We start from the raw sequence: 72089 nt of genomic DNA, 5'->3' as shown, positions 1-72089 counted from the left end.
ACATGAAGCAGCCAATACCTGTTGTAGAAAGGCTGAAAGACACAAGAGTGATCCTATTTTAAACAAGTCTGGGACACATTTCACCACTGCTATAAGATGATGCAACTTCATTAAATCAAGAAGTTACATGCACTTAAACTGGCAATGACCCCTTACCTTACAAAACAGTTTATTGTTCTCTCCACAGCAGGTAAAGACTCTCTTGGTGGAATGAGTGATACATTTTTACTGTTGAGTCAGTCTCACCTTACATAGACTGCCTTATGTGTTTAGTCTTGGTTCTCATCTGAAAGAAGGCATTTTCAGAGACCTTAAAAGCACAATCAACTTTCTTACTTCTTGGCAGAAGGATGTTAGGTCTCTCCAGTAGCCACAACTACAAAGAAGTGGTAAATTCAGAGTTTACCAAATTAGACTTTAATTCCTTATTACTCAAGAGCCAGGAGTTCCTCCATAGCAATTATAGGTAAGTTGCATCCCTTTGGGCACCATAGGTGAAATAACAGGAAAAGAGATACTCTCCTACTATTCCTGAATTTGAGACAAGGAGTCACTTCCAAAGAGTTCACTTTGCTAAGGCCATTAAACTTCCCTAGTGCTCTCACCTGATTTCAACTCTGAATCTCTTGCCCAACACTGCTAAAACCCTGTACCTTGGAAGAAAAAGCAGTAACTTCTTACCCCTCCCCTCTGCAAAGCACTTTGAAGTTGTCACTTTCAAACATACCCACAATTATTTATTTACAAAAATCAGTCTTGAAATATGGAAAAAGGTACGCAGTCCTAGGGAAAGACATTTACTTCTACTTAAGTCATCCCCTGGACTAGCATCTGAAGATACTAAAATAGAAAAGTGCTAGAAATAGACACTTCAAATAGCTGCCTCCTTTCTTCCATGCAGGTGGGAGACCTTCAGACTCGAATAGACTGATGGAGACTAAACTTTTAATTGCCTAGCATTACATTACCTCCCACTGGAGGACTGAAGGGATGTATGGGATGATGTACTCCAACCTACAGGGCTTCACAGTGCCAAACTGACCTAGAAAGGGCAGTTAGCGTCCTCAAGAAACCGATCTTTCAAACAGGCAGTTTCACATACAAATTCTACTAGCATAAGAAAAAAAGGTTAGAAAACCAGTAAAGATAAACAGAAATTGTGGCTTCTCTGGACCATCTTTACATCTGTTTTCCTTACAGTGTACTTAATCATCATGGTCTTTGGAGTACATCTAATTTGCTTCTTCCTACCTGTGTACCAGAACAAAGAGAGGCTGACATAACCCCAAGGATTTCACAAAACCAGTTCTCAACTATCATGATAAAGCGTAAGCACAATACAAGTGCCTTTAACTTCCCGTATGTAGTTTATGGCAGAGGTAAACTGCACTCACTTTATTACACTGAAAAATGCAAGTGTACCCATTGCGCATAAACAAACTCAGACTTTGATACTTTTAGTTACATAAAATCTTTAGCACATAGAAAATCCCTATCCAGTCAATTATTCACTTATATTTGGAAGGGTTTCTGCTCAAATCTTTAAGTCATGCTGATCTACATAATTTTCCTGCATGTTCTAACCACATTTCCTCTTGTACTTTCTTTTGAAATTCTCAAGGCAGGCCAATAACTAATTCAATCTTCTGCAATGAACTCAAAGGCATTGTATTTTGAAAGAAGTATGTCACCTGTATTTTTGATTTATAACTCATTTTTTCCCAGCACATACATTGTTACACTTTGAAATTGAAAGTCTGTTCTTATCATACCACTTAAAGTACTGCTCCCCCTTAAAAAAAAAAAGTTAAGGAAGAAAAATCAAGAGCTAGATTTATGATAAACTATAAGCTATGCTCTGACCAAAATCATATGACTACAACAATAGAAATTTTAATATTTTTTCCCCCCACTGACATATAACCAGGTTTGCCATAAACAAGTTTTCATCAGCAACAAAACAAGATTATTTGGGAATTTCATTGAAAAAAAGTTGATTTCTAAAAGCAAATAGTTTTGAGAGTAGCTTTCTGTTTGGAGGTGCACAAAAACCTAGGTAAATTCAGGCTGGAGAAGTGTGTTTGTTTTTTTTAATCCTAAAATACAACGCATATTGAGAATCTTACATAGCTTGGTCATATCCTTTTCCTTACTTTTGTATTCAGTTGCAAATCTCTTGTGGTATGAGTCACATCTCTCTAAAAGCATGCATACAGTAGTCAGCAGAATCCCCTGATCGTATTAATGCACCAGAAAGAAAAACTTTTTTGTTACTGAAGTCACCTTTAAAAAAGGGGGGTCAGGGGTCATCAGAAATTACTCAAAGTCCATTAAAAGTAAATAGCAGTTTGAAATTAATGTAGTTATGAGATGTGGAAAGAATATCTGATTGGAACGCTGATGTTCTAAATCAAGAGTCTCAGAAATAAGAGGGCTGAGCTGGCAAATGGCAGCCCTGCTGTAACTGAAATGTACTGTCTTGCTATATTTAAAGACAATACCTCAACAGTTAAGTATTAGAACATTTTAAGTGAGATAAATAAGCATAAGACACGGGCAAATATCCTTGGTTATTTAATCATCCTGAAAGCAGTGTGGAAGTGTGAGGGTGAGTTCAAAGGTCAAACTCTTCTTTCAGCTTCTTGCAAAGAAAAGCAAGCTTAGCCCATTTTACCTTAAGGAAAGGGGGGGTGACTGTTCTTTCCATATGCCAGCAGTAGTTACAGCATTTCATAACACAGGAAAGAGGGAGTGTATTTACATATACAGTGTATGGAATCTTTTACTAGGACAATGAATTCCAAACCAAGATTCAGGTTAGAAAGAGTTGGGACAACAAAAAGTCCCAAAGAACAAAGGGAAGTTAAAATGTACTTAACATTTCCCCAGAGCTTAATTACAAACTCTCAAATTTTTGTAACTAAAAGCTTATTGTAATCACAGTTTTGAAAGTCTAAGTGAAACACACAGTTCCCTTTTAAAATTATTTCCCCCTGATTACAGTAATAATTTAGCACTTTGTTCAGATAAAATATGATATTAATCTATCAACATAGTTCTAAAAGAAAATATAGTAAGGAGAAGATAGATTCTGAAGATTAGAAATAAGTGCTCAAAAAGGAATTTTTTGAGAGATCTAATGAAAGGGGAAACCAAAATGAAGTAACCTTTTGTGTAAGACAGCCTGATAAAAGGTGCTAAAGTTTATTATCTTCCTCTTTCTAGCCTCTACCCTAAATCTTGCTCTCCCCACCCCTACCAAAACAAAGCAAAACAAAAAAAACATTATTCACTTAAAACGAAGAAAAAAAAAAAAAAAGAAAGAAAATTCTCTAATCCAAAGCCTGGAAGCCATTCTCTAAAGACTACTTAATATGAAACTTTGTTTACAAGATACAAATATAGCCTTCTTACCACATTCAAAACCAGAAAACATCCACTTATTTAAAGAAATGTTTTTTCTATTTTGATCAAGAAGGATGTAAGTATTCATTTTAAATTTAAATTCAGCCCCAATAGTGCCATATGAATGTTTTAAATTCGTATATGATATGCACTGTTTAAGAATGTTTAAACAAAGGAAGTAGGAGAAAAGCCTCAAAATACACAGCAAAACTTAATGGCTTCAATTTTAAAATATATATTGATTGCAGCATGGCAAAATCATTCTCTTATGCTTACAGCCAGTCTTCAGAAAGAATAAGTGCAGTCAGTGTAGTAATTTGTCCCACTGGAAATTCTGTATAAAACATCTACCTAAAATAAACAAGGCTTCGCAGCAAGAATCGTCAGTTGCCATTAAGGACACACCTTAAAGTTCTTACCACACAGTAACTAAACAAGTACAAACTAGTGGTGACTGTTTGCTACTTTTGTCTTAAAAGTTAAGAGATCAATTCACTCAGTATAAGATCTTAAGATAATTTTCTTACAAATGCAAGAGACAAACAACGCCAAAACACGAATAACCAGGATTTGAGTGTCTGATGTTTTATCAGAATGCCCAAGATTCTTGTAAAGACAAATATAAATATTAACATTTAAACCTGACACCACGTAATACTAAAAGGTAGAATGCTTAACTGCTCAGAATACTAGTGCTCTGGTACTGGAAGGCAGCTGTTGTTCCCCTGCCTTTTCTTTTGTTGTGCTTAATCTCATGTCAAGTCATTCAACCAACTCCAAAGCGATGAAGACGTAATTGAACAACCTTAACTAAAAACTGATCTACTGATCTTAAATTAGCTATACGTACTGTTTAATGATTCAAAAAGGCCAACATATGAAAAAGAATTTATAGGATTTAAATCAGCAACTCTGGTGCATGCAGAAGAGTTTGCTTGGCTGTAGGCCAAGCCAATCAATAATCACTATAATAACATGTTTCTAAAGTTATTTGTTTTTCATATTCATCATCCTAAAAACTTAAAAAAAACAAAACTTGATAACTCATACTGATTTCAAGAACGAACTTGATACAAAATCCAAATATTTTGCACAGAATTACAATATTGCTCATGAAAAACATGTTACAGAAAAATTAGTGATCACAAAGCCACATTCCTGCTACAGATCTTAAAATATTGTCTCAGTTACAGAACTAGTAAGAGGAAGAAAAAAGAAAAAAACCTCCACCCTTTCCCTCTTCCCTCCCCCTCTGCCAAAGAATGCAGTTTATCCTACTTATTTGAAAATGTCCTTTTATATTATCCATGGAAACGCTTAAACCTTAGTGTGGACATCACTAATTTAAGTATTAGTCTTATTCCCAAACCTACAGTTAGTAAGAGCTCTTAAGAGCAATAAAACATGGCGTTAAAGCATTTGCAAGCCATTGTCATAGCACTGTGCTCTGATACCTTTGCAGACACAAAACCAGCCCCCACCAACCACCAAGCATGTAAGCATTGGTCAGCAAGTCAATGCCTGCTATTCAACTTGTAGTTAGGCGTTTTATTTCTGTGTCTTCCAGATCATATCACTCTTGCATTTCAGGGCCTAATAAAATGTGAAGAATGATATGCTCCCTCTCTCTCCTTGTATCTGAAACTGCGTTATTTCCCTCTCTCCTTTTTCACACATTCTTACAAAAACTTCCCTTTTCACATACTTCTATAAGAAAATATTTCACTGCATCTACTTCAGTTCCTATTTCTATTTTCGATTTTCACTAGATCCTTCTGCTACGGCCTCCCCCTCAAACCCACTGGTAGAAACTGATGTAGTTTTAAAGCTCAAGGTCATTTCAGAAATGGAAAAAAAAATGTTATTGCCTTAAAAAAACCTTTAAACACACAAAACCCCTAAACCAAGCCCTTTTCAAATTCAAACGCCTTTCATCAGCGGATCAATAACCCAACATAAAGATTTTTGTTCACCGCCACTTCAAAACTATTACACTTCAATTCAAATACTTACTGGGAGTCACACAGCACATTTTATGGGATGGCTCATTAGAGTACATACAGACCTTACTTTGGCTGCAGGTCTTCTGTGTGGGAAACAAACAAAACCTCACACCCAGAAAGTCCAGTGGGTATCACGGAACAGGAATGAAATCCAATCTCTAGATATTCTAGAATTTTATTGTCCTCGCCTGGCAACCTCTTTTGTTGTTTAAGAAGTCAGTTGAGGCTTATTTATTTATTTTCTAAACTTCCTACTCCCTTAAAAAAAAAAAAAAAAAAAACACGATGCCTAAGAAATTACCGGGAAGGGTTTAGTCTTTTGAAGACAAAGGTAAATGAAACAAAACCTGGCAATGCGGATCAATAAACTTTTCACTCACAAGCCCCCCCCTCCATGAGCCACTTACTACAAATCCTTCTTCCAGGAACATCTTTGACTCACAAAGAAATAAGTCTCTTCCCGCTCCAGCCCCCCGGCAGCCCAGGCTCGAGGCCCGGAGTATTTAAGAGCAAATCCCCAGGTATACAATGCAAGTTTGGACACCTACTTGCGGGGGGCAGCAGGGGCGGGGGAGGCGATCCCGGGCAGGAGAAGGAAACCGGGGACAGCGAGAAGTTTGCGGGTGGGAGGGAGCAGGGGAAGGGCTTCTCCCTCCCTCTCTCCGCGCCCGCCGCTGCCGCTGGCTCCCCTGCCCGCCCGCGGGCGCTGCGGGCCGGCCCCCGGGGGTGACGGGAGGGGCTCGTTACCTGCCGCCGCTCCGCCGCGTGAGGGGGCGAGGCCGAGCAGGGGTGGGCCGGCTGCCACACACCTGGCCCCCTCCCCGGCCCCCCGCCCCCGGGAGCGCCCCCCCCCACACCTGCCCTTCCTCCTCCTCTCCCCGGGGGCGGTCAGTGCGCCTCACCAGCCTCCCAGGCGCCGGGACAGCACGGGGATGGGCGGCCCTGCTCTGCGGGGGTGGGGGGGGCCCGTACCCTGGAGCTCCCCCCTCACAAAGAGGGGGTATACCCACCCCCCCCCAGCCCTCTTAAAACGTCCCGGAAGGCAGCTGCCCCCCCTCCCCTCCCCCCCGGTCAGTCACACAACCGGCCCCTCACGGCAGAGGCCGCCCCGAGGGGAAGGGGGCTGCGCCTCCCTCAGGTGCCCCCTGTGAGGGGGAGGAGGACGGGAGCGGGGGCCGGAGCCTCCTGGAAGTTGACCCCCAGCCCTCCCTCACCTGTGCCTGAGCCGCCTCCCCGGCCGGCATCCTGAGGTGGGGGCAGAGGGAGGAGGGGAGCGGGGGTGGCCGCCCGCCCGCCAGCCCGCCCGCGGTGCCGCCGGAGCCCGGACTCGGCGGCGCTGGCGCTCGGGGCACTGTTTGTAAACCGCTCGCGCGGCAGCTGTTGCTCGGGCAGCCCCAGCGCCCGGCCCCGCCCACCCCGATTGTCACGAAGCCACGCCCCCGCTCGAGGAGGGCGGGGCTCCGGCGCCGGGCAGCGCGCGGCGGCGCGGGGTGCCCGCCGGGCCGTGAGGCGGCCATCGCCGCCTTTGTGCCGTCGCCGCGGCGTTGAGGGGGAGCGCGGGAGGCGGCGGCGGTGCGCGGCCCCGCAACGGCGGCGGGTCGGGGCCCCATTGTGTTTTGTGATTCAGGGCGATGGCTATCTTGCCTGAATAACAAAACGCAGCGGAGGGCGGTTGTATAAAGCCCTGTATCGCCCCGGCATAAAGCAGCACCCCGGCGGGGGCCATTACGGGCCGGATCGGCCTGGGCCGCGCCTATAGCCCCCTCTTTGCACATGTAAATAACAACAATGCGCGTCGTAAGCGGTGGCCGTCGGTGGGTCGTTGAGGGGTGAAAAGGCCCGAGCCACCGTTCTGTCGTGCATGTCACGATGAGGCGCCCCGCGTGGCGGAGCGGCCTCTGGAGGGGGTAAACCTGCATACCCCACGGCGTTACCCAAAAACATGAGGAAAAACATAGCCAAAACCCCCAGGATGGCCGTATTCTGCGTTTGTTCCGCCAGCCGGCAGCGCCCAGCTTTTCGGCGGGCCTAGTGCTGCTGCTCTGGAGATGCCAGGCTGCAGCGCAGTTACATGCAGCAAACAAAGCCTTAAAATTTATCTTTTTTTTCCCAAGTATTCCGCTTGGAACTGAGGAGCTTTTTAGGGCTTAAAGGCAACTTGTACCCCTGCTAGCAAAGTGCTTAATCTCTGCTAGACTCCGAGGTTAGCACCTTCCCCAAGCCAGCGGGATCGGAGAGGTGAGCTTCCCTGTGCTCCGTCCTGGTTTTCCCCCAAAGCCACACCGAGACCTGTTAAAGTCAGTTCAGTTTACATCAGTAGCTTTACATCACACCCAGGGGCTTATTTGCTCCAATATAAAAATCATCCTGCCTGAATGGAGGGCATTCCTAAAATAATTGCAACTAAAATGACATGGGTTTCTTCTCTTTTTTTTAATGTTTTTTTAAAGTTTTCTCAAAATGTTCTCCCAGTCTAAAATAAGCAACGCTACACGCGTTGGAATTTAGGTCACTTACATGGCAAATGAAGATTAATCAAAAACATTACAGAATGTGGTAATATACTCACCAGGTAATTCTGGAAGATGAAATATTTTCATTGGCAGATTTGAATTCTGTTTCTAATTCGTGTGAGGCAAGATTCTTTTCATAAAAGGAAGGTCAAAACTGGTAAGGCCAAACTTTTAAAACATCTGTGTTTAAGACCTGGCCTTTTAACTAGTCATATAGGTAGATGGTGCACCCTTACGAGCGTCTTGAAAGATAAAAAACCTCTGCGTGAATCAGCTGTGTGAACCAAAACCACAGGTTTTTGCCTTAGTCTGCTGCTTTACAGGTTTTATGGCATTAGGTCTTGGTCCTCCCACGAATCTGAATGGTCCAAGAGTTTTGAATTGATACAGGAAGAAACTGATGTACAGCTTGCCCCCCGTGCAACAATTTCAGTTGTTTTTTTTAAGTTGATTTTTTTTTTCCCCAGTATGATGTATCCAGCAAGGTGTTTATACATGCATGCAAAATATTTCACTGTATTGCAAGAGCTTCACATTTATTTGTAACTTGCTGCACACTAATTTGTACTATGTGACCAAACCTGATCCCACAAACACTCCCAAGTTTAAGCATAGGAGTAGGCCAGTACACTTCAGTGGGACTTGCTATGTAAGTTTGAAGTATCGATTACCTACAAACCACAGCATGGCAAGAAGAACAAAGGAGAATTTTGCTGGAAATGGGTGTGGGAGGTACCAATGTCCTGAGTCACATGACTCTCTCAAAAATCATGACTGTTAAAAAATTAAGTCTTCAGATTTTAGTATTTTGAGAGTCCTTATATTGAAAGGTTACAAACAAGTTCAGGGCCCACAAACTTTTAAAAATAGTAAACTTCTGCTTTTGCTTTTAACTATGTCTCCTAGAAGACTCACACAGTCAGGTTTTGCAATATTTCTTGTTCTCATGACATACCAAAACCCATTACTTTTCCCCCCTTTTCATTTTTTTACCCTTTTTTAAAGGTTGTACTTCTCCAGGTGAAATATACTGACCTTCTTGATCACAAGAGGAGTTTCACTGGAGCCAGGACTCTGGGTGACTGTAAACATGATTTAACAGAGAACATAGAAGCTGTATGGTTTTTATCCACTTAAGATGTGGTACCTCTGTAGAAAGCATAAGAAAATATTTTTTAAAAGTTTCAGGAAAAAATAAAAGGCTCAGAATATTTTAAAACTTTTCTTTTTCCTTTTTGTGCAAAACGCATCATATAATATCACATTACATGACTGAAATGAAAACATCCAATTTATTTTTACAGATTAGCCACAATGACCTCTGTGATTTATGTTCATGGCACTGGAAATGTTTGATATGAGGCAAGGGCCAACTTGTAAAAATAAATCTTAGATTTTCTTCTCCCTCTGTTTTGCCTTGTGTTGAGGACATTTGCTGCCTTTCTGGAGAAGCTTCAGCAATCCATACATATAAAGTAAAAACTTCTACAACAAATGTACTGACAGACCTGTGTTTACTGTTCTGCACTATATGTTACTACACAGTCTTGCAATATTAAACCTAGCCCCAAACTAGACTTTGGAACCAGGCAGCATGCCCAAAATTGTGATAATCTCCTCCATAACAACAGAAGAAAATAAAATAACATTGCTGAAAGCTGAAAAGTTTAGTTTCAGTCCCCAAACTCCTAATGTACTTAAATTTATAAGTTCTTTTAAATTGCATGCTGTACATTTACATTATGTAAAAAAACCATACTAAAAGTCTCTCGCAAACTGGCTCAAGTCCTGCTGTTCTGCATAGTGCACATGAGAAAACCCTCGTGGCGTGGCAGAGAGAATGAAAACAGAGCTGATCAGGCAACAAGGAAGCCTTTACCTAAATTTAAAGTCTTTCAGGATTACTGTGAACGTTTGTCTCAAACAACTGACCTGAGTAGCAAAATACCCGCTCCATACCTGGCAGCAGCAGATCAGCTAAGTTCTGTTCTTTCGCACAGGGACCCTCTCATTTTAGATTCATATTTAGGCAGCTATTCAGTCTGGCCCATCGTGTGGTTAAGGCACAAATGGGATTTAGGGGATCTGGGCTCAGACCCAGCTCTGCCACAGACTGTCTGTATGATCTCGGGCAAGTCTTCTCACAGGGCTCTCAAAATTGAGCAGGTTTCTTTTTTTAAGCCCCTGCTCTAGCAATCAAGTAATTACACGAAATTTTTCCGTTCAATGGCAGGAACAGATACACAGTGTTTTCAGCTTTTAAGGAGATAAGCTTGAAACCATGATAGAGTGTAACCTAATGGTTCAAAGTCAGGGAGCAAATTTTAGAAGGACTTTTTAAAATTATTTCAGGCATCTGGGTCGTGAGTTGGAATATAAAATTCTACAGTCTTCATTTGTACACAACAATTTCTATCTGTAAAATCAGGATCATTTTCCTTCCTTGCTTACAAAGTTGTTCCTAAGTTGCACAATGTTCAGATGAGACCCGAGACTAGAGAAAAGACAGAATCTCTTATGAGAAGGCTTTATCAGTGTTTTGTGGCTTGTTTTTTTGAATTTCCCCTTTGCACAAATTACTTCTTTCAGCATTATTTCAGCAGCAAGAAAAGAAAATCCCATCGTGTCAGATGATTCTCCTGTTTTTGCCTCTGCAGAAGCAGAGGCAGTAGTATGTTTACAGGAAACGCTTGCTGCGGAGGCACTCTGGTAGTTAGACACGGTCTCAGATTTGACTAACATGCTCACATGATTAGATTTACTAAATGAAGACACAGATGAGACAGTGATGAGAAAGCTGCAAGCAATCAGGTTCTTGCAACATCAGATAATCCATGAAGCGACTTTGTGCAGTAACCATGCAGAAGGCTCTCTGAGCCCTCCCCCCCAAGAATGTGCCTGGCTGTTGCATTAGTAACTATCTCCTCAGCCCATATTCAGTTACCAGGCTCCCTCTCAGCAGCAGCAGCGCCCCCCCCCCCCCCCGCCCTTTGCATTCTAGACCAAAGTGCTGCATTCTTTAAAAACGCATTCGTAGGTATTTTTATGCTCAGCTACAATTTGAAGGTTTAGTTACTTTCTAAGCAGCACATTTAATGCAGAACATCTTATTTTTATAATGAGAAAGAAATTGCAGGGTTTTTCTTTCACTGTTTCATACATCCTGTCTGTATAAACCCATAGATTTCAAATCCTGCGAGGCACGTTGACAGTACAGCTATTAAAGATTTTCTATTTGACCTTGATTTTGTTTTGTTTTTGCTGCGTATGAACTTTAACAGACTTGAAGCATGACATGTCTTTTCTTTTCACTTATCACAGTACATGCAGGGTAGGAAAAGACATGTAAACAGGAGCTTGTTAATAGCGTGTAGATTGCTGAAAGAAAATACATCACTTTCCTGAAGCTCGTTTTGCTCAACCTACAGTTTTGTTCCTGTACTTTGCTCTGCAAATGGATCCTTTTCGAAATGATGGCACACCACGATGTGTATGTTCTCTTTTCTTATAACTCATGGGGTGAAAGATCTCCAGGATCTTACTGTTCTTTATTAAAGCACACATTAGCTGTTTGATAGGGTATATCACAATAGCAATAACAGCAACAGTTGCTACTGTGATAGAAAGAGAATAAAGATTTGCATGGAGAAGCAATACCTTTTATTAGATGTAGTTGGAAGAGAGAAGGGCTTTCAGTCATGCAAGCCTTTCCTCAGGACTGAAAACAGAAACAAACTTTGAGCATGCATACATTTGTGCTGTGCAGTGAATGAAGACAGATACATGTATTTGAAATACAAATAATGTAAAAATAAAAGGCTGCTTGAGCAGATAAACAAACTGAAGGTAATGAAGTCATACCCTCTGCCCCGAATGGCTGTTATCAGCACCAGAGGCCCTAAACTTTTGTTGTAACTTTCCAAATTGTCCTTCCCGGTATCACATGGCCTTTACTCTGAATATCAAGAGTGGGATCTACAGACTGGCTGTTAATCCTCTCCCTTCCTTGATTAGTTTGAGCTTCCAGCCTTCTCACTCTCAGTTTATAAACTACATCTTCCCATTGCTTGGATATAGCAAAAAAAAAGCATATTCACCCATGCTAATTAGCACCTGACACCGTTCTTCAATTAAAAAAAAAGTTTAATATTAAAAGCCCAACCCTGAGCTGACTACTCACACATACAGATGTAGGTATACACTGAACTCATTCTATAATCAAAGCCCAAATATATTGTTTTGAAACAATTACATGCTTAAATTCTGTATTTGGTAATACAACTTTCCTCACTCAAATAGTGTGCTCTGTTCATGCTTGGTACAAAATAAGTTGACCTACACCAAAAATCCAAGATCTTACAGAGCTCACAAGTCTGTAAAACAAAGAGTTTTACAGCCACATTTCAATTCTGACATTCATGCTGTGCTGTAGGTGTAATTCAAATGTCTTTTTCCCCTCACTTCTCCTTTTGGTGGTCATTTTCCGTTTTGCCTTCCATTAAAGAAGTTTGCCTCCTCTTTGTTTTGATCTAAAATGAATCAAAATTTCAGGCACACCAGTAATATCTGGAGCAGGGTATATCATCAAAATAATGGAAGTAGCCTCTCAGTGTTTGACAAGACATTCCCAGATTGAGGAAGGCATCTCTACATTAATTCCTTTCCTTTCCATAGCATATTCCACATGCATTCAAAGACCAAAACTGCCTTAAAGGGTGGCAGTTACTGCTGCTTGTAATTGCGATGTGAGGCAGACCCCTAAGAGCTGACCCATGGGCAAGGAAACAAAATTATCTGCCTTAAGACAGCGGAGAGCCTGAAGACATCTATGCATATTAATTTAGAATTAAGGAAGTATTTATTTTGTAAAGCTTTTTATGTAAGATTACCCCAGGTGTGAGCCCCAGCAACAAGGTGGTGAGTTCGGTTAATTTGAGTTGTATTTTTGCAAAAGTGCTTTAGAGTATGTCCTCAGAGTCAGCTGCAGTGCTACTGCAGCACTTAAATGCCTAACTGTAGGGCAGAGAGGATGGGATACAAAAAAACAATTTTGTGATTCTTTCCAAAACTTTCATTATGTTAAAAATAATAATTATCTCTCAAACTGAAAGTGCTGATACATTAATAATGGATGATAGAATTCTTGCACATGTGTTTATTAATTTATAAACACTGCACAGCTTCAGAATGAAAGGTGCTCTATAAATAGAAAGCTAATATTGATCAATCCTGAAGTGGTATTACCATTCTTGGAGGGTTGCAACGTTTTTTTCTTCTTCCTAATCTGATAGCAGAAAGAATTCCCTGAGCTTGGTTCTTTGTTATCATTATTTGTTTCTTCCCATTGTACTTTCATCAACACTTCCTCCTTGTATCAGAAAGGTAGGAAGAAAAATTTGAGGCTTCTTAACTTTGTGAATGCCATAGAGCTGGTATGACAAAAATGTGCATTTGAAAGGTTATAAAAAAAAAGACAAGCAACTGTTTAAAATGAGGTATTAGCATGACAGTTGACAAAGGGTGGTACGTTGCCAGATCTCACTGGTTTCTAATGCTGGTTAAGGAGAACGAGTATTCCTTGATCCAAGGGAGCGGGAGTTGCCTTGCGTGTTCTTACACAGTGAATGTGCTTCCCCATTTTGAGAATTATTGTTCTGACACTTTAAGAAGATATCATTTTACTTCAAAACACATTAGCTTTTTTTTCCCCTTTCATGACTGACTAGTAACCTGATCCCTGTCCTTACATTTGTTATGTTTATTTGATTTACATTTTTCTGCTTCCTTCTTCTTGCAAAAATAACGTTCTTGCAACTGTGCGAGACGAGGCAGTCGGTGCTCTCATAAACAGGTGATGAGCATTTGCCATTTATGTTCTGGGTTAAAGGAGGAGGGGGAACAGAAAAACCCACACTTCCCAGATCTAAGAAGCTTTCAAGAAACTTTCAAAACCAAGCCCAAAACACAGCCTTTTTGCACGGCTTCCACAACTCCTGCAGCACTGACTTGCGCCAAAATTTCCCAAACAATCCCACAAGGGAAGTTTTGTCAATACGCTGCCAATACTCCGGCTCAGGCACAGACAACTCTCGAGAGCCAGCCAGTATCAGAAAACCCTGCCAAATTGTAAGACATGTAAGAAAATACTGAGTTCCTGCTTACCTGGTGTGCCTTCCCTGCCAGCCTTCAGTCACTGCTGGGATGCAGTTGGAGGCTGGGACTGGGGCTCTCTCTGCTAATGGTGCCAGCCAGGATCTGCTCCGAGCATGGCTTCAGCTGGTGCATATCAATATCACACTATTGCCTTTAATGGAGCTACAATAATTTCCAGCAGCTGTGACTTCACCGCAGCATTTTAGCATGCTTAAGAGGAGTTTTGATTTTAAAACCTTAGCTACTCTGTGAGGCCTAATCCTGCGGTGATGGGCAGGCGGTCGTGGCAGACCCCTGAAGTCTGATCATCAACAAGCAGGATTTCCATTCGCATGTGGAAATTCAAAATTTGACATTGGTGTTTTGCTGCAATGGTAGTATTGTGTATGGGACAGAGTGATATCTTCTCTGCAGTCTGTGTCAGGATATTATTCAAAGCAAATCATCAGATTTTGCTTCATTTTTGCCATTGTTACATTATTTCCTGTATGACCTTTTTTTTATTTCCTCAAAAGAAATCAGCTATTACTTCGTATTGAAGTTTTTGAGAGGACTTTATAAAAAGAAATTATGAACATAGCTGGAAATGTTTCTACAGTTAAAAAGCCTCTTTTCAAACAAGACACTCTGAAGCCTCACAGGAACATGTGAAACTGAGGACATTTAAAATTTAAACTACTGACATTAGGCAAAGAGGAGGGTGATTTGTTCTGTGGAAGCAAATGCAAAACCTAAACCACCAGAAATGAAATGACAAGTAGAATTGAAATGTAAACTCCTTTCAGTTTATTCATCTGAGATGGTGTCACTGCAGATTAACTAGGAGAAAAATTTTCTATGGGACTTCTTAAACATGGGAGCGTTCTTGCAAAGTTACATAGTAATTAAGTTTCTATCAGCAGTTTGGGAGAAGACAGCTTGTTTCTGTGATTAAGAAAGCAGGACATTTGGTATAGACTATATATAATAATTGGAAAGTATGTGTACATGCATCTTTACAGCAAAAAAGAAGTATATTTGCCTGAAGCATACTGCAATAGCTAGCTATTAATATTGTTGAGAAGCAGACCTCTCTCCCAGGTCTCCTAATAACAGCTTTTGGTGCTGACAAAATCCTTGCCCAACAGATGCAACCATAGCTTTATCAAGGACTTCTGGTGACACTATAAACCATGAGAGTGAAAAAATGCTTCCTACTGCAGACTTCCTGCTTCTGCTGCTGGAACAGCACAGACCAGTTTGTGTCAGACGTTAGGTTTTTATCAGGCTGCGTGGTGAATTAAAGCCTTTAATACAGCACACAGAAGTTTAGAAAAATGTGTAAACCACTGATGCTCCATCCTCTGGTGTTGTACGTAGATTTAGATAAATACCTTAAGCAAATGTTGAAAGGTAATAGTGAATGTGATCATTTTATAGTGTGAGAAAAGCTCCAAATCTATTCTAGAGTTAGAGACCAAAATGGCTTTAGACATTCGTCATCAAAAGTGGATTTTCAACAGAAATTAGGAACTTGATGGAGTATTGCAAATGTGCGCAAAGTTGGATGGCTGCTTTAGGCATGTAATTATTTTAATTCAGGTATGTAAACCAGATAATTGTACATGGAAACAGCTAATTGGGCAAATTTTCATTTTCCTTTACCCGTACAGGCACTCAGGAGAAATCGGCAGAGGTTGCTATGAATACGTACCCTCTGCATTTCCTACCTGCACCAATACCAAACAGATCTAGAGTTCTGTATCCTGCTATGGGTCCCCGTACCGGAGTATCTTTGAAGTAACCGTACAGTTCTCTGTGCCCCCAGCCATGTCAGCTCGCTGACACCCCCCCCCCCCCCCCCCTTTCTCCTTTCACGCTGCCTGCCAGGAGCACAGCTTTGCTGCGCTCTTCCTCCATCCCAGGACTCTCTTCTGACTTTTTTGCAGAGTCGTTTTCTGTGCTGCCCCTCATTCTGGTACTTTTTAGACCTGTGCACAGAGGCAAAGAGAAGAAAGGAAACGCAGGATGTGTCTTTCTGGGTTTGTCAAAAGGATATTTTTTTTTCTTTTCGAAGTTGCAGTGAATATAGATAGACGAGGGAAAGAGCGAGTGTGCATATGTACCATGAGATACAGGAATATCTCAATAGGCATTTTACTATAGTCTCAGTTTCCCTACCCCTAGCAACATGCTGACAAATCAAGAACTGCCATCCTATATACAGTACTCCAGCTGTCAGCCTTAAGCAGTGCATCTCCTTGCCAGAGCACAGCCTTTCCTTTGTTTCAGCTTTGAAAATAAAATCACAATTTGTAAAATAAAGGGAAAAGAATTCTTTTCTCAGGCAGGAAAGTCACTAATCCCTTTTAAAGGTTCATAACTGCATTAACTGCTTTGAACAAGAAGCCACACAGTGAATGATAATGGATATGTTGTAACAGTATGCCTTGTATTTAATATAATAATGAGTTACACAAAGTCAAAAGACTCACTATACTCACCTACTACTTAATTTTGTAAATATTTTCATTGATTTAAATTATTCTCAGTAAGAAGTATTTGTCATCTTAACAGACTTTGTTTCTACTTGATCATTTTTCAAGGGAGGAAAAAGACTTTTTGAAGATAACTGTGACTATATGAGATTTCTGAAGGTAGCTCAGAGAGGGTCATGTACTATGTTAACATCCTAGACTTTCATGTCTCGCGTCTTAGAAACAAGATAGGTCAAAGGTAACATGAGTTTTGTGGAGCTTTCAAAAAATCTTTTGTGTAGGAGTGAGTGACTTACAGAGGCACAATCTGCATAGGTAGCACAAGTCTTACTTAAAACCGCCCACAATTTAATTAAAAGTCATAGATGGCTGTAAGAACAAGAGAACCACTGATGCGTACTGGTACAAATACTTTACAAATAGTGGAAAGCATCACCGTACCCATATTATACATGGAGAAACAGAGGCTTGGAAAGGCAGAGTGTTTCCCCCAAGATATTACAAGTATGAGACACAGCCAAGTGTATAAAACCTTTAAAGAATACTACACAACAGCCATATGACATCTTCTAATGAACCAAAACCATGGATCTGTCAGTAATTAGCCAAAGGAGGAACAGAACGGGAAGATGCAGTACAGTGGGATTAGCTGGGGCTACTCCATGCTTAGATATTTGCGTGCATGTCCTTTTCTGTCACCAACAAGGGAAAAGTAATTTTTGTCCTTTTCTTCTTTGTTCAAGAAAAATTCAAGGGCTGGATTTGCCCTTCTGGAATTTCTGGCTAAAAGGGCAGCACAGTTAGAATTTTTGTGCAGTAGCGTCAGGTGAATGTTCACATAACCCAAATTCCCAGTATCTGTGTGGCAGATACGTAGATGTTGTACCATTTTCTTGGAAATGTTGGATTTATTGAGCATGCGATGCATGGTTGATTCACACACATGCAGTGTGTTTGGTGCATCCCAGATCTACCAGGTTTATTCTACATGCCATTACACAGCGCATGTCTATGTCTTTCTGTCCAGGATGTCCCAGACAGAAAAGTGTCAGCCCCAGATTAGCTCTTCATGGCCAAGGAAGGGCTGAGTGGATTAGGGAGCCACTGGCTGTGAGGAATTTATCAGCTCATGGCTTCGGAGACAGTACCTATCATCCCCAATGCAAAATCCCAAGGGGAAATATGGGAAATTTCCATTAATGAGTCAGCTTCATTTCCCCCCATTCATTGTGTAGGTTTATTTTAGGATGGAATCAATCCAAACCCCCTTTCATCCCACAGTATTCAGGAAGTACCAGCCAGGCTCTGTCTTCTAGAGAAAGGCTGCACAGTGTCACTGAGAGCACGGTTTGGGCCACTGCAGTCAGATGCAGGCAGCCTTAATCCAAGATTTTTTACAAAAGGAAACAAAGGCATCCTAATCAGATTGCGTATTAGAGATTCACGTCTGGGACTCCCTCATTGTCTACAAGCCAAAATTGATTAGAAAAAGTCCATGATTTAAAGAAAAAACCCTGAAACTGCTCCTTTAGTTTGCAGGAACCACTCATTTATAACAGAAGAGGACAAAATAATGTGTAATATTTCCAAAGTCTGCTCTAAGGGTGGTGTCTTGAACGGAAGTATTTGTTAATACAAGAGTAAAGCCAGTTTGCACATGAAATGAATCCTAATGAAATGAATAAACTCAACTATTATTAATATAATATCATGCAAAGCAATAAAAAATAGTAAGTACTGCAAAAGCAGGAAATCACTAGGGAAAATATCTGTTGCCCCAAGACTTAAGTTGGAATGAATGCCTAGGATCTTAAATGCTAATTTGAAACTGCTTCATTGCAGATTTATTTTGAATATCATATCCTGTCAATAGACAAAGGGTAAGCAACACTAAAGCACTGTGTTAAAAAGCAGTTGTAATCAAGGTCAGATGTCTCCATAAGCTGAGAAGTAGTTGCATGTACTGTATTTCTCTGGTTCACTTGTAGAATTTTCTTTTCCTGTATCTTTTAATTTGCTAAATGATTTGAGAGAAATCAAACCACCTACATTTAATTAGCTTTATAAATCAAAGGTGACAATTCTTTAGTAACCTGTATTATTTCCCAGCACGGCAAGCTAGAAAAATGCTGACAAATTTATTTATTGACCTGTTGTGTTTTGCAAGGACAGCCAATGTTATATTGATCCAGCTATCCAAAATACTGTAGCAGGGGCAATAACATGCAAGTGCCAGTGTCTCCACATAATCGCTATTCTGTACTCTCCCTACCTCAGTGATATCCCCCACTCTTACGAAAATGCAAATGCACCCATCCCCCAGAGCGACCCTCCTCTTGCTTTCAGGAAGGATCCTTATTGTTAGAAATTAAACTGAGAAGAGAGCAGAGACCTTCAAATTTACTTGGCAAATAGTTTGCCTCTTTCATCGGAACTGATCATTAGTAACTACTGTTGCAACTTTAATTATATTTTCAATAACAGCTCCCCCACCCCCAGCACTTTCAGTAAACCTCCCTTTGTAACACCCAGGAATCCGATCCTACAATCCTTCATGGGAAAACCTCCGTTGAAGTCAATGAGGATGACTTCTGATTTCCTTAGGTCTCGCTTCTGTAACATATATACTTGCAGCGTAGGCTTTTCTTCCTAATGCTTAAAAGTATGAATGTGTGGCAGGCTTTAGGAGATCAGAATTTCCATTTTTAGTTCATGATAAAATGAGAAAAATAAATGAAGACTTCAGTATTTGACCTATTGGGATACCTCACTTGACAATCACTCATGAGTTAGGGTGACAAGGTCACGTTCCTTATTCTTTATTCATTTAACCGTTTTATAATTATAAGTAGCAGTGGAAAGCAAGCAATCTTCCCAGTTAATAATACTCCCAGACCCCAGGGTACAGATCTGGAAAATGGAGGAAACAATAGGGAAAAGTTAAAAATTGTTTTCCATAATTTATTACCATCAGGTAAAGAAAAAAAGTGTCTTTGGAAATGCACGTTCATTTACATTTCGAGCAAAACCCATCCTGAACATCCCAGTCAGCTAAAAAGACACTGAAAATAGATCTGGAATATTATTACCCAGTTGATGTTCTCTTTTTCCCATGTGCATTTTTATGCAAATATTGTTAGTTTCACCACCTCCGATGATCCTTAATTCCCACTGAAACCTCTGAAAGCTGAAGGTCTTCATCATCACGCAATTATTTTATATATTAAAACATGACTGAGGACAGGAGGTTAGGCTGTCTTAATTGCGTGTGCGGCTGGCGTTCCCCATGCATATTTTTTGTGTTGCAATGACAAAGGCCACAAGTCAAGAAATCACTTTCGCACATGCTCAAATCCTGCCCTCCTCGAGACCACATTTAAGTGCGTGACCAACTTTAAGTACTACCTTGTGCGTGTTGTTAACCACATGCTTAAGTGTGGGCTCAAACAAGGATGCATTCCTGAATCCAAATCAATCTATCAAAATAGCTGCAGGTGAAAATTCTTCATACGTGCTTTCTGTGTACGTAATGAAATATGCGTGGTCATACAAGTACAGGCCTGTATTGTATTGCCACTTATTTAAGAAAAAAAAGAAAGTATTTAGTTTTACGTGCTATGCAGTTTAAAAGCTACCTCTGGAAAAGGCTTTTTTCCTGAGTGTTAAATTGGTTAGATATTTCATGCTTAGAAAGAAGGCCAGTAATTAAAAAAAAAAAATAAACAGCGTTTCAAAAATACATATAGTTTTTGTATTTCAGACTCTGATATTTTTTCTGTAACATTTCCTTATGAAGCCTGCTTCAGACAAATATGTAAATTTTAAAAAAGTAAAGTGTTTGTATAACCTTGTAGTTTGAAAATAATCAAAGTGATATGAGATACATGCTGAGTACCCAGATGGATAATATTTTGTTTTTCTTTGTGAACGTCTTTTGTCTTAAAGCTGGTGTGAAAATCTAGAAGAGGGCCCCACATGATTGATCACCACAAGCATCAGAAGGAAATGATTCACCACAACACTGTAACTGAAACTGCTTCAACACCTGATTGCAAACTTCACACTAGGGGACTAATTAACTGCTGTACCTGCTCAGAGATTGCTGTAACGAACAGGACCCCTCATCTAGTATAATTCCAGCTGTGAATACCCACTGCTCTGAGTCATTATTATCAGTAGAAAGGTACACTGCATTCAGAAGTGAATGGAGAACTTTTTTCTTTTTTTTAACAATAAAAAGACAGTAAATTATAATTCCATCAAAACATTGTTTCAAGAAAAATTAAGTGCAACAGGACTTCAATAGATACTTAAAGATAAGTATACAGATTTTTTTTGTCTCATGATAGGACTGTTTTCAGCTTCATGGTTTTCCTGCTTTTTCCATGAACTGCATTTCAGGTACAATATTAACATTTGTGAAAGCTTTTCAGAATTGGCAATATTAGGAACATAAGGGTCATATTGTCTGAATTTAGATATAAAACAGTACATGAAATATCATCCAGCTACCCATGCATTGTGCTCATAACTAAGCCAATGTCTCAGCAGATTTATCATCAGAAATACAAGCCTGCAGTCTGCAAACAGAGATAAAGTATTCCTAGCGAAGCACTTATACGTAGTGACTAGAAATAATGGAAGAATAGCTGGCTGTGGGTTTTTTTTCAGGGGAAAAAAAAAAAGACAAATACTATTAAATTATTTCTTTAGCCTGACAATAGTTACATGGCAGCAAATTAATCTACTAAAATACAGGTTTTATAACCAGAGTCCAGCATTATGCTGTACTTTTTCACTACATGGACAACGTCAGATGTTTTGACAAAATCTTTCTTCCCTTCCCCCTTTTCTCCCGTCTCCTCTGCTCAATTTAAATCAAAAAATATTTTTGAATACTGTGTCAAGCAATTAAATAAAAAGAAGTCCTACAGTTTGGCAACAGCGTAGAACAATTTGGCAATAGCAGAGAGCAATTTATCCTTTGTTCCGTTTTTCTAAATGATTCCAGTAGTTTGTCTTGATGAGAGGAAGGAATTGGTGAGCTCTTCAGGAAAGAAACACAAGAACCTGTGAGTGCAGCGTCACAGTGCCATCACTTTGATGCTTCTAAAACTAACTGTGCACAACTCTCCATTAAAGTCACCTGTGTCACCATGAGCAAAGTTCATTAAGCAGCTGTAATAACAGGTACACTTCTTGTTCATCAGGTGTTACTTTTCCTTTAAAACGCTGCTAATTGTGTGCATACAAAGCTCCAGTCCCTTCCATTAGTATGTATCTGAGGGAGGGTTTAGGTAAAGCATTTTTTTAACCTGCCCTATGAAGTTAAAATGTCTATAAAACCCATAGTCCCAATGTCTGTGCAGTATTTGAAAAAAATTTTTTAAAAAAATTAAAAAATTGCTATTTGTTCCCTGTGTGGCCGGGCCAGGCAGAACTGCGGGGTCTTCCCTTCCGTTTTTCCATACGCCTTTCTTATCTCCCTGCTCAGAGCACGGCTGGAGAAGGAGTGCGGGAACACATCAATACACAGCTGCGCGATTTAAACATACGATGGCCAGTCATCTCGCAGCCGGCTAAGATAAATTACATATTGCATTGCAAATTTGCCCTAAACTGCCGACTTCTGAAGATGTTTCCCAATAGGCATGCATATGCATATTTTTAATGTAAATGAGTTTGAGGACTAAACCAAGGTTTGCTGTGTATTTTGCCTTCTGAATCCGCAGCAACCCTGAGCTCAGTAGCAAACTGCTAATTTCATAGTTAGCAAATTCATTTTATGTGTGTAGACAGTTGGTAATTTCATCTATACGTGCTTCCAATATTAATCAGAAATATACTTCTGTTCACAGTGTTTTGCCAAGAAGACAAAGTATACATTTGAGGTGGGACTGCTCCAAATTTTACTGGCAATCAAGCTCAAGATTTTGGGTCACACTTTCCAGTCATCTGTAATCAGGTATTAGATTACTGCTTGAGTTAACACTAATCCTCAGGGAAGAAAAGTAAGAATCTAGTATTTATTAAAACTTCACAACCCTGAGAAATAAAGGTCTTTCTCTTAAAACAGAGCAAGGAGGAAACGTCTCCTAAGATACCCTGACCATTCAAACACAGCCAGAAGCTCAGTTTTGAGCTGAAAACAACAGCTCTGGAGAGAGAGACTGAATCACCATATCCCCCCAGCTCACCTCCATGGGATTCACTCATCGCCACTACCACTGAGGGCTCTCAGGTGTAGAGACTCATGCAGCTGGAGCCACTAAATTAATAGGCCAGTCTCATCAATAGGCAACAATTTTCAATCAGAATTAATCTGTGTTGGATTCACATGCAATTGGTTTTCACTAGTAGGCTCTGTGGCTGTTATTGCATAAACATTATGACTCAGATTGAACAAAATAAAATCAAACACACACCAAATGCAATAGCTTAGTGGTTAATAAAATTATGAAGATAGGACGCTTGGAGAAAAGTTTTCTGACAAGGTCATATGATCATTTTGCAGAATGTGTTTTTCCCTTTTTTTTATTTGGCTGAAAAACGCCCACTATTTTGAATAATGTGCAGTTACTAGAAAAAAAATAATTAGTGAGGATATGCAAAGTTACTGATTATTAGTCTTCCTTACAATAAATTCTAACTCGTGGAAAAATATGCACAAGTTCATAGAAACATACAAAAAACTACTCACTGCTGTGATTTGGCCCCTGCGGAGATTGCAGGGGTAAGGGCACAGGTTAAACATGGCATCAGTGTCACGAATGGGTTTCAGTGCCTGTTTCACTGCAAGTTTTTAATGGACTTGCTGTAATTTGAACATCCCCAAATCAGCAGATAAAATCTATGGCTTCTGGCAGAAGAGCAGTATGGAATAGGTTTTTGTGTGTGTGGAGCTGAGAACACCGAATCTCTTACCTGGGAAGCAGAGCGAGTCATGTCAATAACTATCGGAGGAACAGGTCCATAAACCAGAACAGCTGCAAGAAGCACTATGATCCGCCTGGGAAGGGGCTGGGTGACCAGCAAGGCAGAGACCAGCACGCACAGCACGAACCTGGGCAATGCCAAGAGGACCAGGCTGGGGCTGCACGTGGCCTACAAGCAAGCAAGGGGGATACTGATAACATGCTAAAACTTTATACCCAGGTGAGGGGGAAGATTTGGCCTGCAGAACAGAAGCAGGCTGCTGGAGAGAAAGTGGTGTGTGTCTTTTCATCTCGCCACCTTCCTCAAAAAGCTCCGGTGATGCCATCAGGCACCACCCAGCTTCCTGCTGGCAGCACTGGCCATCTCCTGCTCTCCTGGCTCCTTCTGCAGGTTTACAGCAGCAGCTGATATACCTCCTGCAAGCACAATGCCCCATCATCAAACAGAAACACCTCTGGACTCTTTATTCAGTCCATCAGATCATTCTTCTCACCTGTGGTCCATTCCCCGCTGTGCCAGCCACATTTAACGCTTCCCCCGCAGCCGGCTCTCTAGGACACATGATTTTATGTTAACCGACAGGCATCACCACAAAGAGCCTTTTCTCAAAGAGCCTTTTCTCGGTTTACACAGGCATTTTTCATGACAAAGCCACACTTCACACTTTGCAGATATTGGGCTAACTCTTCAACTCCTCCCTTGCTTTTTACACCCAGTCAAACTCTGCCCAAAGATTAAATTAAACGTGAGCTAACTTAATGAGTTTTTAAAAAACTGTACAGTTAATTTTTTATCGAGGGAAGTGTAGCCACTTCGGGAGTCAAATGCAACAGCTCGTAAATAACATGCAAAAATTTAATGCAATAGCAGAGGGAATTTTAGGTGACTGCAATGTAATTTGTCAGTTGTGGACTAATGGAGATTGCATTGTAACACGCTTTTGCTTTTCTGCCTGGGTTTGAATGAGCATCTTTGTTTTCCAAGCATCCTCCTGTCTAAAATTATTGTATGCTGTAACGGAGGGTGATCACAGGAAAATACAAAAGAAAAAATATGAAAATAGAAACCACGAAAGGACACGACTCTGTATGAAAATGCTGTTCCAAATATACACAGGCAAAATAAAGAAAGATTGAACAAAATTTCAAAAAGACGATGGAGCAAACAGATGTAAAATTATTTGTGCTGCTTAGCTGATAGGTATGCCAGGGTCAATAATTTTTATTGGTGATTTATGAATAAGTGAATAAAGAATTATTTTATCAGTCCATTTCTCATATGAATATTTCATTGGTACTAATGTTTAACTGTGATCACGGTGACTTAAATGCTCAACATTTCCCAAATCAGAAGAAAAGCATTTCCGGAAAGAATAGGAGGAATTAGTATTCCTTATTCATTTTTGAGCAAACTATCAGCATCAGATATAATTTAGCCCAAAATGAGAAAATAAATCAGTGGCATAGTTAGAAATAATTCCCCTGCTGGAGAGATGCCTATAATAGGCTATATACATACTGTCCAGTTATGTTTCCACATTCTAATTATGCATGCTTCTTAGTCATAGCATTAATAATACGCATTAATACTCTACACATGTATATGACTTCCACCCAAGAATTTCAGAGCACTTTTATAAGGATTCATTTGTTAAGCATTACAAGTCAACTTCGTATATGCAGAAACTGAAGATGCAAAGGACTGATGAAATTGAGTCATACGTAAATGCAGTGGCTGAGCTAGTAATGTAGCCAGGTCTCCTAATTCTCAGCACAAGTTTTCCTATAAAATTTTAAATATATTATACAACTTCTTTTTAATATTTTCATTGCAGAACTGTTTGTACGTTTCTTTATTTTATAAATAATAATTCAAGGACAACAGAAGTGATGTTTTGCATAGTGTGTCAACTCTAGCAACATCACTAAGCCTTACAGTAATTGGTTTTGGTTTTTTTTAAGATTCAGTTCTGGGAGGCAAAAACATTCTTATGTGTTTCCATGAGAACTGTAAGTACTTTCTCAAAGTTATTCCTTTATTGCTTTTAGTCTTTCTGAATGAAAACAAAAACTTGAAAATATGAACTGAGAATACATAAAGTCTCAAAAATCACAAACAAATAAAATGAAAACTAGTTTTAAAACTTAAGGCTTTGGAAAGTCAATCTTATGACTTTGTTTCTAACGCTGTTGTTGGGCGACAGTCTTGGTAGTATTGTACAAGTAGTGCAGATAGGCGGTAACTTTTTTAAATCTCGCCACTTGTGTTTTGTCAGTTACAGAGTCTGCAGGTGTGTACATTTGAACAGAGAAACTCATCTCCCTGAAGCTCATGTATCAAGATGAGAGTGCGTAATCAAAGATGGAGCCCTTAGAACAGGCAGACACAAAATTGCAAAGGGTTTTGATTTGAGGTATCAAGTGTTATACATATTTTTTTACTGTCTGAATATAATTATCCACTGGAAAACTGATTTAAAAAAAAAAAAGCTTGTGTAGACAAGTTTGCAGAGCATCTGTTCTTTTTATTTTCTAAATAAAACAGAGCAAAACTCTTACTTAGTATCTTGACATAACGCACTTCATCTTTGTATATGCAGAGAGGTCTTTCCTCTTATAAACAAACCTCTTCCTGTCTCCTTCATTTTCTTCCAGTATCATCTATATATCAGCATATTTGTATTACGTACTTTTGAATTTTCTTTTCCTCCTCTGCCATATGCTCCGCTGACTTCAAATTGAAATGAACTTCAATGCTTCTCAATAATACATTAGTAGCAACTGGGGCTGTTTTAGACTATCCATAATAACAATTTTTATGGACATACATAGGTGAGTGTATACGGGTACGTTTCTGGGTGTATACTGCCATCAGATTTAGTAAAACTGTATTTGATCAAGGCTTAGGAGTCAATTGTAAAATTCCAATTGACTTCACTGGGGTTTGGATTGCATCCACACTATTCAAGGAATGAAAAACCTCACTAGCAAGGCCAAACCTAAGAGCTACTGCCCACCTGCAATGCAGGGGTAAACGCATGCAAGAGGACATGCAATTAAGCAGGAGTTTAGTTAAGCATAACCCAGAGCTGTTATGAAAACAAGTAGAGATAAAAGCGATCATGATAGGTATATTTAAGGAGAAATAAAAAAGCTTGTAGCCATTAGGGCCACCTGGAAAACCGTCCAAGGGAAGCTGTGAGGTGCCTTCATAGGACACCTGCTGCTGAGGGGCTGATTCTGCCTCTCCACCCCATCCCACTCCGGCCTGGCTGGTACCAGCCTGGCCCTGTGCTCCTACCTAGGGCAAAACAGACCTTAGCCTTCATTCTCCAAGCATTTCTATAGCCGTGAGATGAAGCCCGGATTAACAGGGACTTTCAGACCCTGACAGGAGTCTACCACCACCAGGGACTCGCAGACCTTTGCGGGAATTGCAGCCAGAGCTCAGTGCTACCCAGAGCCTTTCCCATGGAGCAGTCTCCAAAAAGGGCAGGCAGGAGCTCGGCGTTGCTTGCGTTGAGTAGGGAAAAGGCAAAGGCCTCACTCACCTTCCCCCAGTCCCCTGTTACTCTGACACAGACTTTCACTCCTCTTATACAGCAGAGCTCCTCTCTTATAGGGAGGTTTCAGTCCACTGTAATTAGATTCCACGGATTTAATCCCCTGGGAATGTAGCAATTACCATATACCTGACAAGTGCTAAATGCTGCATTCCGTAGGGATTATCACCTCCGGCTGAACAGAGAGAAAAGGGGAGGGGAAGAGAAATTTCCACTTCCCCATGGGGTGGGGAGCATGATGAAAACTGCCTGATTTGCCGCAGCTGCTGGCTCTGCGCAGGGCAGGAGAGAGCAGGGCATCCAGGAGGAGGCATTCCTGAGAGGGACCAGACAAAATGTTTCTAATAAAAAGAATATGGTTAATGCTGCACATGTGGGTCACCCTTCTCAGTTCTTGTGTTGCTTGCTCCAGCTGGCATGTGTTTATAGAGGGATTTTTTTTAATACTGTTGCTACACAGAGTAAATAGACTGCAGAATAAGTGAGATTAAGACAATTGGTTTAATAGACTTCAGAAATAAGTGACATTAAATCAGAATCATATGCACAAAATATAGCATTAGCAAAGAAGGGGCATTTATGTAGTGTTTTTGCACCCAGTGATGCACAATTTATTACAGCTTGTTAAAAAGCATGGAGTTGGTGTAAAGCTCCTTCTATTCTCTTGCATTCTCTTATCTCGGTTATTTATGAGATTACAGTGATGTTGTGAGGCCTCGTTCTTTGTTGATAAAATACTTGGGATCATCAGGTAAAAGGCATAATTTAACAGTAATAATGGTAGCATTTATGTATACCAGCATTCACTCTGGCTGATTCTGAAGCGTTTTGGAGGTTTAGCAAATTGGAATTAAGGGACAGATTCTCTACTGGTCTAACCAGCACTCTTCCTAGTGAGATTACACCAGGCCAGACCCAACTGGAGGTAAAGATCATCAAAGTAATTTGATTTTGATATGAACACCCTGTTGTTGCAAAAACTGTTGCTGGGACTCTGACAAGCAGAGTAAGGTAGGATCAGCTTGATATTTCATGGCAATGACAGCGTTTTGTGGCCGGGAGCATGCAGTGTGCTGGCTGGATGCAGCTGGGGAGGCAGCACCCGCTGAGCTACTTCTGCTTCCTGCCACACCTTGGACCAAGTCCGTACGATGGAGACATGGTCTGCCGTGTCGCTGTACTGCGCCACTTAGAGCAGTGAACCCCTCCCAGGACAAATACAGCTTGTCTGGGCAGTACCACACTCTTCTCTTGTCCTAGAAGTGAAAAAGTACTGCTGTATTTAAATACAAAATATATATAATGCATATGTGTATACATTATTGTGGAGAAGCGAGAACAAAGAAAGAAAAGGAAAATGAAAAACATTTTAACAGTGTGTGAGAGTCGATCAGGTCAGAGGGTGAGCAAGCACTGGAGTCCTGATACAGCCTGAACAGGAAAACCTTCACTGCCTGTGAAACCATTCCTGCATAAATCAGTTTATGACACTGATTTAATGTCACTTATTTCTGAAGTCTATTAAACCAATTGTCTTAATCTCACTTGTTCTGCAGTCTGTTTGCTCTGTGTAAGCAACAGTATTAACAAAAAGTTAGTCCCATATTCCTACTAAGGGTTTACCTATTTTATCGCACAAAGTGAAATTCATTAACATAGTTGTATTAAAACTGTACTAGTATTAAAATTTATGCACACCACTGCAAACGTACAGCTCTATCTGAGGCACAGCAGCGGCTGACCCCAGCACAAAGGACCTGATCTGCTGGGTTTGCAGTGGCATCAGTGGGAACTGAGGAGGGCTGCAGTCCGCACCCACCTGCTGCACTGGCAGGAGCCCTGCCATATAGACAGCAATACTGGGAGGACTGTGACGTCCTTCTGGAATATTTTTGTGCTATATGGGAGAAAACCCAGCTCTGCATATACAGATGCTTGCATGCCAAGAGCGTATATGGATGCTGAAATCGTATTTTGAAGATTTCAGGATCAGAGAGCCAAGCTTTTTGTTGGTCTTTCCTGAGGGCCAAGGTCACATATATATGTTTACTGCTGCCTAGATCCATAAAGGGTTTGTCATATGACACCATCTGTGTTCTTCATCATGCACCAAACCATTGTATGGCTGAAGTCAATCAAGTACAGGGCGTGGTGCTTCTGCATTTCCTAATTTATTAGCAAGACTTTTAAGATTACTCCTGTCTTTCAGTAGCATGATAAACGTGCTTAAACAAACACAAAGTAAACAATTATTAATTGGCCAACAATAATAGGTCACTTGGATTTCTTGAAAATCTCACCTAAGACAAATCCCTTGAGAGCAACAGCAGTGTGTGCTTCTAGTTCTCATAGCTCATCTGAAAATCGGATTCAGATGTGCTAATATAGTTTCTATTAATGTTCCCAGTGATGTCTCCCTGTTTCATGTGCTCTGGGACACAACCTGCTAATTCTGTTAGACCTCTTACCAAGTCACGCTGCTTAGGACCAATACCAGCATCAATAAGGCACACAGTTGCCAACGGTGATAGGAAGGAATGCGATGCAAAACAGGGAAAATAGTCCGTAGGACTGCACCTGTGCCAGACCAAAGGGAAAGAAGGCACTTCGATGCCGCTCAACCCCAGGAGGGACTGGGGTGTGAATGTGCTGACATTTCTGCTGGCAGTGTCATTCCTATCTGTTTTAGGCACCCGGGAGTATAGCAAGCCAAATCATTCGCTGCTCTCCCCTTGTCTCCTCAAACTAGTTCCACCCTTATTTGTGAGAAAAGCAGCCTGGCCTTGGCCAGACTGTGGTCCTTAATTCCTGAAGCAACAAATTTCAGACTGGCCCGTAGCTGAACAGCTTTGAGGCAATTTTGGTTCTTTTGAACTTTTCATAGTCATCCCAGAACAGAAGCCTGAGAGTTATGTACCTCCTTACCCAAGAGGGCATGGCTCCCTGTCCCCGGTCACCTCCCTGCAGTCAGCAGGGCATGTCGAACCCATCTGCCCTTTTGAAACCTCAGCTGTGTCTCTGACTGCATGTGAAATCTTGTCCCTGTTGGAATCAGTCTGAAACCTTCCACTGACTTCAATAAAGTGAGGATTCGCTTCTTGGCTAAGACAAAGAAAAAAAAGAAGAAAAAAAAAAAAGGTAGGAAGAGCCTATTGACAAGTTAATCCTCTCAGTGGCTCTGGGCTGACATTAAAACTGTTGCAACCAAACCCAACCAGCTAATGATACCAAGTTAAAAACCTGTTCTTGTCTTTGCAAGCTGTCACAGGGCTTTGTCTTCAAATGGGGGGAAGAAACTATATGCTCCGCAAGTGAATGAGACACATGCATGTGATCAGGGTGATCAGAGCATGCAAAACACATGGGAACAAAACATACACTGAGGTCAAAGCAACATAAAAATGAAAGCGTTTTGTGTTCCTTATTTGCTTGACTCATTGAATATATGGTTATGTACGTGCCTGAACCAGACTTGGCTTATTTGCCTTACATACTATGAAGTTGCATGTTCTAATCGGCACCTGTTCTGCAGTAATTCTGAATTAATGTATTAGCCAAAGCCTCAAAGGGATGAACAAGAATGTTAGCTGAAAACTAGTTGCTTCTAATTGTCATGAAAACAAATGTCAAAAGAACATGTGTTTCTACTTAGCTAACTCTGCTTACTAGGTTTGAAGCTGTTTTGTGTTAGTTTCTACCATTTAAATTAAATGTTTTGTCTCTAACGTACTTGATGTGGCTTTAAGAAGCTGTGCTTTCCCCCCCATCCCCCTTATGAATCTTAATGTTTGGCTGGATTTGTTTGTAACATCAGACAAAAGAGTGGCAGGCTGCGCTGGAGTGACATAGATTTTATGCTGAAACAAAGCAAAGCCAAAAAAAAAATCAGTTAGGGGTCATTAAAACCCAAACTTTTCAATGAAAGAAATACTGTAATGGAATAGTAATACTTTGGGGTTTAGGAGTTCTTTTAATTCCTGAAAGAGCTATTTTGCACTGCCCCTCCTCCACTTCATCTCTGTGAATCTGCTGTGTTGCAGAATGAGTCAGCTCTGGAATATCCAAACTCCACAGCTGTGCATTAGCATTTGGGAAGAGTATCACTGGGAGTTCATATTTTACATGTGGATGCAGTGACGCTCTTTTTCAAGCCGCAGAGAAAGAATGGTTCAAAACATAACACGGATAGGTACAGCACTTGCCCTTCAGCAGCACTAAAGCAACTTTCTAATGGGAGTTTTCTACAGATTTCCTTGGGGCAACAACATGGCCCATCATGGAGATAGAACAAGCATAGCAGGAGCTGTTAAAAGATTTTCTGTACAGCACAATTTAGTGCTTGATGTCTTAAAAAGTGGATGTCTGCTTTTCTTTTTTTCCCCTCTTACCCATTCCTCCAGGCCATCTCATTACAAAAGGAACAGTGCATCTTTGTTTCCTAAGGAATGGAAGATCAACTTCAGTTCTTTCCATAACAAATGTATTATTAGAAAAGAAAAATAAATCCTACTAATCGCAGCACTTCACCGAAGCTTGGCAACAGGAGTTCTGTGGATACCTTAAATCAGCAGTTCCCAAAGATGAGCTTGTGACCCAGCTGGGTTCACGACCTGGAAGTGCAGAAGGAAATAGGCATGCAAACCCAGAACAGGAATCGCAAGCTGAAAGCTTGGAAATTACCGTTTTGCATAAAAACCACAGCAGTGACAATTACACTTTGTATTTCAAGGCGAATTCAGTCACCAGCACAGACCTGGGAATGGGAGCAGGACTGTGGATAGGGGCAGGTCTCTGGGAAAGGAGTGGGATGCAGAGCTACCAGGGAAGCCTGAAGACTCACTCGGTGGTGGCGGTGGTGGTGGTGGGACAGGGCTGTCTCCTGGCCAAGGCACAGCTGGGTCGGGCTCCGGTGAGCCCTGGCTGGAGCAGCCCCTTCGGGAGCCACAGCCACTGCTGGCCCAGGGCACGGTGGTGAGGAGCATGTGTCTCCTGGCCCCATGAGCTGCGGTGACTGCGGGCAAGGAAGGGAGGAACGATGCTTAAATGTCCAGCTCACATCTGGACTGCATCTGTCCCTGCTTACAGAAGCATATTTTGGAAATTTAGGCTCACAAAAATGACTCCATTTATGAAACCTGCGTTGTGTCCACAGAAGCACAAGTCCTCTTTTATGTGCTGATGGGATGTGCTTTTTTTATGAGTTTCAAAGTAGATCGTCATGTTGGCTTAAAATCACGCTGCACTTAATGGGTGAATGTTGATTTACACCAGTGGAGAACATGGCAAATTCACTTTAGTGTAAGATCATTAAGGTCTCCAAATATATTAAAATGTTCTGCACCCAGTTTGCGTTTGGGAGTGAAGAACCCGCTTCTCGCTGAGCGGTGAGCTGCCAGAGTGCTCCTGGCAAACGCACATTTTCATTTCAGTTCGCCTAATAGATGTATTTGTGCATAAGTCCCCCCCCAAGTAAACCCACAGGATGGTAGGGAAAATCACATTTTGAACATGAGAGGACAGAACAATACAAGCTACAATCGTTAGGCTGGTGTATAATTAAATCTCTTAAAGACTGCCCTGTACCACCATCCTTCAAGGACTGACACCGTCTTGCCCAGCACAGTAATTCTGCTGCACTGGAGATCTTAGTTCAGCAGGCATTTCATACCTTTAATTTGAACCATGTTAAGTGTTCATTAGTATAGCACAAAACTGAATACAAAACACTTCATTTACTGGATAACCACACTGTAAACATGTTTTGCCTGGATTGTGATGGGTGATAAGATCTATTCACAACATTATTTACAACAGGATGCCCAGTGAGTAATCCTTAATCTGTAACATCCTGCACACAGCCAAGGTAAGTCAATTCTTAAGCTAATATATTTGACATATGTCAGTTTAAAGAATGGCAAGTGAAAAGGGAAGACTTGGTGTCTGAGGACGCAGAAAAGCCACCTTCTATTAAATTACATGGGTGAGAACAGCAATTTTCTGTACACCTTAGATGGCATGAGTAATACTGCAAATGTCAGTTGGATTTATAGAGATCTGCAGAGAATATATTTGTCTTACAAAGGGAATGGGATTTAACTTACACATCTAATTTTTCATGAAGGTTTGGAAGACATTTTAAAAGTGGAACAAGTATCTCTGTAGTCTTTTTCCAGTCTCTTCTTTTTATACTCCTCCTCCCTCCTTGAATCTGGCACTTATCCCAAAATGCACACCATGTTCAAGAGAGGGAAAACACTAACCCTGTATAATTTGAATAAATGAGCTCTACACATATTGCCACTTTTAGTTCAAATTATGCAAAAATCCAAGATAAATGAGGCTGAGCATAAAAGCCCCTTAGTGTGTAATTATAAATACTAAAATGGTGTATTTTTCCAAAACAAGAACCTTTTTTTAAAAAAATTTGCATACTCTGTCGACTTTTGACCTGCAATAAAAATGTAACACAAGTTGGTAAGTGACTGAGTCAGAACAGGACCTTCTGTTTGCATCATTCCTCCTGCCTTCTGGAGTTTCAGTCTTTAGCAATTTGCTTAGATTTATAGTCATCGACTGAGCAGCTACAATGTGTAACCAAAAGCTCTTGTCTTTAAACATGTAAACTGTTAGATTAAAATTCCTGGGCTTCAGGATATACAGAAATTCCATGGGTCAAACTATAGATAATAAGTATGGATCAAACCCGGCTATCCTTTTGGCTTGAATGTGTTTTTCAAGCACAGCTGTAATAAACAAGCAGGATGCCTCCTGCAGCTCTCAGCTTCCATATGTGTGCCCAATGCAGTCCCTGTTCGGGGATGAAGCTCACTCACAGCTCTGATGTGCAGCATGAGGACAGAGAAAACAATAGTGGGATAAAATCAGGACTGAAATTTTTACTTAGCCTGTATTCAAGCTGATTTCTATTCCCTTCTATTTCTGTTTCTATTATAATTTCTAAACTATATGGATTATTGTTAGAGAAATGAGATACAGAAATTTCAGTGTTTCAGGGTAGTTGATTGGGATACAGACTTTTCCAGTGATTAATTCGCACAGACAAAAGTGCTAAAACCTATGTTTTCAAAGCATCGTACAACTGTTCATAACTTTTACAGGCAGTAAGTTAGAAAAATACTTTGAAGATCAAACCCTAGTCCTTTTTGCCTGAATTGTGTTTGTTGAACAGCACTGGAATTGTCAGTCTGGCATTTACAGCAGAGAGTCCCTTCACTTGACTTTACTGCACACTCAGAGACTGAAGGTGAGCAAGGAAGACTGAGCCTGGACGGGCAGATCCAGCCATCGCTTCCAGCCCTCTGCCTGACCACTGCCACGTGGAAATCTCAGCACCTGTTAATTCCTGGTCCACCCTGGTGTTCAGAAGGTTGTTTTACAGAAAATTGTATTTGCTAATGAAAATAGTGTGGTAAATTCAGCAATCGGAGCAGACAGGAGGTGGTAAGGTCTGGCTGGACCAGGAAGCAAATGTATTTTATCTCTTTATGCCAAGGAGAAACAGCAGCAGTGTTGGGAATGGAGCTATTGCAGAACTCGCTCCCATCTCACTGTTCTGTAATCATCCAGTTAATTTCAACACATTTACCCAACTCCTGACACATTTACCCACATTAATGCTGAAATATGAAGGCTACATTTAACACAAAAATTAAACAGCCAGTTCTCTTTACGTTTCTCCAATCTCTCTCCCTTGTTTCATGCAAATAGCTCTGGTATTGGCCTCAGCGGGACATTTTCAGTAGTAAAAGTCCCTGTGGGCCCAAAAGTAGCAATAGTGGACCTGCTTCCGGTACATATTAAAAAAATAATAATAATTATATCTCTCATTCAGCCAGACCCTGGGAACCACAGAAATGGGAGGTGGAAGGGGAGATGGTGCTGCCACAGTAGCTGATCACTGCTTAGCATATTTTCAATCTAGCCACTGAGTCAATCCCGTTTCAGTCCTAACAAGGCCATTTTGCTTGTCCAGGCTGTTTAGCTTTTGGGCCACAGAACTGTCCCAACAGACCTGCCAAGGGGCTCTGCCTTTGAGCAGCCACCTGGCCATCAGCAAGTCACTGGTCCTGGGGCCAGAAATCCCTGTCGTGAGGCTACAAGCTGGACAAGCTCCCATGTCTACCCTTCTGATGTGTCCATCACCTCTGAAAACAAGGGATGGAGCATGGCAGAAAGCAAGGGGAGGCTGTGGTGCTCCACAGCTGGGTGTGTGTCAGCTTTCTCCTTCCCGTGCAGATAAACCACAGGAAAACGCGAGTGAAGCAGGAGTCAGCACTCAGCGCGTTCACTCTGCTACAAGAACAGATTCCTTGATAAGGCAAGCTTAGCATGGAGCAACCCATGAAGTTATTGGACTAATCATATTTCTGGTTCATTTCCACAATTACAGAAGAGGTCAAGTGGATCCTTCATTTTAATGAGTTGACTAAAATCTGGCAGCATGTTGTTATGAGGCAGATAATTTGTAAAAGCGGTGTGTGTTTTAGATCACATCTTCATTCCGTGTTGAACCGTAATAAACAAGTACCTTTCTGTGGAAATACTGTCTCTTTTAAAATGTCTGTTAATTTTACTTCTGTTATTATACATTTTGGTTGTTGTCTGGCCTGCAGTTTACAGGCAGACTGGTTTCCTTCTCTGTATTCTAATTTTAACTGATTATAACTGAGTGGGAAAGTGCAAGACCTCTAGTTGAAATTCAAAAGAAAATAAATGGATTTTTTATGGCCTGAAGAATCTATTCATTACTAAATCATTTATCTTTGCAGAAGGAGTGCCTATATTCAATATGCCTTCCTATTTCCCTGATTTTATTTCTCTGTAAGAACGCTTTGTGCTTGCAAATAAATCTCCATTGAACTTCCATTGATAGGCTTTGCTCTTTAAAGTCTGATCAAGAGCATAATTAACAATATTAAATGCATATCAAAGGTTGCATATAAAGCTTAGACGTTGCTGTGTCTTCCCTAAAAATGAAACTTGGATGAAAACGTAAAACAACAGTGTATACTCCTGGGATTATCAAAGGCATATTGCACCAAGGGGAAACGGAGCAGATACACATGACCTTTAAACAGACTCGCTCGTGCTTTTTGGCTTACTTCAAAGGTTTCTTAAGGGGACGAGAGTCATTAAGAAGGAGGGGAGGGAGGAGAGGCATTAAGATTGTTTAAATTGCTTTTTCTTAATTCCAAATTGTCTTTCTCTAGTGAATCCTAACTTTATTACTTCTATTGCATTTCAGGCCATGTAATTACATTCTTACCTTAAACAAAGAATGAACTTTGGACAGTATTTGGAAGGGTTTACAAATAAAGTAAACAGCTCTGTTGCATAAAGCGTATGTATCTGAGGCAGAACTTCCTTCTTCCCAGATTAGACACATTCATGCAATTTAATTTGTAAGCTTCTTCAGCTTTTCTGTTTGTGATAAAGGGAAAGTTAAAATTCACAAACAAATCCCACACAAATTGTTAAACTTTTGTGATCCTGTTAAAGTTATATCAAATGCTGTCTTTACCAGTTCATATATTAAATACTGGCTTTCAGTTTCAACTTGAACTGCTGTCTTTGTGCAGGCTGGATTAAACCCAGATAGGTTATCCAGTTTAGTTATTACTGTATTGTTCAAGTGGTGCTTATCTGTGTGTTTTACATTCAAGTGTAGAAATGGGGAGGGGAGGGGGGAGGTTTGCTACTTTTACATCTTAATTGAAAAAAATCAGAACATTTTCACATACCCAGGTTAAAAATTAACAAATGTGAATGCTGGACTTTTAACTCACTAGTCAGAGAGAATGTAAGGTTGGAATATATTCTAAGTACAAGATTGAAAATGTATGTGAAAATATGCTGGCCACTTCCAGATGTAATACTTCAAAGGTGCCACATTTATTCTAGTTGACTTATATTCTACTGCAAACACTGCTGAGATAGCTGTCACCTTCACATCCCCAGGTATTGTGCGTGGCCAACAGAATTATTGGATTGTACAAGGTAGGATTTGCAAACATTTGCAAAGAGCATTTGCTTTTTACAATCAATGTTGTGCTCCCTTTCATTTGCTATTTGTGAGCATTGGCATGAATGAGTTTTTATTAGCAGAGATATTCGAGAATGTGGAGAAAGGGTGGCTGTGTGTATAACTGACTTCTGCTGAGTAAATTTGTTATTTACTATTTATTATACTTTCACATTCTAATTATCCAGGCCCCCCAAAAAAGGCATGTCATATGACCTAGGTCCTAGGGAACTGATTGTACGTACCAAGTAATGAATAGTGAAGGGAAAAGCTTGGGAACAATTAGTTGGTTGAATTTGGTTTGAATAAATAGTTGGTTAATTTCTAGATGGTGATTTGGATTCTGCATCTGCATATGACCGAAGGAAAGAAGCAAGAACAGCGCTCTTCTGTGGTGCAGCCTCTGGGAGCCAAGGCAGAGGACCAAACAACCTCCTGCCTTATGTTTTAATGTGCAGTATTTGTATTAGTCTAAACAATTGGGATTGCCGTTCCCAAGTGTTCAGAAGTCAAGACATCCCTTACCCATACACCCCCAGCTGGCCTAGGATTCATAAGGTTCTTAGAAAACACAACAACTATTCATTTGTTTTTAAGCTGTTTGGCTGCATATAGATCTTAATTTTAACTTCCCTCTGAAATAACAAATGCAGACAACCTTTTTTTTTATTATTAGGAACGAAAAATTTTACACTGAATCATGGGAGTCTGATAGATGGGGCTTGGGAAAAAAAAATAAAATCCAGGAATTCATCAAGCATTGCAAAATTAACAGGTGGAGGGAGAGCATCTCCTGGCAGCTTCCCCCAGCCTCTGCCAGGACCGTGCTGGATGCTGACGCCTGCCTGTGCGCCTGCCGGTCAGCATGATTATTATCTGTATTGTACAAGATAAGCAAACTGAGTCACTGAGTTAAGATCAGAATACAGGAGTTTTGGCTTACTGCTACATCTGCAGTCTCCTAGACTACACTGACTATCTACTGCTTCCTATAATTACATATATAAATAACATTAGACTTTGGCACAACTCAAAACCACTTCTGGACTTACTGCTTGGGTCTGGGTGTGAATTTTGCAGTTTGTCCTATACCAAGTTGAAAGAATCCCCTGTGCCTGATGACATCTGAGGCTGGACAAAGGTCCAAGTGGTAAAGTTATTGTGCTGTGATACCAAACTTCTCCAAAATGGGCTGAGTTCCCTTTCCAGAGATTTCTGAGAGCCAGACTTTTGCAGAAGTTAGCTTTTGATGTTGTAGTGACAGGTACTGTATAAAATCCTGAGAAAGTTCGAAGTGGGCACAGGATTTTAGGGCACTGTTTAACCTCACAGTGCAAATGGTTTATGCTTCTGGCAGAAATAATCATATGGTGTGCAGAGGGCAGGCTGGAATGTTGGCCAGCATTGATGCTATTTTAGGCATATTAAAGCCCAATCGTTTGCCACCAAAATTAATGGAAGACATCACGAGTGCCCCACCATGCCCAGAGATCAAAAGCAGCTCTGGGTTTGCTTCAGAAAGGTCCACCCTTTCTCCCTCCCCCCAAGTCGTAATTAGGTCTCTCTCTTTCTCCTCCAGTTGCGGTTGTTCCCAAATTTGCTGACCTCATGTAATTCCTAATTTGACAAGCTGGCTTTTTTTTTTTTTTTTTTTTTGGCTATTTTTGTCATAACAAGTTCAAAACAGAACAGCCTGTCTTTAGAAGCCTCCATTCATAGGAATGCTGGGACATTTCACGCAACACAACACCGCCACAGAGGAATCCCAGCTTTGTCTCCATGAAAATAAATGCTTGCAAAGGCAGCAAAACAACAGGAGGGGAAGCTGCTTTCTTTTTGTTCCAAACAATTTTGCCAAGAGCACACACAGGGAGGAAAAAAAAAAAAAAAAGGCACCTTGGGAAAACAAAAGATGAACTTGTTAATAAGAGATAAGTTATTGGCCTTGTATTTCAGAAGAAAACAAAGATTCTTGGATGCCTCTTATTTATATAGCTCAAGTATTTCCTCCTAAAATATGTGCTGTTTAAAAGTCAGATATTCAATGGTAGGAATTACTAGAATGCTGATGTGTTGTTTTGGACTTTTTAAGCGAAAAGTGTTGTTTTGGAAATTTTTTGTAAGTGATTTTTTTTGGAACAACCAGAACTAGCTGGCGTCCTGATTTTTTATGCTTCTGCTTTGCTTGGCTTTACTAATATCCTTGTTTTCCTACTAACATTCATCCTTTTTCCCAAGTTAGTTGCTTGGTGACTAGTATTAATCTTCATGTAGCTCAGAGTTCAATAGCATTTTTATTACCATCCTATTACAGAAACAAAATTTAGTCAGAAAATCTCTGGGAATCCTTTTTTTCCCTTTTCTTTCTTTTTTTTTCTTTTTCCTTTTTCTCCCTTACTATATCAAAATTAATCAAAATGCTTGACCTAGCCCACAAAATTTATGGCTGGAGACCCAGCCCTGCTTGGGCAAGGGCTACCAGCAAAATGTTTTGTTTTTCTTGCTAAAGCTTACTGGGAAAAAAAAATGCAAGTCATATTCAGACAAAGACCTAGTTGACTAGAAGAAACTACATCCATCTTGCTGTCCTCTGTCAGCACGGTTACATCACTGATGAGTCAGTGACTATAATAGCTATATTAGCAAAAGTCAGCAGTTGTAGCAGCACACACTTATAGTAACATCTCGTCCTCTTTTCAGCTCACGGTAGCTCTGTAGGAAGGAGAGGCGCGGGACGTGGCCGGCACACAGCACCCTTGGCCCACTGCAGTTCCCGTTGGAGCTTATAGCAGCACAGGCAAATCAAACTGGTGTGCTTGTGCTGGTGTGAAAGCTGCATGTGGGGCAGACCTGATCCCATCAAAGTCAATGTGTATGCTAATTAAAAGAAAATAATTAGTAGGATCTTCAGGATATAGTGAGATCATGGGAACCTGGGAAGTAATGTCTGAACCTAGCAGGGTTTATGCAGCCAATACTTTTACTATCAGCTGTTTAGCTTCTGCATCCAGTGTCCTTGCTAGTCTTTCTGGAGGGAACCAGGTACCATTACACTGAGAAATGCAACATTTTGGATTTTTTTCCATGCCTGAGTGACTGGACCACGGGACTTCACTGTATTTATTGGAGTCATACTGCTAAAGAGCATGGATGGCATGACAGGAACCCAAGGCAATTCTCAAACCACAATACTTCCCTTTAACAAATAGTGTGGGATCTGCTGGATGGCCCTGGAGTTTCCATGGGAATTTTATTGGAACTAGATAGGATGATTCATACGAAGAAAAATGTAGTTTTCTCTCATGCAGTATCTCTTTTCATGCAGAACAGATCTAGCTTAACACTGGCAAGCAAGAGCATTTGGACCTTGTAATTGCTTATATTCTGGCTCTGTTTTTTTCTTTTATCCACTTGTAGAGAAGATAAGAAAAATAAACAGAAAATGGACCACAGGGAGGAATGCTGATTTCATCTTGCCACTTAACTAATACCAATCTGCTCTGATTTAATGACCAGTGAATAAATGACAACGGGTTGCATCTTTGCAGCGCCGCAAACCCAAATAAGTTTTCTATTGTGTTTTGACTGTGAAATCATGCCCAGTTTCTGTTCAAATTCTTCTAGTAAAATGAACAGATTTTTGTATTATTTCCAATCTGCTTAGATTTATTTGTGAAAATGTTTTTTAATTCCAAAATGTAAGCACACTATATTTTAGTTTTGTGAGTCTGCAGATTGCAAATAATGGAACCCATTGGTGTCATAAAACCACAAAATCAGACTAAATCCTCTGAAATAAAACTTCAGAATACTATAGTATTCTTATGCTGTAACAGCAAGCTTCTCCCAATTTTTTTTCTGACATTGTTCCAGAACCTGCTAAAACTCATAAATCAAAGGCCATAATAGCTCTGAAACTCTCTGAAACTGTGGTATGGCTTTTTGTTTGTTTTGTTTTTTCCTGCTTCTGAGGAAAACATTTCAATGATGTCTTTAACAAATATGTGAATAACCTAATGGCTGATCTGTTGTTTTTCAGTCATAAAATTGGAGCTAGTTGTAGCAATACAGCTTATTCTCACAAGCCAAAGTTACAGTTTTGGCCTCTTGGAACATACCTAAAACCTGAAAGTCTAGTTTAGAACAAGCAGATAGCTTAATCAGGAACTTTATGACCTTCTGAATGCAACATAAGATGCATCTGCTTGACTGGAAGGGTTTTAAAATTGGTTCTCCTGAACCAGCAAGGATGGGCTCAAGGCTATTCAGAGTTTCCAACTATTCCCACTGGATCCACACTTAACACAGACACAAAGATGCTCCAGCTCCTGGCGTGGATGGGCTGCACCTAATCCAGTTTCTGTCACACAGGCCATCCATCTTTTCCACGGCCATTCCCTAAAACAGAAGCTGATGAAAACTACAGGCAGCCTGAATGTGGGCGGCTGTCGGGATGTGGGCATCCTTGAAGCTCAAGGGATATAAAGGAAATGATACAGGCTGTGGGTGAAGTGGGTGCTCTGCACCCCTTAATCTCTAGGTCAGGCTTCTCAAAAAAGTACTGTCACATGCTTCAGATCAGGAGTTCTGAGGGTAGAAATAGACACAATATCCAAAATCATGGCTGCATGTCTGATAAAGTTGTATATAAAGAATTGATACTGCTCTGATGGCCATACAATCCGTACAGATCTGTACACATCTATACAAAGACAAATGTTGCCCTTTGTTATAGCTACTAGTGTCCTACTCTGAAAGTAAACCTTGCAACAATGAGAGTGTGTGGAGGGCTGACAGATGTGAGAGCTGAACTCAGGCTGTAGTGAATCTATATTTTTAGCTAGCCCAAGCAAATAGCAAAGCTAAGGTGGCATAAAATTCAGAGAATTTACCACTCTGCATGTGGGAGCACTGTGGACACTTATTTAGGAGCTTTCACATCACACCTCCCAGCTGCAGGGCAGAGAATATGCTTAACCATAAACATAAATTCATATTAAAATCTTTGTTTCTTGGCAAAATATTTATCTGGAGTCAAGTTTTCCTACAATATTTTGATTTGCTAGATGAAGGTGATTTACTAAAGTGTTTTGGAAAACACACATCATAAAAATGCAGTTTTTGCTAAATGATCATCATCTGCAGCATGCGATATCTGAAATACACTTAGTTATTTTGCTGAATCGACAACATTTTATTAACAATGTTGTGGCAGTTTGTGACTTTGGTAAGCCCCATGCTTCGGGAGTCACGTGATCACTTGAGATTTTCAGTTTCCCAGCACAATACAAAGCCAGGCTCTAGCCCTCATAGCAGGGCAGCTGGAAAATATGAACCACATAGGTTCAAGATACAAAAAGACAATAAAAACATCCCAAATTTCTAATTTTAAATATAATTTTGCCACAGTTCTGCAGGGTCTGACTTACAGATTTTGAATTCTTGAGTTTGCAGTCCTGGAACAAAGTCACACAAACACTTTTCTGTTTGCTGTCTGGGAGCCTCATGAAAAGTCCCTTAAAATCCAAAGGGACTGATTTCATTGACCTTTCTAGACTTTGGGGGAGGAGTAAAACCCCAAATACACACAGAAGTTCCAGGGCCATGGGAGAAATTCTGCTCCCATCCAAATACCCTTTGATTTTGGTGCAGACAGGTTTTACCTGATGTGCTACTGCTGTCCTGAACAGGAATGGCTTTTCCAAGCCGGGGTTAAAGTGCACAGATCTCTGACACAAATACTAATGTGTGCCAGTCTTAGAAACTTTGAACTTTTTTGCCAAACATTTGTTCCCTGACTCAATCACACATACGTTCTCAGAAAGCAAAAGAGAGACAGGATACAAGTAGAGCCAAAGGGAATGTGTTAAAAAAATTCAGCAAATATTAACAGAACGTATTTATTTATTTGCAGTTCCTGTCTGTCTCAAGCATTAGCAGCAATAATCAAGAGAAATTTCAAGCACAGCCAGCTCCTGATATCATATCTACTTATCATAGTGTTTATTTTTTCCCATCCTTTCCAGCTTAGATTAAGCACTCCAGTACATAGATTTAAAATGGACTTGGAATTATGCTTTGCCAACGAAGTAACTATTTAAGGCAGTTCTATTACCTGTGCTCCATTTTATTCTAGTCTGAGTGAAAAGGAACTATGACAATAAGCAAACCTTGTAAAAACCACCTTGTATAATAACAAGAATGAGAAGTTATCTCAGCAGTTCTAGCATGCTGTTTTCATAATTGGATGTTTTGCATACTCCCAGCATTTCAAATATGTTTTCAAGTATGAAGAGTTTTGCTTTTTTTAATCTTCCTGCCATGTTTGGTGCATAATTGCCTGCTAAACACAGCTTTATATTGATTGGTCGTATTGCTGCTTGCAAACTTATTGTTTAGCCACATCTGTTATTTTTCATATAGGTCGTTAATCCCCCATAATTAACTACTGGGAGGCCTGATTTTCTCAGACTTCAGGATTTATCAGAGACTGTTCCCTATCTCACCAGAGGTGCTCAGCACCATGCAAGTCTGCACCCTAAGAGGGATACATTGAGTTCAATGAGGTCTTATTAGTTACAAAATGCTGTAATTGGGTTTATTGGAACTGATCCTAAAATGGTATATAATCAGATGTGATTAATCTTCTTTTGATACACCCATGTGTGCAGTATCTGAAGACTAATGATAACCTGGTCAATGTCATTACAAATAACAAAATATCGATCATTTGGAAGAGGCTTCCTTCTCCCAGACCTGTGCAAATTAGCCTTTTTCATATAAAATAGATTGGACTTTTATGGACCCAAAGATGGATAGTTTCCCACAACAGCTGCATCTACATATAAAAGTAGGTGTTTTGTCTAAGGAGTACTTGCTGTGGCTTTGTGAGTAGGATTTTCCACTGAATGCTGCCCTAAAGAATTCCTTCTGGGTTGATCTTCTCAGGAATCATTCTTTCCTCACACTAAAACCCACAAGAGTCTTTGGATCTCAGAAACCACAAGACTCAAGAGATGTAAGGGTGTCAGGAGCTCTGAACTGCCTCCTAAGCCTTCTGTGATCACCTTGCAGGGTGCTAAAATTTTCAAGACAGACCAAATTGCTAATTTCCTTATGGCTACACCTTACCAGCTACTGGGGCTTGCCACTGCAATGCAAGTCTGTGCTGTGCACAATGAACATCGTCCTGATTGTACTCCGGAATGATAAAACTGGAACTAAAATTTCACACATCGTGCGCACTACTAACCTTTTTATCAATACAGTGTCTTACTTTGATGGATACTGTGTCCGTATCTTTGCAAAAGGAATTGGTCAGACTTGCTATATAGTGTCAAGTACTAGTATTTAATTAGAATTATTAATGTAGTTAGATTAAAAATAACGAAGAAGATTCTCTGCAGGCATAAGTATTCATGGTTCACTGAGTACCAACAAGTTATACTTGTTTACACCAGCCCAGGGAATGAAACAGTTGAATGTAATAAAATATTTCCTACAAAGCAGCTTGATGCAAGTACTGTGCAGCACAGCAGATACGAGGAAAAAAGCATGTACAGCAAAACCTCCAACAGATTTCAGTGTGACCTCCATCAGGAATAAAGCCAGCCCTTTCCTCCACTGCCAAGAAAGTCTGCTTTTTGGTAAGACTGGTGGTTCAACAACCTAGCACACACACTTTAAGCAAAAGGAAATTTTTCTCTTTTGGGAATCCTCTTTTCAGCATTGAGCGAGCAAGCAAACTCCCGAAGGGCACTGGACATGGACTTGGACAATTAGGAGTCAAACAAGAGCCAAATGTTTTTGCCCTGAGGCTTAAAAAGCTGATGAAGATGGTATAGGGAAGTATAGGAGCCAGACGGGTCACCTGGTCACAATGAACATCTTGTACCCCCCCTCCAACTCCTCTGCCTCCAGTGCATCTCTGCCCCCGTGCTTCAGCACAGGCCAGATCACAAAGACCTATTGTGTCTATTATTTTAATCCACAAACAATTGTCCAAACAAAGGCATACATGCAAACAAGCCTGCATTTGGATGCAATACTTGCTTTCATTTGGAAAGTTAGGAAATGATCTGGCGTGTTGCAACAGCTGGAGCAGGAAGAGAGGACGGTGACTGCTGTTTCCCAGCGTAATAAGCAAGAAATGCATCACGGAGACGTAGGCTGTTTGCAGATGTAAGACTGCCAGGTATTCAAATGTGGCTTTCTACAGTACTAACTGGTACATACCAGCCAATTTATTCATGAAAATCTGGATTTTTGCTAAAGACTGTGTTCTGTCTAATGATAGCATGGGTTTACTGTAATGATTAAGGATCAAGTTTTCTCACATCTGTGAGGAATGCTTAGACATTCAAGTTTAAAAATAAAAATATCACTCTGGGCAGGATTTTAACATTTTTTTGAGGGAGTGTGGGATGAGGGGTGGGTGGATTAGATAGTAATCAGTTGAATAAACTCAGCTGAGCTTTGAAAGTTAAACTTCAAGCTATATAGGAAGATTTGCATCGTGGGACATAAAAAAAGAGTTTAATTGTGCCTGACATGATCTGTTTTTATTAAGGTCTACTAATATAAATGCACTTTTATGCAATCATTTTTATGAGATATCCAAGTGCTTTAAAAACATATAAATGACTTAATAATATGCTTGGAAATTCAACAAGTGTAATTGACAGACAGGGAACTAAGGCACAGAAGGGTTCAGTTAAGCAGGGCTATACACGAGCAAATGCCACTTTTGGGAATTAAGTTAATGAAATTTGCCCTGTTGGTTGCTGCCAAAGGAGGAGGAAGAATTTCCTTCCCAATATAAATGTCATTACAGAACATAAGTACACACTAACTAAACACAGTATTTTGATGTGATAAGGCATGTTTCCCTTTGTTACACATTTTGCATACAAGTATGCACTGCGCTTGTGCATTCAGATGCTTATGCTATATTTAGCAGGCTCTTTTATCACACACTCTTTTCTGCCTCTTTCCACACATAAAGATTCAAAGAAACATCTTCCCATAGCATGTAAAGAAGTAACTAATGATATGCTATCAAGGAAGAAGTGTTCTCCTGGAGGAGACAGTTTCCTTTCAGAGACACTAAAACAAAACCTCTATTGAATTCTTGCTCATTGCTTCATATCATTGCTTTTTTTTTACCACACTCAAAATTGCACATGCTGACATGAGATTGTACAACGAGCTTGAGTATTTTCACATTAAGCCTGATATTTATTCCTGAAAACTAGGAAGATACGCTTTCTAACCAAAGTGCTTAGAACACAATTTAGTAGGTCACTTCTTAGCAGGAATTTCTTTGTTACAAATGTTTTGGTCTTGGAACTCCACATATGCTACAGTTCATTTCACCGCATGCATACAAATTTATTATTGAGGATGCGTCCCTGCCACTGACGCATAATCAGGCTGGTTAAATGTTCTAGTGGAAACAAAATATTCCAGGAATCTTAAACATTCAGTAGAAAGATAGTGTAAAAGAGCTTTTATAATACCAGTGAAAGAGTGTGGTACACTAAGCATTTCCAGTAAAATAAGAAATGTTTATGCTAACTGCAAACTATGCATTTCCATCAATAGCACAGCCTTTCCTAAGCCCTGCGGAAAACCAGGTAATGTTTTAAGTTTGCCAGATGTGGCAGGTCTTTACTAAATGTTGCATTGCACTGTTACAAGCCCTTGCTTGTGTTAACTTGTTGTGTTTGAAAGCAAATTTGCAAGCAAGTGGAACTTGTATCCCTATCTGTCAATAATTCCTCATCACACTCAACAAAAAGTCACTGCTTTCCTTTTTCCCCGCCCCCTAAATGTGAAATTGCAGTAAATCAGTCAACAGCACTGTTTAGCATATAAAGCAGAAAACTTCAAAGCAAAGCAGTCTTTTCTCTCCACCTACGAAATTCCAGACCATGCTCCTAAATTCAGGGAAATCTACTCGTCCTTTCTACTTACAATTCAGAAAGCCTTGGCGATGCATATTAAAGGCTTGCTGTCAGCTTACATTGTTTAAAAATGGACTGATTAAAAAAACGTTTGGGTAAAACACCCTTTATATACTGTGTGAGAAACACACTCATCTGGTAACGCTGCTCTCTCACAGCCCGCAGAGAACTGAATTATACCAGCTGACGATCCGTTCCGAATCTTAAGTATATTGTTTTACTGTTTGACTTTACCAATTCCATTTCAATATTTTTTCCTCTTTTGTTAAGGCTTTCCTTAGGATTTACTCAAAGGAAGCATGCCCACATGTGCTCACTCCCACTTTTCTTCTTTCCACATAACCCACCTATTAGCAAATATTCAGCTTTGTAGATAGTGAATCGCCAAAAATTATTTTTCCCTCAAAGTGCAGGGGAAGGGCTGCCCATGTTATTACACTGTATTATGTTAATCTTTATCTTATGTAAGATAACATAACGTTACATTAAAATTCTTTTTCTGTCCAAAAAACCCCCACCGAATAAAACAACAACCTTGCCCAAGTTAAATGATACTTTCAAATCGTATATTTGATACGGAGGGTTATGCTGTATGTTATGGCCAGACTCCACCACTCCAATTTATACGGATTAAAATGCCTGTAAGATTGTGTTGTAACCCAGATCATCCAAATTACCCTTTTAAGTAAATTTCTTCCCTGAAAAAAACATATCATCAAACTGTGCCCTGAGAGTCCCCCCACAATGCGCTAACCATCCATCTGTATAAGAAGGACCTGGTCCATACCGAATTAGAAGATGGCTATTTTCTGCAGCTGAAATTAATTTCTTTACATAGAATCAGCATGAGGTCTATGCACTATTCAATAACTGCTGAACCCTGATGATATTAGGTTTCTTCACTCTTATTTTAACCAGTTAATTATCATGAACGATTTCCCTCCTGCTTCGTTGTGTGTTTAAGTGGTGCAGGAAGTAAAGGTATCAAGAATTCCTGCAGTTACACCACAGGCTTCTGTTAGTGAACTGCTTAAATCTGGGCTTTATGTCTACATTACGTTAACAAACCTCTCATTTGGATACATTGCCCTTTCCCAGGATCTCATGTGCAGCTTTCCGTATGCCTGATCCACATTCACTGAAATCAAAAGAAAAACTCCCATTGGCCTCAATGATTTTGAGGCTGTGCCCTGCGTAGACTGAGAGATGCTAGAAAAATGGAATAATCTTTACACTAGAGACCTAAAAAGGATATGCTGCAATACATCTTGTTTTGACAAAAAACGTTTTCTTTTATTAAAAACAACAGCCTCAAAAATCAGAGGTTCAACAGGGACTGTGCTCTCTGCGCTCCTTCACTAACACGCCTAATAAACTCAGCCTGGTTCAACTTCACACATACTTATTCATAGCAAAAAGTACAATGTTCATCATGGTTACCAGTGTAAACAATTCCTACCTGCTACTCACAGGCTACACACAAACCAGCTTGCTGAACAGGATCTAAATTAGCTGCACTCTGAAAGCCATAAATAGGATTTAAGAAGTATCCCAGCCGAGCAACGGAGCAATGTTTGCATATTTGTTTGTGCAAGTGAGCTTCAGAAAGTGTAAATGATGCTGGGGTTACAGAATCGGGGACGTTTAAACCAAATGCTCGTGTGGAGTTTGATGTAGTAGTTAGACTCGTTTAACAATTATTCTTTTTCATGCCAGTTACCCATTAGGCTGGCTTAAGTATAATGTTAAATTGCACTTTAGTTGCTGTCTATGCAGCAACACAATGGGAAATCAAGATAGCAGATAACAAGTAGCTATAGCAGCACTGCTTCAGGCTCAGACTGTACAAGTGCCTGAAGTCCATGTTTCAGAGCTTTCAGATCTTTACAGTTATCAGTACCTAAATTAGCTAATTTAAGTGAGGGTTAGATATGTCAGCACAGCCTGCAATCATGCCTGCAACTGCAATACAGACATAGGTTGTGGGCTGATATTCAGGACAGATACAGCTGTAGCAGTTGAAGAAGTTACTGCCTCCAGCTGTTGGTTACTGCCCGGTGGGTGTACGAGGTGCCCCAGCCCCAGCGAGGCAGGGCAGAAAGGGTGCAGGTACCTCAGCAACAGCAGCTCAGAGTGGGGTGGCTTTGATGGGACGTTATGGAAGGACTTATGCCCTCGCTTGGTGTGTCCAGTTTGAGATAGGGCAGGGACTTACCTCAAACTACCAGTGAAGGTGGGCTTAAGCTAAGCCACTGAAAAGCTGTGAAAGATGCATGTTTTCAGTATACTAATTTCAGCTGTGGAAGCATATTCTTAAATGGCTGCAGCAATGTTTGTTAGATGGTGCCTAGCCATCCTGTCAGTACCAACACAGACTGAGAGAACACCTTGTTTACTGGGATTTGCAGGAATTGTGGTGGCAGCTGTTAAAATACATAAAAGGAGTCCATTCTCAAAATGCACCAGACCAAATAATAAGTCTAAGGATCCAGAATCTTCTATCTGATAAAACCACACTGTCTAGTGATTCACTTTTTTGTCATTCTACAAGATGTTGCTATTTGTACATCATATGTGTGGAGGAAGACACAAACTGCTCTGTGACTCATTGTGTCTGTGAGGAAAGGTGACTATACCTCTTGCGAGTCTGTCTGTGTGTCTGTGACTTCATGTGGAATACTGACTTCAACGATACTTGCCGACAAAGACATCTAAACAAAAACACATATTTTAAATACACTACGTCCTGCTGCCTACCAAGTTGTATCATTTCATCATAAACCAAAATCTGTTTGTAACAAAGGAGGTGCTGTCTATCCATTGATCTTCTTCCTCAGCTAATCCTGTATATGCTTTAAAAGAACTCTGAATTATCTTTTCTGCCATCATGTTAAACAGGTACATGAAGATTTTATTCTTCCCACTATTCTAAATTGATGAGTTTTCTGTAAGTTATGCTTGTATTAGCAGATGGTGATGTTTTATCCTTCATCATAGGTCCTTAAATAGATTAAGTCAATGTTGTCAAACCCAGGGGAATTAAAGAAAAAGTCAGACACACAGGAAACCTTATGGCCTGTGACAAATCAATACCTTTCTTAATCTCCATAAACATTGGGATTTCTACTCTAAGAGGCTAATAGTGAGAATTCCTGGTCTCCCTTCTGATTTTGATGCTGAATTACAGAGACAGGGTCTTGATTATCCCTCATTGTTGTGGTTCCTCATTTTTAGGAGGAAATTGGATATGAAATAGCTCCTGTCCACTAAGCTAACTGGATGCTACCACTCTACACATATGTCCTAATACTGACTTGACCTGTGGGTCCAGCCCCTTGTTGGCTTCTGAGCCACCACAGAGAAAACCAAATCAGAGGCTCAAAACTTGCTGCTCCCCCATCCTGAAGAGTCTTAGCCACAAAGTTGTCAGTTATTTTGCAGGCAGTACCTTCTCATTAAACAGCAAATCTTCACCAAACATTGTCTGGGTCAGAAATTCTATCCCACTGATCAGTTAGTTCACAAAGTTCCTACATGCAGTGCAAGTATTTTGTCGCCAATATCTCGCCACCTTTTTAGCTGAATTGAGACAGATCCACAGCTCGTGCAAGCTTGTGCGTTTTTCTATGTCAACATCAAATTGAAATATTTACTCTGCGTTGTGGTTAATGGCAGTGGCTACTCTTAACTTTTGCCATCTGGATTAAATGCAGAAGCCAGATCTGCATTAATAACTCTTTCCACCTGAGATAAACCATCTGCATTACCCATGCAGACAGTTTCAGTAGCATCAGTTCCATTTTTCTTAAGCCACAGGGCCATACACTACCGCTCTTTTAAATATCAAGGAGGCAGCAGTTCACAAAGCCGGTGCAAAATGAAAATGAAACAAAGCAAACCTTCCCCATGAGTGCAAACCAAAGGCAGAAAATGGAGAAGGGGGGGAAAAAAAAAAAAAGAAAGGGAGGGTTACCCACAGTTTATTTTAACTTCTGCCAGGTTTGGACTTCTTTCCCCCAAGGTTAGGTGTTCCCAGAATTAAGAAAAGCTGAACATCACTGCTCGGTACTTTAAACAGAGAGAAAACTATGCCTACGGACTCTAAATCAAAGCCAGATTCCTGTTCCCCTCACCTAATCCTTCTCAGGAGCTGGAGAGAAAAATCTGATGGTGGGTGGGCATTAAGGACCAAACCAGAAACATATTTTCCTCCTTCGCCAGATATATGCCAAAAGCTTTTGGTTGAGCACCTCCATGCTTTGCAAGACCCTCAGTCAAACGCTTCCTCACCCACCAGCCAAGAAAGTTCCAATAATTTCAGAATGTTGAGACCCATCAGGTTAACCCAGCCTGGTAAACCCAGCCCTCTAAGTACAGGTGAAAAAAATCAAACCTCCCCTCATCTGAGAAGCAAAAGCTTCTCATCTCAGAAGTCAATGTTCACCAGTCATTCAAAACCCTGAACAACAATACACATTTTGATTAAATAATCAAGTGAAAATAGCCCAAATAAATCTGATCATCTCAAAATAGCAACAATGGGGCAGCCAAAATTGAGATGCGCTTTGGAAATAATTAATGTTGGTAGGGCTGAAGGACAGCACAGACATCCTTTATGATGCCAAGTTCTAATGCAAGTTCTCATCTAGAGGAACCTGACTCACGTGGTTAATTTTCCAGCCACAATCGGTCAGGTGTTAAGGAAGCAGCAGCAGGCAGGTCCATGCCCATGTATCCGTCCCTGGTGCAGGGCCACGAGCATCCAAAGGGGAGATGGATGCCCAAAGGCAGGCGTGAGCGCCTCGGCTGTCCTGCTTAAGCCCATATGCACCTATGAGTTACAGCCCTACATCTCGGGGAAGCTGGAGCTGTAAAATATATGAATTCTCTGTTCAGTGTATACTTCTGACACCGGCCATCATCGGTGACACACAAAACCAACCAGCTTATTTCTTAGACTTTTTTTTTTTCCCCTTAAGCAAGGGGACTTTGAAGTAATTTGCTCACGGGCAGTGTGATCTTTAAAGCTCGCTCTGAACTCAGCTCATTCAAGTCCTGTTCTTATGTGAACACTTTAAATACAGCACATAGGTCTTTTTCTCCTCTCCCCAAAGTGACAAACAGTAATGATGGCTTGTGAAATCCAATTTTGCATTTTACTTCAAAGTATTTTATTTCATAAGCTCCTGAAGCTTTTTGTATTGATCCCAGTTAAGGTCATCTATCTGCCAGTTGCTACTAGTCTTTTCCTCACTGCTGACTGTGGCACGTCTGCCACCGAGGAAAATACGAAACCTGACAAATGGATACAGCCGGAGAACTTCTGAAGCTGTGTATATGTCTTTCTGCATCTTCACAGAGAAAGACATAAATCTAGGCTTATATAGTTATATATTTTGTGTACATAGAGACAGTTAAAATGTACCTAATATAGACAGGACAGAAATGAATGTACATTTTAATATGTTTCTCACAGAACAAGTTCATATACGTTTTATAGACGACAGTTCAGACATATTAAAATATAAAGAGGTATCAAACAAAAAAAATACCTATTTGAGTTCAAGCAAGCACAATTTTGTCTTCTTAGACATGCACTCCCCCAAAATCAGGATATAGGGGAAAAATAAATCTTTGTATAAATTATTACTATGGTCACAAGAGCTAGTGAAGGACCATACCAAATTGTTCTGACTTCCTGACAAATCAGAATAAAATGCCTTTTGAACTAGATGGCAATCCATTGAATTGGAATTATACATTAGGGCTACAACTATCATGTCGGGCGGAGATTCAGACCCTGTAAAGTCACCTTCAGAAACTGGGCATGACCTCTTTTTTCAAGAGTAACGGGTGCAATAATTTGGGCTGCTTCTTTTGCTTTGTTCTCACATGTCCCGAGAGCTCCAAAGGGAAACTGCAAAGGCAGCAGGACTCTCACCACGCCGATTTGCTGATGTCCTACTGCTGATAGGAAATTAGCTCGGTGTAAAACAGCCACAGATGGGCCTCCAAGCCAAGCCTCTGCATGGCAGGCAGGCAACGCTGCTGTGGCTGTCAAAGAGGGGGCTGAGTAGCAAAGATTAATTCAGATCGGATTCTTCCCAAAACTAGGAGCTGAGCTCTGGGGTGCTGGTTCAGATCTTGTTCTGGTGACTGTATGGTCAAAACATTTGCCTGTTAGAGCTCTCCTCTTTTTATCTTTGCATTGGGAAGATGGGAAATGAGAAAGAGGAGCAGCAAAATTCACACACATAAAAAAGCATATTTCAGCCCTCTCCCATGCTGGCTCCTCAGCTTTTTATAACACCACTGCCAAGTTAGTTTTATAATGTTTACGCTACCTCAGTTTCCTCATAAATACTGTTGAACTGGCATTAGCGAGACCAAACCACCACAGTTCAGATCAACGATCTGATTTGTCTAGACATGATGCATATTACAACCATTTGCAAGTTCTTCGTGCAAACCACATTAGGGGCTTTCTCTCATGCTGGCAGTAGCTGAGATTATGCAGGGGTTTAGTAGTTGGGGGCCTGAAAGAAGGAAGTTCATCTTAAACCTGAAAGATAAGGCTTGGTCTAATTGCTATATTGTGGCTGGTAGGATCCTCAGAGAGAAGCCAGGTAATTAGAGAAGGAAGTGTGGCAGGTGGAAGAAAGTGTTACGGTCTTTGTAAGCTGATGATGGGAAACTTGCATGCAGGAGACAATCAGACAAGGGCAAGAAAGAAGTTTTAGCTTCTGTGTGAAGATAGATGAATACCAAAGAATATGGCAGCTCTTTGAGTTCTGGCCCTAATACTACAACACCTTGTTTTCAACTCAGCCTCTGTGGGATATGGCAAATGTAAATAAAACCACCTCAGAAATGAAAGTGTCTCTATTTGTGTAGTACTTGTAGCTGTTTAAACTACTTTTTATGTCTGTGTTTATTTGATTCCAACCTGACATGGCAATTACTATGAGTGGCATTTAAATGACTAAAGCATTTGCAAAAGAGACTGCATCTCCATTTTTTTAGGCAAAACAGCAGCACAATCGTCATAAGCGTTGGACCATCTAAACTTGAATTTCTGTCTTAAAATATCCAATTATTTCCCAGTAACTTGTAATTAGCTTTTCTAAGGAGAAGTCCTTCACAAAAGGTTCTTAAATAAAATAAAAAAAGCCCCATAGCTCTGTCAGATTATTCTGTTCGCTGCAGCTTGTTACACCAAACACACACTCTCAGACAGGTTATGCAGCTCCCATATTTAAATATTCTTTGCCCGTAGTTGATAGTCCTCTGCTTTTAAAGTGTTGTAATGCTGCATTCTTTCAAGATCACTGTGAGGTGAATCATACACTCCATGACTTTAGCAAAAGAATAGCTTAATTAAGGAGTAGATGGTGGGGTTTGCCATTTTGTCCTAGATGAACAACTGAAATGGAAGGATTAAAGGTTCAGAACAGGAAGACACAATGTAATGCAAAAAACCTATTTTAAGTCCATCTTACCCCTCTACATTGTATTCCACAAAGAAAAATAATCTATTGTCTTTCCAAAGACAATGGCCCTGACTGTACATCTCTTGTACAACAGAAAGAATAGCAATCCTGAAATTATTCTAAATTTCACATGCCTATCGATTCCTTCAAGTTACAAGAGCTAAACAAAGACAGAGAATCACACTTTGACCCCTTTAAAAACATCAAAGTGCCACACTATCAGTCCTGAATCTTCCTTACAATCCAACCTTTGGTGATTACGTTACAGTGCAACTGATTATTCATAATCTGACCTGAAACTACAAATTATTTATTGATTTTTCTCTAATATTATCAAGTTCTAAAGAATAATTACTGGTGTAATAGTTAGCCAAGTTGTTATGAGAATTGTAAGCCCTTTTGGTTAATGCATGGCATATGTCTGAGGCATTCAACTAATTCACATATCTGTCTGCACTATTAATAGAGAAGGTTACATGCCAATTATCCAGGGTTCAATCAGCCTGTTAGGATACAATAGCTGCAGTGTTCACACACTTGATGTGCCACATTCCTCACAGACATTATAAGCAGCTGGTCCAGATAAGACCACTGGGGCTTTAATATTTAGGAATCACTCCTTCATCCAACCTGGATTGCGATTTTTTTTATTGTTATGTTAACTGTGGTTCTTTTGTTACCTCTAATATCTCTCTCCCCCTTTTTTTTTTTTTTTTAAATTATTTTTAGATTCAGCAGTATTGAAGTCAACTGACGTTTCCCTCCTGTTAGGAGGGAAAACAGACCATTGTTAATGGCTGTAGCAAACCCATAAGACACAATAGATTCAGGAGTCCTCCAAATTCCACCAAACTAACAGCTTTCTTCTGTCATGAGGAGGCATGTCAATACCTCTGGTATCACCCAGATCTGCGAAAAGGAGCACGTTGAAAAGACTGTTCCATACTAAATGCTTATATCTCATTTAATTATTTTGCCTGCCTTACTTAAATACAAAATAATTCAAAAAAAATCAAGACATTAATTCAGGTTGTTATTTGCCCTGCATTTTTATTTTGTTGTTGTATTTTGGGGAATAGTAACTTTAGAAGAAGTATACTTATTTAGTTTAGGGAAAGGTAAGAAACAGCATGCAAACAACCAATTTAGAGTGCCATGTTAGTGAAGCCACTGCGAGCTCGATTGGGGATTTCACCACATGAAAACCAGACATTCATCTGTTCCCATGGAGATATTCCTTCTCCCAGTCAATCAGGGAGCTGTTCAGGTCAAACAATAGGCAGTGGTTCCTTTTCTCATCTTACAAATAGATACCCCCTCCCTCCTCCTCCTTCTATTTACGGGTATTCTCGATAACATTTAAACACCTACAAAACAAGCAATTATATTTTCAAATGATGAGGGAAAAGTGTTTGCTGAGATTTTTTCAAGCTTCCAGAAAAATTAATAGGGGCCTGAATTAAATAAAAATGAGACCATCCTGCACTCTCACACCCTAACATTACGTGCACACTGAACTTTTCTCATGCAATATTTATATGAAGGTAAAATTAAGATTATCTTCACAGGACTCGAGCATCATTTGTTGCCAGGCCACCCTAAAAGTTTGTGAATCAGTGTGAGATAACTGGATGTAACTTCTTAATTGTCAGAACAGAGCTAAAAGAAAGGCAGCACAAAATGATGCTGGGGAAAGCGCACAGTGAGATTACTTACACAGCCATTAGATATTTCCTAAATATAAAACAGCACACAGAAAGCAGTTGTTCAACACAGAACAGAAGATGGAAATGATGTTTTTTAACAATGCTACTCCTGCTCAGGTATTTAGGCCAGGCTAAAGGACCCCATATCAGAGCACGTGGGTGGGATGCTTCATTACAAACTCAGTCAATTTAGAATTACATTTTTTTTCCTCACTGTTGCCCATTTCCACAAATTTGTGCATTTAAACATACTGTTATATAATTTACATGTAAAATTATATATTTTTATATGCTATTACTTAGGAAACTACAGATGCACTTTTTCTACTCTTAAAAAATTCTTACCTTATACGTGATCAGGTATTGCATTTTCCTCTCTCAGAACACCTCCGTATTACTAAGCTTTGCAACTGCCCTACCACTTGGGCCTGCACAATCACTCCACCTGAGGAAGGGCGCTCATTAAACCAAACTGTTTAGCATCCTCTTTCCCCTTATTGACAATTTCAGAACCTGCAGACCATTTTTGACAGAGCTGCTGAAATTTCTTAATTAATTTCTTGTTTAATTCATCACAGTGATGATTAATCCCTTGGTTTTTATGCAAAGGATGACTTGGCAGAGGGGAAAGAGCACCTAAACCAAGGGAAAGGCAAGTAAAATTCCATAGTTATTTAAGCATCAGGTAACTAATCAGCACATGCGAGGCCAACAGTCGAATCCCGGTGCCCCTGCTCAGCCAACAGGCCAAGAGATAGAGAAAGAGATGAGTTGCAGCTGGATAGGGAGAAGACATGGGGTTATTGCACAGAGTGGGAATCAGATTCATGCCTGGTGTTATGTTGGAAGGACAGGGGGATGTAAGAGTATGTAGCAGAAATGCATACAAAACTGAAGTTCATTAATTCTCAGAAAAGAAATTCCTTAAAAGGTTTGCCACAAAACTTGTGCCTGAAAAGCAGTGTCACAGCTTTGCGTGTACATGTGTAAAGTTAAGTGTCAGATACCAACACTCTGATATCTGGCTCAGTGGTCACGGCTGTGTAATGGCTACTAGTACTTAATCATTTAATCAGCACTAATGTGTGAAGGGAACTTCCCACATTAAAAAGAAACAGCAAATCTACCACACGACTCTCCTCCAGGTTCCTCCTTAAATATCGTCTCTACTGGGAGGCACCAGCATCTGTTCAGCTGGGCTGCAGGGACTTGTCCCCCAGTGCTCTCGCCCCCCAATGCTCTTGCCATCAGGTTGTGCTTCCCCTGGTTTTATTCACTGATTGTCTCCTACACTTGGAGGCTAAACTCCTCGGGAAGGCTGTGTACACAATGCCTGCTTTTATGGAGGATTCATAGTGGGCCTCTTGGTGTTACTGTATTACGAACACTAAACAAAGGTAGTCAGCTCCTGCCAGGGGTGTGCTCGGACACCACCTAGCCCTTACAAAGCATGGCAGCGTTCGCCCATGCAAGCGGCTAGGATTTCAAAGTGGCATTAAACCAAACTAGAAATGCATTCACAGCAAACCATCAAGCATGATTTTCCAACAGGCTTTTAAGAAAATGATAGGAAGGAAATCGCGCGGCATAAGGGGGAGATCTCTGTTCAGAAGAAATCTCAAGCAGAAGTTTAAAGAATTCGTGTTCAGCTCACTGAGTAAGAATAGAACAGGAAACTGCAAATGACACCAGCGGTTTGGGTTGTACGATTAAGTAACTGCCCTCCTTTTTAATGAAGTCACTGAAGTACAAACTAAACAGCAAAGCAAAGCAGTAAAGTCAATAGCGTTAAATTCTCTTAGCTTTAAACAAGCTCGGCCAGTTATACGGCTTCTCACCAAATTGCATTTCCATCCCCACACGGGGCGATTGCATTTCTGGGAGCGGTGGGGCTGGAACAAAGAGCCGTGCGCTGCGGCCCGCTCCTGGCCCGACCCCCTACACAGCCGGGGGGGGGGGAATAAATTATAAAGTCAGAGATAGTTAATAAACAAACAAAATTAAATTTCACACTGCAAATGTAACTTGGTACGAACTGCCCTTTGTGCCGTTTAGCAAGAGCCCGGTGACCACCTATTCTGGGCAGTGCTTTCTCACCTATTGAGGGAATGCATTTGCAAGTGACTTACCCTTTGAAACACTCAGCGCTGCTGAAAGGGGGCTGATGGGCTGGCACCTGTAGTTAAAACGCTTTTATCTATTGAATAAGGCTTGACTGAATTAACCGTTTTAAAGAAGAGCTCTCTGTGGGCGCATACTGTAGTTAACCCGTTCCAGGCTCATCGTTACCACTGGCTGGCCCTGCGGGGGGTTCGGCTTTCCTCCCTGCTGGGAAGAAATGGTCCTGTGCAAAACAGAACGGCTTCCCAGGCGTGCCCAGGGCTCCGGGCAACATCCTACAGGAGCTTATTCAAAGCCAAGACCTCGCACTGGGTTCCCGTATTCCCCTTGTGCCTTGCTAGGTACCGCCCTGGGCGGCCGCCGGTGGCCCCAGGGATGCGAATGGAAACCCGGATAAACACGTGTGTGTAAACATATCCAACGGTATTTTATGGAATGATATTTTACAATAAGGCCAACGGTTAAATAACATTATCAAGATGGGAAATGAAGTCGTGGATTTTATTTCCTTTTACTTCTTCCGTGGAGTATTTCAAATACAGAATAGTTTTGCAGACGGCTGAAACTGTTCAACTGGCTACGGCAAAGCAGGGCGAGCTGACAGCCATTCAAAAGGAAGTTACATGTCGTATTAAAAATAAGCTAGAACTGTATGTAGTATTAATAGACAAATACAAAAAGGGAAAGTAGCAAACAAAACATTACCTGGAAAGGGGGGGGAGCGACACGAACATTCTCAAACCAAAAACAGAACTTTTGAAGAGCTAGAGCCTCAACCTCTGGCCATACCTAAGAAAAGGCAAAGCAAATCAGTGGACTAATTGATCCTAGAAGCAAACTGAATCCTCGTTAGGGATTTTATGCTTGCAAAAGAGGGTGGAGGGAGATCAGGCAAGAATAATTAGTAGCAAGAAACCTTTCCCCTCCCAGAAAAGCCTACGTCAGGTCTGAGAAGGAAATCCTAAGAGAAACTCTGCTTCCACTTAAGTAAAAAGGGACATACATGTTTCTTTCACAAAGATGAAAATCTTAGCCTCGGTGGTGGAATCATTCTGTAAGTGCTGAAGATTTACTGCCCCTAACATAGGAAAAGCACCCTCAAATGACTAGTTTACTCCAAGTTGAACTGGTGCAATTTTTAATATTCCACAGGAAAACATCTATTTGATGGAAGGAAAGGAGCACTGCCATCAGAGGGACCAAGCTGGGTTTTGCCAGGTGTGGTATCTTAAACTATTGACAATGTCCTGATCTGAAGTTACAACGGTGCAGGAAATGCAGGCTCCCAGCCCGTCCTGTGCTCAAGGCATCCAGACCCCAAGAGAAGTGAGCAACAATGAAATCAGCAGCCAGCAGAACACAGCTATCATTTTAAAATAATATTTGCATTTTTATATTGCCCCGATGCAGCAGAATAGTCACAGGAGTGTGGCATGTACGTGTTTAAACTGGTGAAGTGGAAGGCTAAACTGCAGAGGCCTAAAACCACACATCACCAGTGATTCATATGAATTAATTATTGTATGCATATTTTCTGATTTTTTCTGTTCCATTATCTGGGAAATTCTGGGGAAATCCTGAATCCTTTGGCATCAGTAGCAAAACTCATTAATTTCAAGAGGACAGAGTGAATATTTATACCAAAGTCAGATCTCCACCGCTACCAGGTTCCATATACAAGACTATTTCCAGGATGATGACAATTAGGCTGAATTTAGATATCTTTATCCCTGTATGATATTTATTCAAACCAGATGCCTCAAATTCCTTATGAATGCTTACAATTACTATTAATCAAGTATTCATATTGTACAGATTGTAATCAAGTGTTCAGATCTGCAGTCTGCTTCAGATATCAAAACAATAATTTTTTTAAACTTCCTTCACCAAAAAGGGATCAAAGAAAAATACAGTAACCAATACGTAGCTCCCATGAGCTGTCACACAGAATCAGTCTGGAAAATTCCTACAGAAAAGAAAATATTAGTAGTAATATCTTATATGACTTGTGCTGGGTAGTACTCAGGAATCCCAGTGATGAATTAGGACCTCATGAGAATCCTAACACAGACTGAAAAAGTCCTGTCCCAAAGGCACCACAGTTTTGAGATTACTGGGCTCTAAATACTAATCTACTTACTGGGATGAGTTTTTTTTAGGAGCCAGTTAAGAAAATAGTACCTACAAGACAAATCATATGGTATGTGTTCTTTCCAGTGACACACAGTAGTACCCTACAGACCACAGTTTCTGCAGCATGGGCTTTTCATTGAGAAAGCTGTGATGCTGATGAGACTTAAGCTGAGTAACGTAAATATACCCTGAAATGAATAAACGGGGCTGACACATACTTTATTCACACCCTGATGCATTGGTTGCACAATCTTTAACTTTAGAAACAATTCAAACAATAATACTAAGTGTAGAGGCATAGAGAAGAGGTATGCCGTGGAATGCAGACCATGGGCAAACAACAGACCCGATGATTGTTCTTGGTTTAGAAGAATATGTAAACAAAATGGCCATAAAACACTGAGCTTATGCGTACTACATATTTACCTAAGTATAACTGCTCTGTGGAGCAACCAAATCCTACTGTATGCAGGAAATAAAGTTTTCTAACAGGATGTCAGCCAAAGGAAATAAAATAACTCAGGGTTTTTTAGCTATCCTTACTGCTAGTTGCTATTAATTTTCCTGAATACACACAAGCAAGGCCTTTGACATCAGACCTCAACAAAATGCACCGATACGCTCACTGATTTACTTCCAGGCAAAAACGATAGTAAGCCTATCATATGGCTAATCAGTAAGTTTAATTGTAAAGCAAGCTGTTTACAGTAAGAACATATTCACCCCAATATATAATGAATAATAATAAATGATATCCACCAATTCTTTAAACTCAGATAATAGCCTAAAGAAACTGAGGATATTACACAGTAAAAAAAAAAAAAAAAAAAACAACCCACAAAAACAACCCAACACTGAAAAAACTCCTTATTTCCTCTTAGGCCTTGTTGCTCTGTTTGGAAATGTGGGCAAACATATTTCTAAGAATGCCTTTTGTTAGTGCAGCATGATTACATGATCCTAGCAGTACCACAGACACAGGAGGAGAAAGAAGCAGTGCTAATGTGGACTGGCTTTCATCACTTGCATGAAAGTAATTCCTGTAACATACTTTTGCATGACGAAATTAAGATACTGCAGATACGTCATTGATTGGAGTGCCTTACCTGAAGTCCAGATTTTATACATCAAGGGACTTTTTACTCTAGTTCTTTTCTTGCCTCATACTCATTGGTTTTCTATTAAAACCAAAATAAAAAACACTAGTTTTCTGCTGAGTTTTCTAAAGCTCAGTCTTCACTCCATGGGTGATAAATTTGGAAGGTTAACTTCTATTGAGCTGTTGTGGGTTTTGTTTTCTGATTTGCACAACTGAAACTCAGTCAGTAAGCCGGTACACCAGCCCTGACTCAGCTCTCAAGTATGTCAGTGTATCTTGGGTGTGACTGCACTAAAGTCAAACCGGTATAAAATTAAAACAAAAGTAAGTGTGAAGGGTAGTCTGAGTGCCGCTGGGTAACAGGGTAACAAAGCAGCGACCAGGTTTATTCCAGAGAGTCTCCTCCCTGATTTTCCAGTGGGGTGCACTACCCCTCAGCCTGGCAGAAGTGATTCCCACCTCCCCAAGATACACAGTACAGTGAAAAGCCAAGCTGTCAAACTCAGAGGATATCACCGGTGAAACAGCATGTGCACGCACCTAAGGGAAACCAACAGATTAGCAACAAAGCGTTCTGAGTTTAAAAAAAAAATAATCTGCAAAAGGTCAGGGACAGAGTAAACAGAAATCTGCCAAATCCTGCCTGCGTGGTGGCTGACACCCTCGTTTTTGGTTTCATCTTTAGGCAGCTGTAAAAAAACAAGCCTCTTCCCTCCCCCTGCCTGGATGCAGGCGTTTGCTGTGCATTCTGCTGGGACATGAAGAATATTTCTCATTCGCGGTGCTGCAGCGGGACGCCCGGAGAAGCGGGATCCAGTTAAGGTGGGGCCCAGCCTTACCCAGAACCTTGGATTCAAGGGAGAGGCAATGACACTATGGAGCTCTTGCAAAATAACTAAGGAAACTGTTCTTAATACAAGAGGCCACTCCTGGACGTCAGAAAAGAAAAAAAAAAACTTCATTCAACAGCACAAGAAAGTGAAGGTTATTTTAGTCCAGGCATGACAGTGTAAAACCATAAGCATTTGAACTTAGACCTGCTTTGAAAGGCATAAAAACTAAATAGGATCACAGTTTGTCATAAATTGTTGCTTAAATTGTTCCTGTTTTCTGGCCCGTAGTTGCTCAGGCCCCTGAAAATTTGGCAGCAGACGCAACTCTCAAGAATATAGCTTTCCACTTACAGAAAGGCTGTATATATTCCCCACGGAGAGCCGAACCTAAAGCTGAGAGCAGGCTCTAGATTGTCATTAGATTGTCACCAGTGCTTGCACTGGGAACTAAAATGAGAAGAGTATGCCAGTTATTTTTTTTAAACTTTTTTTATTTAATAAAACCCAGTGAACCATGTGCTTAAAGTTAAGCACATGTTTAAAGTGCTTAAGGATATAGAATGGCTTAATGTATGTCTTTGGAGGGACAGAGCTGATAAAACAGATTACAGTTTTACCACAGAACTGACACAAAAATGGATTCAAAACCTCTTTTGAACTAAACCCAGCTATAATACATCCTTTGTCTACACCAAAGACTTCTGGCTTCGTAACCAGCAAACTGGATTTATATTACATAAATTTTCCCCAAAAATGTTAACTGTGTCCTCATACCATTTTTGTTAGCTCTTCTGAAAACAAATCATAAGTCTTATTTATATGGTTCTGACATCCTTGGTACAGACCAAGTGGTGACTTTAAACCACTCCAGTTATATTAATATACTTCACTGATGACTCTTCATTTTGGAAAACAAGCAGTCAGCTCAGCATGGTTGTGCAATAGTAATTCAGTAAGCTAGAAAAGTTGCCCATGTGGGCAAGCACACATGACTTTTAGTCCTGGCATATAATCCCGTAGCGTTGGCAAAGCAAGTTTCTGGGGGAAAGGACTTGTCGTTCCCTTTTAGCATTTTACAGCGTCTAGCTCAAAAGCTCCTGATCTATGACCACATGGATTACTTAATATTAATCGTTCCATTATTAATAACATTATTAATTGGGAAGCTACAGCTACATTCTCTCCACCACAACCTACCGGTAGCCCTGCAAAACTTTATGCTGGCACGGTCCCGAGGGACAGCACAGCGTGTGTGTGTGTGTGTGTGAATGGAAAGCACAGGCAACATGAGGGGACAACAGGATACCCTAAAAAAGAGCAACATAAGGAGGACTCACCTATACAGGCCAAAGCTGCCTGTCGCCCCTGCTTGTCCTACCAAAGCAATAGCGGAGCGAGAACTTAAAGCACGTGGTGGGGTTGCCTGATGTGATGTTCAAGCTCAGCAGGGTGTTTTGCAGGGTCTTCCAAAGACAGCAGGCACAAGCCCAGCTGCACATACAGCTATTCCCTAGCCCCAACAGGCCAAACTGACCCCATCTAAGTAAGAACAAGATTAAAGCAGTTTGGGAGTGACCACACGTGCCATTATGCGGCCAGAGGAGTGAGCAACAGCCTCGGGCGGGCAGTGAGGAGCCTGGTCCACCAGCTCAGCCACAGCCAGAGCAGTGCATCTGTCCGCAACCTGCGTTTCTTTGCTTTTACACACACACACACACACACACACACAGACACACAAGTCAGTATTAAAATTAGAGATTGCTAAACAGCTTAGCTAAATTTATATCCATACTCAGCACTGTACTGCTTCCTTAAGGGAACAGCTTCCCTATCGGAGAGCTGTTGGTTTACATCTATCATTCTCTTTTCCAGCCCGTACAATGGTAAACACCTGTTCATTTAGCAGCTGATGGAAGACATAATAGCTGTGTAACTGTAAATAGTCAGCAGCTGTAAACGTTGATGCAAATCATACCTAAATGATTGAAAGAGCTGACAGAGCCCATTATGCATCCTGTGAGCAACACCGCTCCACTCTCCTGGCATTTCATTTTTTCTGAGCAGTGACAAGCCTGGTTTTGCTCAAGTTAGGGGATGGAAGTACATTCTTCACTAGATCTAAGAATCTGTAACACCTTACTCTTGTGGTTAAAGTTTTTAAGTGATCTTTTGATAAGAATTACTGTGCTCTGGCTCCTGTCCCAGCTCTGCTGAGGGCTGAGGCTGAAAGATATATTTGAAGTTGCAACGCTAGAAAATCGGTTGCGGGTGGAGGAGAATGGCAAAACTGCCTGTTCTAACTGAAAATGACACTAGTTTTGAAAATATCTATGGTAACACCATTTAGCAAAATCATTTTTAAAAACAGATCAATGCAGGCGAACTACCTCTCCCAGGAGTTTTTGGCTGAACGCTTACTACGCCAAAACAGGGAACAGCTTTAACTGAAACACACACGCATGCACACCCACCCACCCCTTCACATACTTCTTTTCACAGCTAGTAGGAAGTAGTATGGTTTAACAGATAAATCACTGGAGTGAAGTTCAGGAAGCTTTAACTGTATCAGTGCTATTAACTCAAATTGTGCCCTGCTTCTCAGGAAAGGGCCCTTGGGGTGCTCATGCAGGGCATGGGACAGCACTTGCTGGCTACGCTGTGCTCTCCTGGCTGCCTGACATTTGTCCTATCTACCTGCCTTGTCTCCTGAAGGTGCGTTGTACAGAGCAATGTTTTGCTGCTGAGTGGCAGATGTGCTTTTCAGGCAGTTCCTCAGCTGTGGCCGTGGCATTTGTCCTTCCATGCTGGAGCCCCTGGAGCTCACCTTTGCCAAACTCTTCTGCAACTGCAATGAGGGGGAAGTTGATGTGGCATCACCAAAACACACTGAGGAGTTCACATGGAGGGGACAGTGGAGATGTGTGGCATACTGCTGCAGTTGCTGCTCCCAGGGAAGCCACCCAGGCTGTGGTTTGTACTGGGAACAGTGGTGCCACCTCTTCCTGTCCTTTCTTGTTCATGCTTGCAGGGATGCCGGACTGGAGAACTAATCTGTCTGAGGATGAACACAGGCACAGGGAGAATTTATGCCAAGTTAAAGCTACTGTAAAACCACAGCCTGAAGGCTTATGTTTACATTAAAAATGCCACACAAAAATGTCATAACCTGATTCAGGATGACTACATTGACAAATGGTTTCTCCTGAAAATCTGCCCAGCATCTTGTAAACACCTTATGGAAATTAGCAAAATTCATCAAAATTCAGAGATACAGGTTGAGTATGTTTTTGTATTGCTCATTGACCAGATAAAATATTTATAACCAGGGATTTTCTTATTGCTTTATCTGTTTTTATGAAGTCTAATTTAAAGAAAGAAACCCATAAAATAGGAAATTACAGTTTTAAGCACTCTTCTTTAGCATTGACTGTTAAAATTTTGAGAATTTTAGCTTTTAAGCAACGATACAGTATTATCTGTGACAACACAAAACCCGGTAAAACATACTACTTGCAAAACAGTGCTTGTATATATTTTTACACTAAATATTGTTCATTTAAATACTGATGAATAAAATGAATAAATGTCATAAAATAACATCTCATGTTATAAATAACCGTGTTGTCTAACATCTTTAAGCTGCATGTCTTCTTTCTTTTTGGCTCCTTCTTCCTCCTACTCCAGTAGTGTCAAATTGCATTGAAGTCAATTAAGAACTGCTCATTTATTATACACACCTTGTTAAAGCAAGAAGGATAATTGAATGCCAAGACTCCCTTTCCTTCATGTCCATGATTTAAAGTAACACGATAGGTAATAAGGATTTTTGAGATTAGGTGGCTTATAAATAGATGTATAGGATTTTTTTTTTAAAGGCCTCATTGTAAGAAGGCCCATTTCTTTGATTTTAACTATTGAAGTGTGCATTAACCTGTGGGGTTGATGTTGCAGGGACAGGGGGATTAAGCCCTTTTTTTGAATTTCTGTAAGTGAAAGGTTTTATTGGAGGAGGAGAACAAGGAGGGTGGCAAAGGCAAAAAGACAGCTGGGGAATGAATGATGAGCACAGTCCTTTGTGCCACCATTTGGTTTTAACACTGGGATTGCTGTGAAATGGTGGCTGATGCTAATGCAGTGGCAGCACAAAAATGCCCCAGCCATGATCCCTTCTGGTTAAGCAAGGTGATGTAAAAAGGAGAGAAAGAATCCCTAAAACATCTTTCTGACAATTCTTGCTTGTGACGATTATGAATACAGGCTGAAAGATTAACTTCTGCCTCTTACGCATGCATGGTTCAGTCCACCTGTATTGTGTCAACATTACCAAAAAGACTAAGGATGAACAATAAAAAAAAAGCGCTCTGTTGCAACACCCAAACCTGGATTTTGTCTCGCAGCTTTCAGTTATTAAGTAATAACATTTAAGAGATTCTGGACAGGTACTTTGGACCCAGACAGCCAGACCGATGGAAACAAGTTTAGTTTTACTGGTCTGAAAGCACATGAAAGGTCCCAGTAGCCTTATCCACTGTGATGGAGAGAGCTGCATCTGGGCAGTGACGGTGTGTCTATGGGTATGCACGAGGAAGTCTCCCTGTTGTGAAAATCTCCCATTTCATAAGTGACTTTTGCCAGAAAAGCAGAAAGATTTTAAACATAAAATACAGGCACTTCCCCCGCCCCCCAGTGCCTGTTTCCATACTGCTTTCTTTTAGACCACTTTCCTGTGCATGCAAAAATCTGAATAGTCACTTCCCCCCACCCCGAGGAATGTAGGTACAAATCAGATAAAGCAAGGTTCAGACTACTGAAATTTGCACCCATAAATTACAGTTCAGACAAGAAAGCCTTGCCCAAGCCATGCTGAAAAACATCTCCTTAAATGTTCCTTCCTTCTAAGCAAGAGCAGTCTAGTTCATTCAAGGTGACTCATTGAAATACATATTTAAGGCCAAGTGTCATCCCACTATTATTTATTAGCTGAACACAAAGTCCCCAAACCGAATTGGAAAGCCACAACCTCAAACTAGGGGAGTTTGCAATGCACTCGCTATACATTTATTTTGCCGTTTCTGAGAGAAAAATTTACTCCAGAGGCTTCAAAATATTAATTATCAGGTGTAACAAAAAAAACAAAACCAAAACAACCCTCTTGAAGTACAGTTACTAGTTCCACATACCAGCCGTCTGGTAAAGTTAAATATGCTGGATGTTTTCTAAACCAATACGGAGCAATTAGGCTCGATTGTGGTTTAATGATTCTCCAAATGCCTTTTTTTGTTCTGCTCCTTTGTCCTGAGGGTTCTTCCTAGCACGTCGGACCCAACCGAGGGCGGATGATAAAGAGCACATGTTTGATTGGGAGGTTTGAATAAGAATTCATTCCTAACAGCTTTTACCCCTCAAGGAAATAATGGCATGAAGTAAATAAATAAACAAGCAAACAATTAAGAAACTGCCTCTATCCTATTTCCTTGAAGAAAGCAGAGCTTATTTTATTTTTATTTTGCTTCTGTTCCCGAGGGCGTCTTCCTCCAGCCAGCCCCTCCTGGGCAGCTGGGGCAGTTCAGTGTATTAAAGGTTTCAAATGCTGATGTTTAAATGTTTTCAGCGAATATGTTAATTACAATGGACAAGCCTTTAGCACTCTGCTGAAACAGCAGCCTGAACATTGTGTATTTAGCAGATCCTATAAGGTGATGACAGCTCACAAAGAGTTGATAAACGCCATTCCTCAGGAAGACAAATGTAAACCAAACCTCAAACCTCTGGCAATTTATTCACAAATCAAACTATTTTACAGTAACATTTTAAATTTAAGGGATTGTGAATTTTAAGAAGCAACAATAGAACTTCGGCTTGGCTTTTACTTGTAAGCATTGAGAAAGACGTGATATAAAATGCAAAAGTCAAAACAAAAGAAGCTTAGGAGGAAGGCATTAATATTCTCTACTTGTACGGTCCCGGCTCTCTGCTGCGATGGCTTCGCATGCTCCTTGTAGTAACTGACTGCAAATCCAGAAGTACAGAGTGAGTCCCTATCTTTTTCAAAGTAATAATATCTTCAACAGATCTGAAGGAGCAGATGGATTTCAGAGGTTATCTAGCTGGAGGGCTACAGCATAGCTCCGGTGAGCACTCTGACACGAATATGGACTCCAGCTAGCTTCCTTGGGACCCCCAACCCAGATGCCCCCCTGCTGGGCAGAGGGTTTGGGCAGCCATGTAGCTTACAAGTGTCAGACCTTGTTCATCAGCCCCTGACAAACACAGGAACCACGGGAGGAGCAACCAAGCACCTAAGGATCCCATGTTCCTGCAGAAGCAGCAGTGGCCCAAGGGAGTGAATGTCCTCTCGCTTGCAGGTGTACTGTCACTAGGGAGCTGCCGACAATAAAGACTGGCGCTTTCTCTCACATGGATCTGCAAACCCCAGTGTCCCCACACAAATCTCTGGTCCTCAGGAACGTTTAGTGGAGTTGGGACAATACCTGGAGGATTTAGTTCTATAAACCATTTTGGCAGCTTAGTACAGGACCATAATTCTGCTTAAAGGTGTTTCAGTGGCATTATGCCCTTCTTACAGAAAGATTATCATAAAATCTTATGGTTTATTTGTTTTAAAAAATGAGACAACTTATATTTTACTAGCAGTCTAAAATATGTCTTAGGGGTTTTAACTTTCTGTGGAAACCAGACTTTGGTGGTGAGAATGCTAGGTGCAATTCCCTGTTAACTTTAGAAAATGACGTATGTGGGAGCCATGAAATGGTAGTTGCTGACATACACACCACAAAAAAAAAAAAATAAAAAGAACAAAAAAAAAAAAAACCACCCAAAAAAAACCATAACCCCTGCTGCTTTCTTTTTGAACATAACTGCATGTAAACACAGAGAAACAAAAGCCTAGCGCAGGCACTGGACAATATTTGGCCAGTTGTGCTGTGTAATACTGTTGGCACATACAGATCTGCTTTTTTTTTTCCTTTCTTCTCCAGTGTTCATGGACTAAAGTGCATACCTGAATCATAGTTTTTTGCATACCTGAATCGCGTAAGCTAAATATTTGCTGTGCACATACAATGTGGGTCACTGCAGGATCAAAAAGTTAAGGGCCTCAATTCAGAGCTCTGCTTTGTGAATCCTGAAGTTCAGTTAAGTGATATTTTTTTGGCAGTAGTTCTAAAAGAGTAATCCTTTGGATTGTATGTTTTCAGAAACACCTCTCCTAGCAAAAAAAGCCCACTCCATAAATAATAAAAAATGAGCTGCTTCTTGAGAATGCTGTTCTCAATTATAAGAAGGATAATTGTGTTTTGGGATAAGCAAGGAAACACTTCTATGCTGGGATATCATTAACTGAAACTGTGAATAAATAAGACATGTAATAAAGACCCAAGATATACCTAAGTACCCCTCAAGTCATGACAATGTATATAGCTTTGATGAAATCAAAGAAGTTGCACCACTGATAAATCTGGCCCACTGGAAGGACACATATGCAACCTGCTTTGTAAACCCTTGAAGAGATACTGAAACAACACTGGGAGGTTTTGTTTGTATATACAATACAGCATCACATAGTTGCATGAAACATTCTCATATTCATCTAGGGCTCTTTTCTTACTACCGAAAAATCCACGGAGCTACATCTGGCTGTCAGAGCCTGGGGGGCAAGGACGTGGAGGTGTATGAAGCTGTAAGGCAGCCTGTGCTTTGGACAGGTAGGGCTTGCTGCTATCCCAGATGGACAGTTCAGAGAGCACGTAAAAGAAAACCTGCCATAATCCAGGGGTGAGGTCCCTGAATAGTCTTGCTCCTCCAGTGCTATCCCAACCAACAGCTATATATATTAAAATACCCTTTTCACCGATTCCCCAAATTGACAATTATATATGTGTGTATGTGTGTGTATATATATATACATATATATACACGCAAGTATAGAAGTGCTCACACAACTGCCACATGAGGCTCCTACAGTGAAAATTCTATCTTAATTGATAAATATAATTTAATTTTTATATCTGTTGACCAAGCAGAACCACGTCTAAGACAGACATTTCTCACGCTGATTTCAAGAAGGAGCATGTGATGAGAGAATCACTCACTCTACATAGTTTAAAATTCTTTCATACCAATTGCTCTACTTGTTCAGCTCTAGTGGAGGTTTGAAATAGATGCCATGCTCATGGATTTGATTCATACAGATTTTGGACACACATTGTGTGAGACCATTTCGAGATATTCAGCCTTTTTTTTTTTTCCAATCAGCATCTTAATGATTCATTTGGAGTGCTTGCACACCAACTCACACAAAAACCCCTCAAGCAATGACTTACAGTAAAAATGTTTAGAGTATGTGTTGATGACTGTAGAACAGGTAGCATTATAATTTGTTAAAAGCTATTCAGTGTCTGGGAAAGATTTCTGACTAAGAAATCTAAAATATTTTTGGGTATTTTCATTGGGAAAATTTGAAACATATTGTCATCTACTGCATCTGCCTACAGAAGGGAAATTTTGTCATTCCCACCGATGTTAGAATTTGTTCAGCTGCATGCATGAAAGGTGGGAGTCTTTGTTTAGCCAAAGCTCTACTGAATTTCAGCATTTTTATTCTACATCAGCTGCTTTGACCACAGGCAGCAGAGGCCAGTTCCTCAAAAGGTGCTATGTGAGTTTGTTAATAAAGCAGTTTTATCCAGGAAGTTACCACTGTTCACATGACTGAGGTAGAAGCACTGAAGCACAGATTACATGATTTTCTTAAGATGACAAGTTAATTCGGTATCACAGAATAGAATAGAGGCGTCCTAACTCCAGTTACAAACCCTGCGGAGCGGTCTATTTCTGATTAATTTTTAGTTGGCGCATTCCAAGTGCAGTTTCTGTATTCTGAACAATGGACGGTCTCCCAAATTCCAGCTAAATATTTTGTCCCACTCAGGGCACATAACTGCTTTCTAATTATCCACCCTATTTCTTGGTGTAATGTAACACCCAAATTCTCTTCAGTAGTAAGCATCCTATTTTCTGGTTGTTTATTTTTTCCACATCTTAATGCTTCAAACCTATAAGACTTCTAGCAAAAATTAACATTTATGCCCCGATTTATATTACATCTACTTTAATTGTAATGCTAGTAAGAGTGGCAATAGACAAATAGCCACATGAGCATCACAGCTGTAAACAGTATATTACTTTGCATAAAAATGTTATTTATTATTGTCCAAAACCTCCCACACATTAAAGTATTTCTTAGCCCAACTGTCCCTACAGAAAGCATTTCTAGAAAAAGCTTAGTTTCTAACTAAGAATGATATGTTACTTTTGTTTTGTGCAAGTACTGTATCTAATACTGTGGCTGTTTAGATCTTAGGTCATGGAAAGAAGAGAAAAGAAGATATTAACATATCAATGAAACACTCTCCTCAGGAGCCATGGAGTGGGAACAATATTTGCATCTACAGTTTGTTAACAGCACAGGCAAAACTGTTAGTGAAAATTCTTAAATTAGGGTTTAATGTGATGGTCTCTGTTTTCAAAAGAGAAACAAAAAGCCACTACTAAACCCATGTGCTCAGAAGTGGCTTGTTCTGTGTAAATATCACCGTAAATCACCAGTGAAGACCTGAACCTCTTTTGGTT

At 40.5% G+C, this 72089-nt stretch overlaps 1 protein-coding gene and 1 long non-coding RNA gene across 4 annotated transcripts in view; one reads left to right on the top strand and one right to left on the bottom strand.

Annotated features, from left to right (window-relative positions):
* Nucleotides 1–6771, bottom strand: part of ZNF217 (zinc finger protein 217) — a 28784-nt gene extending 22013 nt beyond the window's left edge. Inside the window, exon 1 of one of the 2 annotated variants that reach the window (XM_037402203.1) lies at nucleotides 6623–6771. The gene's annotated coding sequence lies outside the window, so the exon portion shown is untranslated. Of the gene's footprint in view, nucleotides 1–5956; nucleotides 6069–6622 lie in introns of those variants that run through there. The other variant, XM_037402204.1, reaches the window with a different exon arrangement.
* Nucleotides 6772–36886: 30115 nt separating this feature from the next.
* On the top strand, nucleotides 36887–66008 carry LOC119155007. 2 transcript variants are annotated; one of them, XR_005106583.1, is made up of 3 exons: nucleotides 36887–37066; nucleotides 43515–45285; nucleotides 62291–66008. It is a non-coding gene; the product is annotated as an uncharacterized LOC119155007 (long non-coding RNA). The 2 variants fall into 2 exon arrangements; XR_005106582.1 differs by lacking the exon at nucleotides 62291–66008 and having other exon boundaries at nucleotides 43515–45286.
* Nucleotides 66009–72089: the final 6081 nt, after the last annotated feature.

The sequence above is a fragment of the Falco rusticolus genome, chromosome 10 (genome assembly GCF_015220075.1).
Source record: "Falco rusticolus isolate bFalRus1 chromosome 10, bFalRus1.pri, whole genome shotgun sequence".
NCBI classification, from domain to species: Eukaryota; Metazoa; Chordata; class Aves; order Falconiformes; family Falconidae; genus Falco; species Falco rusticolus.
This window is presented reverse-complemented; position numbering and strand designations above follow the sequence as displayed.